At 45.0% G+C, this 72,089-nt stretch overlaps 1 protein-coding gene across 1 annotated transcript; it reads left to right on the forward strand.

The window, feature by feature from the left end:
* Positions 1–11,262: 11,262 nt before the first annotated feature.
* On the forward strand, positions 11,263–51,933 carry LOC310799430 (interferon-induced very large GTPase 1-like; the record flags this gene model as incomplete). The annotated part of the gene is made up of 9 exons (XM_083662012.1): positions 11,263–11,478; positions 20,173–20,593; positions 22,127–22,196; positions 22,416–22,504; positions 23,831–23,938; positions 26,339–26,452; positions 32,374–32,445; positions 37,267–37,530; positions 46,872–51,933. 9 exons carry the CDS (start codon positions 11,263–11,265, stop codon positions 51,584–51,586), a joined length of 6,069 nt encoding a protein of 2,022 aa, XP_083518138.1. The 3' UTR covers positions 51,587–51,933.
* Positions 51,934–72,089: the final 20,156 nt, after the last annotated feature.

Consider the following 72,089-nt stretch of genomic DNA (forward strand, 5'->3'; position numbering starts at 1 on the left):
TTGAGGCTCTTTTGGGGGTAGGTGGAGATCGTACGTTATCCTGGGACACCGAGCCCAGCGGGCTCCCACCCAGGATGCGGTCTTCATCCCGGGCGCAGGACCTAGCAGGCTACGCCCGGGCGCAGGACCTAGCAGGCTACGCCCAGAGACGTAACCCCACTCAGAGTCTCAACCCCTGGGTTCCTGGTTCCTGACACGGCCGTGCCTCGTACTAGATGAGTCTCCAAGCAATCCTGGTTCCGGACACGGCTGTGCCGTGTACTAGAAGAGTCTCCAAGCAATCGCACCACACTCACTTATCAATAAACATATATTCATTCTAACCATGGTGTGATCTGTGTTAGTGAAAAATGAAATGGTGTCTCATGGAAGTAAGAATGTGTGTGTTTTCTTGTACTCCATGGGGCTCTACTCTCCCCCTGGCCTTAGGCGCTCAACTGGCATTAAATGCAAAAAAGAAACACGCTTTGCGCCTGCCTACCCGTGACTCGGGAAGATAGCGTCATGTTTTTAGGCCCCGAAATGCGCTTTACGCTGAAGAGGCGTGGCGCAGTGCCAGAATAGGCCAGCATGGGCGTTTCGGCCTTAAATACCAGCCTAAAGCAATCTTCCCACCTGGCGTTCATTTTGCGGTTAGCGCTTTTCAAAACCAGGCCTTATTCAGTGCGCCGGCTCCCCTACCAAACACCACACACAGACACACATGTGCATCTCTCCCAGCATGCATTGAGGCTTAATACATTTTGACAAGGAAAAGCAACCAAATCAGCCTAAGTAGGCTAAGTAGTAGATAGAAATAATATTTATGTTAACACAACATGCAATTCTAGAACATTTCAATATTGGACAAAATAAAACATAAAAATCAAAACACAACCCTATGTGAAACATACATGTGATCCAGATCGTATATATATCCGTCGCAAATACAACGTGTTATGGTCATGTGACAACCGTAACACGGTTGTACTGTGATGTCCTCTCCAACAAGACTTAGCTTACTTGACACATGTACTTTTTCAACAAAAACACATTTATGCCATGACTTTACATAATGTATATTTATGTCGCATCATTTAGCCTGTGCTGTGATGTGCAGGAGGAGCAGGTAGCCTACAAGTTATAAAACTAAGCCTGTCCTGAATGAGCCGAGTGGGGGGGCTTGTTCACTATTGTGAAAGTTATGTTTACAACATATAAAGATCATGGAATTGGATGGCATCAGGAATGTCACCGATAGTTAACGTTCTATATTGTACAGGGAGACCATCAGCCCTGCTGAACAGATCTGTATTTGCCTGTAGGTTGAATTGTTTTATTCAGGGAAGAATGTGATTGCTTTACTGCAGATCACCAATGGCCACAGTTGTGAATAATTCTAAGCTTAAAAAGGCGTGGTTAAATGGTTAGCGCCGGCTTTAGCGCGGAGGAAAAATTAGGGAATGCACCTGACCACGCCCACTAATAGCACTGCACCAGGCGATAAACGCATATTTAAGGCCAGGGGGAAGATAGAGCCCCACGTCTCTCTTGTTGTTGTCTGATGCTCTTCTCTTTACGGACCTGCAACACATTATTGTAAATGTACAGGTGCTGTCTGACACTGTTCCATTCAACTGTACCACACTTAATGATCTGTAGAATGCAGATCAAAACAAAATAAAAACAAAACATGAATACATTATGAAATTAGCTATAATTTTACCATGGGCGGTTCCCAGTTTGAGAATAACCAGTAAGATCTTCAGTTCCCATAGGAGTTGATGCTGTGAATGGAGAATAAACATTAATTTAATAGACACATAAATGGATGTGAACAGACCCACAACTCTTTGATGCTCCTTTAGCTCAGTAAATTACAGTACCTTGAAAAGGCCAGTAGGCTCTGCTTTACAGTGACAATGTACTGGTGTAAATTTGCCCTCATTAAAGCTATAACAGCATGGTGATGCCCAAAGTACTCATACATACAGCACTTAGCAATGCATGTATACTGTCTGAATAGTTTTAGCAGAAGTATAGATACAGAACAATAAAGCACAGGAGAAAATGCTAATAACTAACTAGCTCTCTGGTTAGCAGAGGAGTTTGCATTGAAATGAATAAAACAGGAGGAGATGTCTGAGAGCTGCAGCATGTTGCACAGTACAAACCACAGCACACACAGGTGTCTGTAAACCTGGACACACGTCACATATAATAATATAACTCTCCAGTACAGAAGAGACATTTCAAGGCTCATTAAGCAGACTAGATAGAGACAGGCTGATAAACTGTGCTGTTTGATCTCAACAGCTACAATTGATATTTGCATCATTTAATAATTGTCTGGTAACTATAGAGACAGAGAGGAAATAACCTCAGTCACTGCTTGTCAGCGTGAGTGGAAACAACCGTTTCACAGTTTGTCTTTAACACGTACAGTAAAGGAGAACTGTTGCTGTGATGGCAGAATGTAGTCAGTGTTGTAACCACATTGATGCCAGAGCTCATGTGTGCACGCACAGCAGCTAGCAGGTGTCATATAGTGCATAGTGCACCCAGAGTGTTTGAGAAGTTGCAGAAACAAGTTCACAATGCAAATGCAACATAACATCACAAAAGATATTGTTAATACATTAGTTAAATTCTTTTTTTTAACACTGCTATCACTGGTGGTGTCAACTCATTCGTGTGAGAAACTGAGGAAAAGCAAGAAAAGCAAGTTTGATTTCACATCATGGACACCATGGGCGTCATTAGGCCTGGGGATTGGGAGGCTTTTAATTATTATTTTTATTTTGAAAAATTCCCCAGATCTATTCATGTGTCATTCATGCTTTAAAGCCCTCAAAAAAATTCATGATATATAGTTGATCAGAAGAATGCAACAATTTGTTTCCTCTCTGTCTGCAAGTAACCTACCACCTTATTTTTGAATGCCCCACTGTAAAAAAATAATTGTGCGTACAAGGTCCGTTTTAACGTGACTATTGCTGCAGCTTGCCATTTCCTAATGTATTCTACTTGATTTGAAAAGATGGCTGCCTACACTCAGTCTCTTACCTGGCTGAATAGACCCTTCTCACGGGGGCCATTTTGTGTCGAGAAGCCAGGGTAAACACAGGTGCAAGCAAAACACTAATGAGGGTTTCCAACTTCCATGATTGGGATTTGGAAACCCTCATTAGTGTTTTGCTTGCACCTGTGTTTACCCTGGCTTCTCGACACAAAATGGCCCCCGTGAGAAGGGTCTATTGAACATAACTTGGTCAATAAGTATGTAACATACAAAATAAAACAACCCGTAATATCTTAATTTTATGTAGAATGCAGAGGACATGTAACTGTTTAGTTAAACTTGCATTCCAGGAATATTGTGCTCTTAAGATGACGTTAGTGGCTCGAGTCTGTTTCGTCCTGAAACCCACACGCTTTGCGATGGTGGTTTTAGCGTAACCTATGTGGGATTCGAGGCGTAAAGTATGTGCGTTTTAGCGTAACTTATGTGGGATTCGAGGCGTAACCTATGTGGGGTTTGGCGTAACCTATGTGCGATTCGAAATAACGCATCTGCGATAGAAAACGTTATGAATATAGCCACGTTATAAACAACAAACTAACGCCGGTGATCCGTATGGAAACAGTGTTAATATTAGCCACAGCAGGCGATTACCCATGAATGCACTGCGCTCTTAAAGGGATATTTATCGACGAGATTTTTGCCAAGCTGGACCTGATTAGTGATTTGCTCCGTTCGCCCAGACGGGTGTCAAGCTGTCAGCAACAAGGCTGGGAGGATCACACCGGAAGAAGCACCCATCAGCAGATCAGGCAAAAATGGCCACCAAAAATAAGGTGGATACATGAAACTGCTCAAAACAAGATCTGTGGATTATCTGTTGTAATCTATACATCTCTACGGCCGATATCTCCTAAACTCGGCAACGCGCACCAAAACGATCTAGAATGGAGCACTACAGGTAAGAGGAAAAATATGTATTTTTGATTGTCCATTTAAGATTTTGATGTCCATTTAAGATGGGGCAACAACCTCATGTATTGGTTCTATGGGTTGACTTCCTGTACTGATGACCAGGTGGTGCATGACGTCAGTGCTGAGAAGCTCTTCTTGAGGGACCTGGCGGCTGCAGGAGCTGTGACCGACCTCACAGGAGCGCTATAGAAGATGGTATAATGAACTCTACATGCACTCCTCCTCCCCTCTCACCGTGAGCCTGTACAAAAAATGTACATTTCAAATGTAGCTGTTTTTTTATTTTGTTTTTGTAGTTTAGTCTTAGTCTTGTGGTGCTTTAGGGCTCTCTCTCTCTCATTTATGTATTATGCAGAGCGCAGCAATTCAACGTAACATTTGAGTCTGGGGAGGGGAGAGACTACGTTTAGGATGGAATTTTCCTTTTGAAAAGGGACACTCACCAGCTACCTAGAAGCTACACTCACTTGAATATTATCTGGATTCATAGGCCTATGTATAGTCTGCTGCCCAAGTCTGTCTTGCACTGTCACTTTGCACAGTAGCCTATATGTAGGTCCATGATGTCACCTCCAGACAGATCCCTGTACTTGACTGGAATTTGTGCCACGGTCGGCAGCTTTGCTGGGATGCATGATCATACTAGACTAGTCCTCTGTAAGCCATCGATAATTTGGTGTGCCTTGGATGTAATTTGTATACAGTGTGGGGGGTAACTCATTACAAAAGTAACATATTACATGTAATATATTACTTTTAGCAGTAACTCAGTAATATAACTTATTACCAATAGGATTCCAGTAATATTATACCAGTTACTTTGTCAAGTAACACAAGTTACACATTGAGTTATTTAAAAAAAAATCAAAGCACATATTTTAAATAAAGATACAATCATTTCCGAATCAAATTGTGTGTTTTTATGCAAATAAAAACACTATAGATGACAATAACAAAGGAAAAGGATAACATTTACAATTTTGGATGCTGTTATTACGGTGAAAGTAATGCAAAAGTAGTGTAATAAATAACAAGTTACTCTACACAGATGGTAATATTGTAAAGTATTGTATTACTTCCAAATTAAAGTAACTAGTAATATGTAGTATATTACATTTTGAAAGTAACTTGTAAAGATGAAGATTAATCATATTATAAATGTTTTATAAGCATGCAAAAAACAGCCAAAAATGCATCGATTGTATCCCTTTTATTGAGTTGGATATGTGCACCTATAAATGCTGTTTTGATATTGTAATAAAACCAAAATGTAAACTTGTACTTGAGTAGCCTACTTGTATTTGAGTTCTTTCCACCTCTGCTTAAAACATTACTTTTAGAGAGCACACACACACACACACACACACACACACACACACACACACACACACACACACACACACACACACACACACACACACACACACACACACACACACACACACTTTAGTATTGTTATGAGCAGGTTTGAGCCAATGGCAGATGTAAAAGGCGTCATGATAGCGATGCTGCTATGAAACATGTATTGCTGGATACCTAACAGGAGTGTTATGCTGAGTAAGCTGAACTGGCCCTCATGGTGCTGGAGGTGACTGGGTCCATCGTGGCCCCTGCAGAATAGCAACATAACACACATATTACAAACTGTTATTCACACACTCAATATAAAGCCCCCGATCAGTTTGACAGCACAGGTTGTTATTGATTACCGGGGGAGGAGCTGGGCCCAGCGGCTGTTGACGAGGTCCTCAGAGGCCCAGAGATGCACCAGAGATGGAGGTGGCGAAGAGAGGGGGTGGCCGCCGAGCCTCCGTGGGACCCCCCCCCACCCCCAGGACAGCCCCGAGAGCCCGAGGGGGGGGGGGGGGGGGTGCTGGCCCTGAGGTCTGACTCTGGGGGGGTGGAGGCGGTGGCTGGCGGAATGGAGTGGGGCTGAGACAGAGGCAGAAGGAAGCCGGGGTACGGTGCAGCGCCCTGCTTCTGGGCCAGAGAACCCAACGCGCTCAGCATGGAGCTGAGCTGACCTGAGATCTGCTGCAGGGACTCCACCAGCTGCTGGACACGCACTCAGCACGGTGCTGAGCTGACCTGAGATCTGCTGCAGGGACTCCACCAGCTGCTGGACACGCACTCAGCACGGTGCTGAGCTGACCTGAGATCTGCTGCAGGGACTCCACCAGCTGCTGGACACGCACTCAGCACGGTGCTGAGCTGACCTGAGATCTGCTGCAGGGACTCCACCAGCTGCTGGACACGCACTCAGCACGGTGCTGAGCTGACCTGAGATCTGCTGCAGGGACTCCACCAGCTGCTGGACACGCACTCAGCACGGTGCTGAGCTGACCTGAGATCTGCTGCAGGGACTCCACCAGCTGCTGGACACGCACTCAGCACGGTGCTGAGCTGACCTGAGATCTGCTGCAGGGACTCCACCAGCTGCTGGACACGCACTCAGCACGGTGCTGAGCTGACCTGAGATCTGCTGCAGGGACTCCACCAGCTGCTGGACACGCACTCAGCACGGTGCTGAGCTGACCTGAGATCTGCTGCAGGGACTCCACCAGCTGCTGGACACGCACTCAGCACGGTGCTGAGCTGACCTGAGATCTGCTGCAGAGACTCCACTAGCTGCTGGACTTTGGCCGGGACGGTAGGATGGCCTCCTGATGGGGGAAGGGGGGGGGGGGGGGGGGGGGGGGGGTGGTGTTGAAGGACAGGAGGTGAAAAGGAAGCACAGAAAAACTTATTCTCTAGTGAAATAGATGAGTTAACAACAAACAAAGCAGTACTACTGGATTTAATCATTAGGTAGATAATGCCAAAACAGTTTGGCTCCAGTGTTAAAGCACAGAGCGTGGAGCAGGTGATTCTACTATGAACAGCTGTGTATTTGTCCATGTGTTTTGGTCAATTCCAGTGAGTCTCACCTGTCCCATCCTGCGGGTCCACGGTGCTGCTGAGGTCCCACTCGCTCGCCTTCCTGTCTGCTGCCAGCCGAGACAGATCCTCAAACAGAGAACAACAAGACACACTAGAACAGCAGCTAACAGCACCTCTATCCTTTATGATTCATGCACTTGATTTGTCTTTGCAAAATACTGCGAATGACAGAAATTAATCACGTTCACAGAATCAAACGCAGCTCACGTTGATCAAACATTCTATATGAATTCAATGGCCCGCCCATTCTGTATCAACTTTAGTGTTGAAGTGATCTTTGTTGTTGATATAACCATTTTACTCTTCATCATCGCCACAGAGACTCAGGAGCAGTTGACCTCCAACACTATCTGCCCTGGGCATTTCCTGTCAACACATGACTTCAGCTGCATTCAGACACTAGACCCAGAGCAGCCAGTATTGGTGGTAGAACATGCCCAACCAAAGTGAGATATCACTTTAACGATACAGTCAATGCTTTAAAAGAACACAGATTCCACCTTCTTGATCTCGCAGGCTCCCGTATCTCATCAATATTACAGCGTATTACAGGCGGGCGGCTTGTTTCAACGCCACACTCCTGAAGTGAAACATAGCTACATGAGTGAAACCCGTGAAACTCAGTGCTTAGACATACACAGGTGAGTACAGCAGATAATTGACTGTTTAAACAGAGAGCATGATGTGATACATAATTGAGCTGTATCCAGATGGGATATGTTTCCTGTTTTCATTTTGCACTGATACTTGTCCAGACTCACCAATAGCGAGCACACTCAATCCAACGAGAAAACAGGTGCAAGGCGAAAATAGACTATTTAGAGAAGAGAACATGCCAGTACACTCATTCTTGGCCTTGTCCTTTCACAAATTTAATTTCTCGTCCGGGCACAGCAGCAACGGACAAAAGGCCTTCTTCAGCGTGAGAAATTAACTTTGTTAAATGACATTGATTTGGTTGGTTTGTTCTCTCTTCTCTAAAATGCACTGATACTGTCGCGTCTTTCTTCAGCAAAGTGCAATTTAACTACATGACTCTAAATTACTTTTGATAATAGTGAGGTCTCCAGACCATAGTTCAAGCAGAAGGCCACTCACGCATAATCCGATCATCCCCTGACGACAGTCAAGTTCTAGCATAACGTGGTCTGTCAAAAGTCCTAGTATGACGTCTGCTATGACGTCAAATATGACGTCAGTTAATCCTCATATATATAGCAAGGGTTCTACGTCACCTCTCTCTCTCTGGCCGATCATAGCAGCAGCAGCTCACGGCAGTCCATCTCCCTTGAAGCCGGCCTCCGAAGCGTTGTTTTGCACCATATCTGGAGACCGAATCAGCACCCCCAAGTCCTCTCTACCCGTGGACAATCGCGGATCTCTCAACGCTCCCCACTCCTGGTTGTCGGATCCCGAGCCAGAACAGTCCAGGGCAGCGACGGCAGCTCAAACAACGATACCCTGTTCCGGGTCGGCACGGAGCGCATTGGGGGTCTTCTAGCCTATGCAGGTGCCCTCCTCTTGCCTCAAGAGCAGCGCCACTGGCCAATGGAGTCAAGCGCCAAAGTATTTGCCATGCATGCCGATTGCTAAATAAAGTTTGTCTAATCCTACCAACTGGCCTCTCCTGATTGAATTCCAATAATCCATCTTTGATATTGTTGGAAGATCTTTCCTGCTTCTGCTCCCAGACCGTGGTCGAGAAGCACAGGGGAGGTTTGCTCTCCTCCCAGGGCCGAAGTAGTAGTTTACTTTTAGCTTCGGGACCAACCACCCACAAATACACAGCAGCGGGAGAAACAGTAGCACACCGGGACACACCTTTAGCCTTGAGATGATGTTGCATTTATTACCGACCACTTATTCCGTACAGTACAGTTGTGATTATTATTCTATGTGCTAACTTTCTAACGTTAGACTTCTCCGTTCGTTCGTTCATTCTAGTCTGGGCACCTTCCACCCCGCTTTTTGTCATGGGGGCGTAAACCCCGGACCCAGAATTAACACCGGATGGCAATGCGCCTAACAACGTCTTTGTTGCCGTTAGCTTGACGCGGTGATGTTACCTAAACTAGAGTCTGATCAAAACAAAGCTAGCGTTACATAAAACAAAACGTTTATGCAATATGGCATCTCCGCCACCACCGCCTGACACACCGGTCAAAACGGTGAAAGAGGATTCTGATACTTGGGTCAAATTGTCAAGTTAACGTGAAAGTTGACGAGCTAGAAACGCTGCCATCCGGTCTAGGGCGGGCTCTAGGCCGGAACCAGTAGGGTGACAAAATCAATTGTGGGCGGGAGCCAGGCTCTTTCTCGCCGAGAAGAGCCTGGTGACGCGAGGTTACGTTCATTCATACACAGCCTCTTCCTTGACTTACTGACGTTGACTGACGCACGCACACGCCCACTCGCTAGGCTCGTTTGAGATGACTGCCGCCTCGCCTGGAAAGCAGACGAGAGCAGGCGAGCACAGTCAGGCGAGGCGTCAACAAGTCGAACACCCCCGACGGCACACTCACTGCTGCTTTTCTTCTTCTACAGTTTGGTTTAACAGCGGTTTGTAAACAAATTAAAACATGCATTAGCGCCACCCACACTCACTGCTCAAATAACACAGCCCTTCAGATTCCTTATTTTTATTTTAATGTAGACATTCCAGGTGGTATTTATGTAAAATATGGAGTGACAGCTTGGAATCGATATAAAATTGAAGTTTCTACACTTCACTGTGGGTTTGTGATGCGCCTGTGTTGAACCAATGGGCGCTCAGCTTGATGCGTTTCTCGTCATCCTCTGTCATCCGCAGTCGGGCGCAGTTGGTGGGGAGCAACTGCGGCGCCTCGCTCCAAATCTGTGCCTGCCTCGCTCTCGCGAGAGTCACGTGACTCACGCAGTCGGGCAGGACGGAGCAAGTCGGACAACTTTCTAACCATCATGCAATGGGGCAAGCAAGGCGCTGGTCGAATCTGCGCAGAATTTGCTCATCTCAAACGAGCCTGCTCTCTCTCGCTCCACCACGCACTCGCTACGTAAAATCACTAGCACCTCCCATTCTCTTAAATGGCTACGCACGTTATCATCCTGATTCCATAACAATATGTTTCAATATGAATATTCAAGAATGATGTGTTACAGTATTGTTATTTCACACTTTCACTTTAGGCCTCAAATATGTCTGCTGCCAGCTGTCTCCTCTCTGAAGATCAGTTACTGTGCTCCATCTGTCTGGATGTGTTCACTGATCCAGTCTCCACACCATGTGGACACAGCTTCTGCATGAGCTGTATCACTCAGCACTGGGATGTTAATGCCCAGTGCAAGTGTCCCATGTGCCAGAAGCGTTTCAAAAGAAGACTTGAGCTGCATGTCAATACTTTCATATCTGAGATGGCTGCTCAGTTCAGGAAGTCAGCTCAGATGAAAGCCAACAGCTGCCCAGACCAACCACGTGCCAAACCAGCAGAACTTCCCTGTGACGTCTGCACAGGGACCAAACGGAAGGCCGAGAAGTCCTGCCTGGTGTGTCTGGTCTCCTACTGTGAGACTCACCTGGAGCCTCATCAGAGAATCAAAAGTAGAGCCCGACCGATATGAGATTTTTGAAACCGATACCGATACCGATTTTAGGGAATACAAAATTACCGATACCGATAATATCGGCCGATATTTTTTTATTTTTATTTTTATTTATTTTTAATCAAATGTTTATCCCCCATTAGTGCTAATTTTTTATTTATTTATCCTGGTTGCTGCTCCACCCTCTGCCGATCTGGGGAGAGCCGAAAACTGGCTCCATGCTTCCACATGGGCAGTTAGCCAGCCGCTTCTTTTCACCTGACAGGGGAAGCTTCACCGGTAGGACATAGCACGTGGGAGGATCACGCTATTCCAACGAGTTCCCCTCCCTCCGAACAGGCGCCCTTAACGACCAGAGGAGGCACCACATCAGCAACCCTCAAATATCAAACACTTGACAAAGATATGATTGAGTTGACATGAATTGAAATAATGTAGGCAGGATATTTTACAGCTTATTAATAAACTCAATGCAATGAAACAGTAAACTTAACTGGGAATTTAATAATTATAAATAACTAGAAATACAAAAACACAATAGAACAAATAGTTAAGAAAAAATATCAAATATACACAACATGCTGTCCATGCTGTCTATAACTTATATATATAATAAAAAAAAATCGGCACCAAATATTACCGATACCGATATATCGGTAATCGCCAATATCGGCCGATAATATCGGCGGGCCGATATCGGTCGGGCTCTAATCAAAAGCCTCAAAAGACATAAGCTGGTGGATCCTGTGGAGGACCTGGAAGACAGGATGTGTAAAGAGCATGATGGACCGCTCCAGCTGTTCTGCAAGACGGACCAGATGTGTGTGTGTCTGGTCTGCACTGAGTTAGACCACAAGTCACATCACTTTGTTCCTCTGAAAGAAGAATATGAAGGAAAGAAGGCTGAGCTTGGGAAGACAGAGCCTGAAATTCGGCAGATGATCCAGGAGAGAAGACTGAAGATCCAGGAGATCAACCACTCAGTAGAGCTCAGCAAGGAAGATGCAGACAGAGAGATAGCAGACAGTGTGTGGGTCTTCACTGCTCTGATGCAGTCTGTGCAGAGAGGCCAGGCTGAGCTTATTGAGACGATCCAAGAGAAGCAGAAAACAACAGAGAAACAGGCTGAAGGCTTAATCAAAGAGCTGGAACAGGAACTCTCTGAGCTGATGAAGAGAACCGCTGAGGTGGAGCAGCTCTCACACACTGAAGACCACCTACACCTCCTCCAAAGCTTCCGATCCCTGAACACTCCTCCACACACCAAGGACTGGACAGAGGTCCGTGTCCATCGCCCACCATATGAGGGGACTGTGAGGAGAGCTGTGGCTCAGCTGGAGGAGACTCTCAGGAAAGAGATGGGGAAGCTGTGTGATGTAGAGCTGAAGAGGGTCCAGCAGTATGCAGAGGATGTGACTCTGGATCCTGAAACGGCACATCCCTATCTCATCCTGTCTGATGATGGGAAACAAGTCAAACATGGTGATGTAGAGAAGAATCTCCCAGACAACCCAGAGACATTTTCTGTTTGTTCCTGTGTCTTAGGAAAGCAGAGCGTCTCTTCAGGAAGGGTTTACTATGAGGTTCAGGTTAAAGGGAATACTGAGTGGGATTTAGGAGTGGTCAGAGGGTCGATCAACAGGAAGGGAGATATCACACTGAGCCCAGAGGATGGTGTCTGGACTATATGGTTGTTGAGGAATGGAAATGAGTACAGAGCTGGTGCTAACCCTACTGTCCTCCTCTCTCTGAAGACGAAGCCTCAGAAGGTGGGGGTGTTTGTGGATTATGAGGGGGGTCTGGTCTCCTTTTATGACGTAGATGCTGCTGCTCATATCTACTCCTTTACTGGCTGCACCTTCACTGAGAAACTCTACCCATACCTTGGTCCCGAAGATAGAAACTCCCCTCTGATCATGTCTCCTGTCAATCATACTGATTAGACTTCATTGTCACTTAAGGTAACAACATTACACATACTTTTTTCAGGTCTGTTTGTTATAGCCATTCTAATGTTTAATTTTGTATATAAAACAGCAAGAAACACACTTTACACTAAGATTTGTCTGAAGCACATCTGAAGATGAATTTGTTCTCTCAGTGGAGCTCTCCATTGAGAGAAGAAATAGGCAAACTCGCTGTTGGTGGAAAAAAGCCCAGTACCTACTAATGTAACTTGCCTCTTTACCTTTCTTCTTCTTGGCAAAATTATTTAGTTTTATAATGAAAAACAAAACAAAAGCAATGTTAAAGAAACGTTCAACTCCAAAGTCTGCTATTATGGTAAATTCTGTATTTTTTCTGTATATCCTGCTTTTCTTTTACATGTGTATATGGTATTACTACTTGTTGCAGCAAACACATGGACCATAAAATTTTAATTCAATCTGATTGCTTTTGCAGGAGTGTGAAAATTAGAAAAAGGTTGTTACTGTGATAGCAGTGTAGCAACTAATTACAGTATACAATTAGTAATGAGTTTTTTTTCCTGCCCCTTTCTGAATTCTGAAGAATTATGCAATCTACTGTATGTTTCTTACATTAAAATAATTTACTGAAATAAATAAAAGGCAATATAAATAGATTGTGTGATTACATTACTTATTTTCCTGCATAGGTTACTTAAATTGTTTAATATTTGACTGATATCAAAGATTGAAAATGTCTTTACTTTAGGCATCTAGCTTGTTTGCAACCACATGATTCCGGTTTGGATGCCACTCCACGCTGCAGGTATCGCCAGAAGATTGCAAAACATAAACAGGATAATGATCCATATACAATGAAAACAAGTGATTTTTCCAGCAACTTGTCTGATTTTGCTACTGCTTTCCTATGTAGCCTGCTGCTGGTTGCCCCCTGTTATGACCCAGTGTGGGTCATTGTTAGGTAAGTGTTGGTTATTGCTCATGATAATCCACACTGGGGAGAAATTAGTTAATTGTATTGAGCGTTGACATGTTTTTTTCCTCCCTACCCCCGGTGGAGCTGTCACTCCCATTTCCCTGTGTTCTGCTGCTACAGTTGCGGCTGGTGATTGGTTGGTCTCGCAGTGCCACTTGTTGGTTCATCCAAATGAATAAAAGAGTTTATCCCCCCCATGTTTTCATGATGATGTTTTTTATGATTGAGTATTACAGATTACTGTATCTTGTGTGTCTGTTTGACTAGTTGTCATTTGTGGAGGGCTGTTCATCTTTTATAACCTTTTTGAATCTCACCCCTCACAAACACCCCATATTACAAAAAAGGGAAAAAGACTGAAACTAACAATAAAACTAATAAAAACGAAACTAAAACTAAGCATTTTCAGAAAATAAAATCTAAACTAAACGATCAAACCCACTTTAAAAACGAATGAAAACTAAACTGAAATTGAAAACAAAAACTAATGAAAGAATCCAAAACTATACACGCCCGTGCTCACACACACACACACAAACACCCCTTGGAGAAGCCGCTCCCCCGTGTCCTCACAGCACTACACCAACGATGTTGTTGACAACATTAACGTTTTGCCTCGTCTTGTTTAACCTTACAGGTCTTATCTTGTATCGCCGAAGGAGCGGCATCGAGATAAAGTGCCCAAACAAGTACATTCGAGGAGGAATGCAGCAGCTGACAGGTCTTGTTATATTGTTATTTTACTGTTTCCCCTTTTTGTACTTATGATTCTTAATAAACCTCACTCACAACATTTGGTTTCCAGACAGTGGAATCCTACAAGTTCATGGGGTCCATACTTCATTTGGCTGTTTTATCAAGTTTCATTTTATGTCATGTAGGTCAACACAGGGTCAAAAATACAATGGAAAGTACCAAGGGGCAAAATTATAATGAAAAGTACTAAAATGTAGATGACAAGTCAAGAACACATTTATGAAAAATTTATGAAAAATGTAATTGTACATACTTTATTGTTCATGACAAGAAAACTGAAAATTAGACATGAACACAAATGTAATTACACAGTAATTACATTGACGTTCATGTCTAATTACAAATCATTCATGTAGTTCCATGTAACTATTTGTAATTAGACATGAACACCAATATATATAATCACATGTATATAGCGTGCCTCGCGCTGCAGGAGTGCTCTATCAAAGTCTCCGCCTCTCTGATGGGGTTTGATTACATATATAGCCCAGAACTGGAGATCACTGTCACTGTGGGACTGATGGATAAAGTGTCCCTTTGTCAGACAAAATGGCCTGCATTTATATATGGCCTGCATTTATATAGTGCTTTTATCCAAAGCGCTTTACAGTCAGTAGGTACATACACCCATTCATACACCGATGGCGGTAGGCTACCACGCAGGGTGCTGGCACACCATCAGGAGCAATTTGGGGTTCAGTATCTTGCCCAAGGACACTTCGACATGCAGACTGGAGGAGGCGGGAATCGAACCACCGACCTCTTTCATTCAAAGCGATTAGTGGACGACCTGCTCTACCTCCTGAGCTACAGCACCCCATAACATCACACACAGGGAAAGAGCAGCACTCGGGGAACTACAACAGGACAATTCCATTGTCATCCGTCCAGCAGATAAAGGTGGTGCTGTAGTTGTACTCGACCACTCTGACTACCTAGCTGAGGCCACGTGACAACTTTCAGATGTAGATACATGTAGCAATTTGGCAAACCCCGGGACACCCACCCACAACACCATTAAACCGATCATCGATGACACTCTCCAATCTGCCCATATCACTAATCGTGACCATAGGTTCCTCATGGTGCAAACACCACAGGACCCCACTTTTGTACCTATTGCTCAAAAATACACAAAAAATAAAAGACCATTTCCTGGGCGCCATATTGTTTCTGGGAACGAGTCCCTGCTTGAACGATTATCCCAATATGTAGCTCACTACATCCAACCAACCATTTGTTCAGAAATGACCAGCCTACATCTGTGATTCCTCCGACTTTCTTCTCAAACTTGGATCAACTCAACACTGATGTGTCTGACTTCATCTTAGGCTATGTCTACATTTCAACCAGAGAGACACATTTCTAGAATGACAATGATTTATTAGATGATTAGATACACGAGCCTGTAGGCACATAAGATATAGATATATTTTGGCGATTAGACTCCATCATGACGTCAGCTTGATTATGACGTCATGATCAGCAGGGGTAGATGGATGCAGCCAGGAGTAGGATTGAATATCCCCCCCGTGGAGACCTGGTGGTGGTGAAGGTAGACTTGGTCTTGCTGGAGAAGGCTTCTGAATCTGAAGACCTCGGAGAGGACTGGAGGAGAATGGGGTGGAGGAGGGACGCAGGAGACCCAGCAGACCACACAGAGAGAAACAGGGGGCTTTTAGCTATGACAGGTAGACGATGATAGGCTGAATGGGAAGATGTGTCTTAATACTCTGATTGGCTTAATCTAAGCATTACCGCCCACAAACAGTGATGCTAGGTAGAAGCGGGAAAGGTGTGATTGATGACTGAGTTTTATGAATGAGTGGGCGTGACAATTAAAGGTTTTCTCCTAACCGGGAAAGAAGTGAATGACGTGTATAATGCATGCCAATGGTCCACCCATTCAAAATAACCAAAAACACATATCTAATAGCGCCAAAATACATGTTGTGCTTCGGGCACTCACCATGAGATTAAATATTAAGACGAAATAGACGAAAGAACCAGAAGTATCCAGGTTTTCCAGACTCATTCCCTACAGTACTCTATAGTCAAAGACAAAGTTCTTGGTGGCAGTGGCGAAAGTAAGTTCTTTAGTAGGCCTATTTTGCCTTTGCCAGCTTCAAGCCAATTATGTTTGTGATCAGAATTGTTGCCACCCCAACTCACTGCCACTCCCCCTGTTCAGTCTACACACCTTTTCTGCATCCTTCAAAACTGTAGGCTACCTTTCAATAGCCGCAGACTGACTGAAAACTGTCAGCTACTCTTCATTAAAATGAGGCCAGATTCCGATCCCATCTCATAGGCTTATAAGGAATGGCAGGTAAGATCTGTATAATTAATGATTTGAGTGTAGAATAATATTGTTATACCTAGTATCTTTTCTGTTACCGTATTGCACTTATGGGAGATAAAAACAATGACAAAGGAATTACTAGTTGCAATTCTAGGCCTAAAAACATATTTTACAGTGCAAAATGCCTTTGATTGCCTGCACTTTCCCAAAACCTACTGGCTGGAAGGGTCAGGAACGCAGTTCTGGCACCTTCAAGTGTGTGTGTGTGTGTGTGTGTGTGTGTGTGTGTGTGTGTGAGGGAGAGAGCGAGAGAAGAGAGTGCTGGCTTTTTGTATACAATTAACACCTTTTCAAGCTAAAACCAGTCAGTGTTGTAGCAGGGCTTGGAGGAAAAAACACACTTGACTCTTAAAAAGGACCAGTGCAATAAATGACTAGAAACCATGTAATATCAGTGCAGTTAATTGGAAGGAAATGCAACTAAAACACTGTGGAAAAAGTGTTCTCCCACCTGCCAAATCCCACTTTAACCCAGGATATGTTGGTTGTTTCCCACTCCTAATCTGTCAAAATAGGGACCACTGACTCATTTAGCATGCAGCTACTGTGTGGCTTTTGTGTTGATTTTGGGACATTGCAGACAATCAAAATAATTGTTTGTTTTTTTAAGGCCTAGAATGTGTTTGCAATTTATAAGTCGCTTTTTTTCTTTTGGGCATTTTGCCTTTATTATAAGACAGTAGGCAGACAGGAAAGGTGGTGAGAGAGAGAGGGGATGACAAAGGACCATGGGTCGGATTCAAACCCAGGTCGGCTGCGTGAAGGACTAAGCCTTTGTGGTACGTGTACCAGGTGAGCCACCAGGATGCCCCCTATAAGTCCCTTTTAATTGTTTTCTCTCCCATAAGTGCAAGAATAAAAAATGGAAAAAAGATGGGCATAGCGATATTGTTAGAAGTGACTTAAATGTATTCCAAAATTATATTGAGAAGTGTTTTTCTAACATGCTGTTGCCTTTGACTGTAAATTCTGAGCTGTAAATCCTGTCTTTCTGAGTTGAGTATCAGGTATACATGCCTGTACTTGTTGCAAAAATGTGTCATGAAATTGGGGTAGAGGGCATGGTGCTTTGATTATAGGACACCATGATACTGCTGCATGCTTGTTATGGTTGAAACAAGGACAACATTTTATGAAATAGTTTGTTCTGTAGCCTACCCGAGATCACACACACACACACACACACACACACACACACACACACACACACACACACACACACACACACACACACACACACACACACACACACACACAAAATAAAAAATAAATAAATAAAAGTGTACAAATTGACCCCCCAATGTTTTGTTACTTAGGTTGTTAGGCCTGCTGATATATGATATTCTGATATGTTGAATTTAGTGTGTTAAATTTGATCTGTGTTGTTTGTTTGTCCTTTGGTGATTTATGTCATGTTTTTGTTCCCCCCAAAAAATCCTGCTCTGATTCTGTCTGACTGAAGCAGATGGAAATGTGTGACCTGCCGAGCTGCTCATGTTCCACTTCTTGGATCTGAGCTGACTGCTGACGGGTTTCAGCTTGTACCTACAAGACAGAGGGTGAGATCAGGAATTAATGGAATTGTGAGCTACAGTACAGCAGTAGCTCACAACCCTTGAATGAACCCTTGAATGTTGGGCTGCAGAAGCCATGGTTTATAGCACCTTTCATCACATAATTAAATTTTGAAGTTTGAGTTTGATAACATTTTTGATTTTTGTATGACAACTGCTGTCTTCTCTGCTGTCTCTGATGGTGACAGCGGTGCTTCTGGATGTCAGATATTAATGGGATATTATTTCCAATGTGCCTTTTTCACAGCAGCAATTTTGTGTCTAAAATGCAGGGTAAACACAGGTGCAACCAAAACATTAATGAGGGCCCCAGTACAGGAACACCTAAATGGATTGGAAGTTGGAAACCCTCATTAATGTTTTAGTTGCACCTGTGGTTACCCTGCCTTTTAGACACAAAATGCCTGCTGTGAAAAAGGTAAATTAATAGTCATGCAAACAGTTTAGGAATATTGTATTGTGTGTTGTGTATTTCGTATACTGAGTAGGAATGAGTATGTTATCACTTTAAATGTGTTATTGGTAGATATCTATAATGAGCGCTGTTCATAAATGTTTTTGGAGATGTCCAATTATGCATGGTTCTGCCATGAAAATATTTGTTGTCATTCCATAGGCATCAAATAACATTGAGTTAGCCCCTCCCCGTCTCTCGCTTGCTTTCCTTGGCCTGCACGCACAGGGGGGGGGCGCTCCTCTCCGGCTCCTGACTGCACAGCCAGATCAGCTGTGGCTGCCGATCAGCTGTTGTTGCGTTCTTCCACCACATGAATGGTGGTTGCCAAAAGGCAATGTTGACCAGACAGCTAAATGTGCAGACATACAACGTCAGATGAGTTCAGTCCACAGTTAAAGAGTCAATTATCCAGCATCAAGCCATTATTCTCAGTTCTGAGTCCAGCATGTGGCTTGGTGTTTCAGTCTTGCGACAATATTCCCACACACGTGCTCCATCTTACATTCACAAAAAGCATTCCCCACAGCCTGCTTCCGTCAGGGGAAATTACGTCAAAGCAGTCCGCCCCCTAGCAATCGCAAATATCCCGAAAGCCACACAACAAATCTCTTAGCAAAGTAATAGCACACCTCTCCTCGATGAGCTGCAGGTTTTGAGGTCCCACATGTCTGAAAACTGTGGGAGAAATAGCATGCACAACTTCAGTTGTGTCAGACGGTAACACACTCAGTGTCACACACTCACACACATGACTGAACACGATCTCCTCCTGGCTTTGTCTGGCGGAGATAATATTTTTGATTGATTTATTTCTTTATTTACGTGTCACACAGTACACCAATGGTGCCCAGCCCGTATTGGCTTATGAGACACGACAAAAACAGATACAAAACTGGTTTACAGAACTTCAGCTTCCATATTTCAGAATGCAAGATAGAAAACAAAAGGACACGGTGTCATATAGAAAAATAGAACATATTCATTACAAACCTATACAAACAGCATATTTTTTCTTCTTTCCCAGGCATTACTAATACATTGAGCTATATCAAAGACTCTCTTATTAAAGAAAAATTCAAGTCTAGGCACATCCTGTAACCAAAAAGCTTCAGGGTGAACAACAAACACTTTTTCATACATTGAGTGTCTCAGGTCATCATACAGATGGCAGATAATACATTCAGATTCCAATACAAAATCTAAAGGACATATTTTGGGAAATCTAAGGCCATGTTCAGACTAGGAGGCCAAATCTGATTTGTGAACTTTAATGACCTATTAATGATTCTATCCAGATTGGTTTTATGAGTCTGGACGCTCCAAGTCTGATCTGTGTCACTTGTCCCAAACCACATATGGAGGTCTGGACACACAGATCCGACTTGAACACTTGAACACAGATTTGTGGCAGTGTGAACACTGCAAAATAAATAATGATGATTAATGACTTTAGCAGCAAATCAGATTTGCCTGTAATGTGAACATGGCCTAAGAGTCAGTACAACACAGCTCAATAATTTTCATTCATATTTCAGGCTTGACCCCACAGACAGACAGACAGACAGACAGACAGACAGACAGACATTCATTAACATTCCATTCTGTGCTGTCTGTCTCCACACAGCCGGTCATGGAGTTCATCAAGCCCATTGTGTCGGTAACGAAGTCCATCCTAAGGCTGATTAAGCAGGTGGAGAAGAATAAGAGTCGCTATCAGCATGTCGGCGAGCGTGTCGAAGAGCTGCAGCATCTGGTGGAGAAGGTGCAGCAGCGTGGTCCGGGCCGGATCTCCGCCGACGTGAACAGAGTGCTGAAGAAGCTCCTCGACACCCTAACGTCGGCTGAGCAGCTCATCACGAACTACATCTCAGCCAACTGGTTACAGCGCACACTGCAGTCTGACAGCCACGCACATGACTTCAGCAGCGTGAACGAAGGTCTCACCGAGGCCTTCCAGGTGCTGTCCAGCTTCCTGCAGGTGGAGCAGGGCGACCTGCTGTTCGAAATGGCGTACAGACAGGAGGAGCACAGGGTGGACCTCCGAGGTGACAGTACAGTAATGGCTAAAAAAAAACAGTAAAACAGTAATGGCTGCTCCCATGGCTCTGCGGCTCGTGAAGGAACGAGCAGTAATGTCACGGTTCATTGAGTTTACACAGACGTAAGTGCAGTTATTGACCAATAACAATTAAACAAGAACAAAGAGTATGCACCAACGGCCGTTCTTCCACGTGGAGATATGTCATGTAAAAAGCCCTCCTCTATAAAATCTTTAAAATTATGCTTTCAGATGACATGACCCTTAGATTTAATATCTTTGGCCTTTCTAACACAAACTATGGGGCAATGGTCAGTCACTAATGTCTTGAGCAAAAACAGGTCCAATTCTAAACATACCTGTTTTTAGACTGGTGGAGATCTCAGAGAGCCAGTCTAAATTCAGGTCACCCAACACTATCAGTTCAGATTAATCATATTTAGACAATACCCTCCCAAAATCCTCTAGGGCCAATTTCGGTGGTAAACACCTGTGACTACAATGTGAGAATCACCCCCCACACAAATATCCAAAATAATACACTCATTTTGGAACCGAGCAGGCTGTGAGAACATGTGTAACTAAGTGATCTCTAACAAATATCACAACTCCGCCTCCTTTAGCTTTTTGGTCTATTCTAAAGAGATAATAACCATGAATCTGAGTTGAGGACTCTGCCAGATAGCCATGTTTCTGAAATGATGGCATCATTAACTAGCACATTAATAAAATCCATCATGGTTAAATACAAGAATTTCAAGCCTTCAGCAGCCTGAAACTCTTGTGCGCTTCTCCATAACGCACGTCCAATAAAACTCATTCAAAACTTTGCACTAGTTTACTGACTCCACTGTTGTTTCCCATAATGTTAGCCACAAGAAATATGGAGAAAATCACTTTTGGGGGGACAATCGCTTCATGGCAATCACTATTTAGCAGCTAACGTTAACCACGTGTTTGCAGTTTTCACTTTTTGGCAGAACATCAGACATCAGTGGATTTACATTGCCTACTACAACAGTGATTATAAAGCAGTATGAATTATCTGAGCCTTCACTTGTTTCACAGCACTATTGTGTGCTTGAACGAAGCACTAACCAACCAACCAACCAACCACCAGAGTTACTGAGGTAGGCTAACAGCTGCCAAGCTAACGTCAGATCACCTTATCATGGTCCGTCCAATCTCTCCTCAAAGAAAGTGCCCCAAACTTTGGTTCCGCTTGAACTTCCACACACAGACAGACACAGACCCAAACCAGACCCCCCCTTTTTCCCCCAGTCCCCCCGAAAATGAAAACGGGGGTGGCTGCCCTGTTTGCTCCAAGTGAAATGTTTTATGGGCACTCACGATTCAGTAGGTCACTGGTTGGCCTGGTTCCAGCCTTAAAACTTGTTATATATGGCTTTTTTCGAAATGTCTATGGAGAAAATGGATGGGGAACTCACTTCCGGTGTGTGTGTGTGTGTGTGTGTGTGTCGGTGTGTGTGTGTGTGTGTGCGCGTGTGTGTGTGTGTGTGTGCTTCCGTTCCGCTTTCAGTTCTGAAGAGAATTGAGGAGAAAGTCGACAAGACACAGGAAGATGTCAAGAAGATGGTGGAGACCAGTGAGTGAAACCGCTTTAGTAGTAGTGATTATAGTGGTAGCGTTAGTAGTAACTTTAACTTAGCTATCAGTAGTAGTAGTAGCAGTAGTGATAGTAGTAGTAGTAGCAACGTAGCCACCTTTAAAAATGTATCTCTCTCCCCCCCCTCTCTCTCTCTCTCAGTCCCTCCATCTCTCTCTCCCCCTCCTTCCCATTCTCTGTTTCCCCGTCTCTCTGATGTCAGTGATGTTGAGAAGACTTCAGAGAACAGAGGAGCTCAACCACAGCCTGCTCCTCGCCGTCACCTTTCCACTGACAGCAGTCAGACTGAAGGTAAAGCTATTAGCCTACAGTATTTCACATCCAACCCAAATCAGCCATTTTGTGTCTAAAAGGCAGGAAGTAAAACAGGTGCAAAGAAGATCCAGTTTGCTGTTCCACCACTGCAGGGACAGCTGGTCCAGTCCCGGGGTAGTCTCGCTGGCCCCTTCCGTGTCTGGCGGCACGGAAACAGGCCGCTGGCATAAGCCCTCCCGTGCTGTAGAGCTGCTCTCCCATTGGAAGCGTCGATTTCAGACGCTGCCGGATTTCCGCTCCCCGCTTAAGAAGCTCTGTCATTGGCTTCGACCATGTCAATCAGAGTGGCTTCCGCTCGCTCCTCTCTGTGTTGCTGTAAATAGTCCCCTGCTACCACAGTGAAAACAACAACGCTAACTAGCTGGCAAGCTTACGGCAGAAACCTAGACGCTAGCTCGTTGCTACACGCTGAAAATGGCAAGTTGGATTGTTGGAAACTATTTTCCAAGGGCACTGCCGCTAAGCGCCGCCCATCGCAATTCCATAATGTTGACCAGCGCCGCCAGACTCCTCTCACAGAAGGGAGGGGAGGCTGGCCAGCGAGACTAGTCCCGGGGTTCTAATCAATGTCTTGCTTGCACATGCTTCCTGCCTTTTAGACACAAACTGGTTGATTTGGGTGGGATGTGAAATAGCCGTATAGAGCTCAACAGTGACCGCCCACTTTTTCGCGCTCTGGTTCCACACATGGCCCAGATAAATGACACATACTGTACACCTCACCTAGCCATTTTAATTGTCTACTTCCATATACGGTACTTCTAGTAACATATTAAAATTTATAAAACGGCTCTCTCAAATCAAGCAATATGATTGGATCACAGCCGTCGTATATTGAGCATACATATCGTGCGTTCATGTGCTCCTCGGATACATCGTATTCACTGTATTTACAAGTTATGAGCACATGAACGGCCCTTCAATGTCGTATTTAGGAGCGGGAATTTCGGAAATCTCGATGATACACGAGTTTCTGAGTAGTGACGTTGCGTGAGGATTCGGAACTATAACAATGGCTGAAAGTATGGAGTCTGTCACCAATTGTCTCTCGCGCGCGCGCACGCACACACACACACACACACACACACACACACACACACACACACACACACTTTATATTTAGTTTGATGTAATATTGCAATATTTTTTGTCTGTTGGTTTGTTTATTTTTTGTCAATTTGTAATTTGTCTTTTTTGGGGTCATTTTTTATGTATTGTTTTGGTCATTTCTGTATGTCATAGTGATCTAAATTGATTTGTTTTTACATTATTGCTGTGTGATTTCCGACATAATGGGAGAAGCAGGAAGTGACCGAGGAATAGCAGGAGGTGGTGGAAGAGAAGCAGGAAGAGAAACAGTGACTGCTCGCCAGAGGCCGGCCATTCCCAAAAAACCTCTCCGTCATCCAGGTGAGACTGGGACACACACAGGTCAACTGACAGTACTGAAAAATAACGGGTGCACAGGCCAAAGATAATGGTTGGTTATAATGTAACCCAGGTTTCACTGACATCTACCTCTTTGTGTCTTTTTGACATAAGTTATGTTGTTGTTGTGTTGTTGTTGTTGTTGTTGTTGTTGTCATCATCGTCATTGCTCTCATTGATATTGATGCTGTAATGCCAGAATAAATAAAGTACTATATCTGTCTGTCTGTCTGTCTGTCTGTCTGTCTATCTATCTACCTATCTACCTACAGTATCTATCTATCTGTCTGTCTGTCTGTCTGTCTGTCTGTCTGTCTGTCTGTCTGTCTGTCTGTCTGTCTATCTATCATAGGTCAGTTTTACATTTAACCAAATGGTCACTTTTAGGCATTCTGAAGTCCAGATAAATGTAGCATGCATTCTATACTCATGTGGAATAGAATCCATTTAATACATTTCCTGTTTTATCAGAATCCTCCAACTTTTTGCTGGCCTATCTCTGTTATGGTATCTTTTCCCTTGAGAGCCGCAGGGATGACGTATTTTTGTAGTCAGAACGCACGCGGAAGTCCCGGACTTCCTGGTTCTTCACTGTTTCTGTCTATGGGATTTTTGAATGGGTTTTTGCCGCGATGCTTCAAATAAGGTCTCTGGTTAACGCAAGCTTAATCAAACGCGAACCAGTGTTCAGCCGGATAATCTTCACACATGAGGACCACTTTCATGAGTTTTGAAGCGTAAATGCGAGCCCTAGGAGTAAAAAGCTTGTGCTAAGCTAATCCAGAACTACACACAGTGTCGCATAGGCTTCCACGTCACGTCAGCACTCACCTGGACTGTTGTTGATGTGTGCGCTGCTGTGCACTGATTACCCCGGCCCGGGCTGAACGGGCTGAACCAGGTGAGGGAAAGAGAATTTCCGTGTTCGTCCTTTGAAGTGATGACGTTATTGACGTATAATATCCCCGTCGACTCAACAGTGTAGTCTCATTTAGCCGTTTGCTAGCTAGCCGCCCTTTTAACGGCACGTAAAAGCTTCAAAACTCATAAAAGTGGTCCTCATGTGTGAAGATGATATTACTAAACACTGGTTCGCATTTGATTAAGCTTGCGTTGCTCAGAGACCTTATTAGAAGCATCGCACCAAAAACCAATTCAAAAATCCCATAGGCGAAAACAGTGAAGAACCAGGAGTGTTAGCATCGATGATTTCCGGACTCGTTCCTGCGGCTCTCTATAGAGACAGTCCGCATGTCTGGGAATGCCCACAAAATGTTAAACGGCTGGCGCGCGAGTGGGGTAAAACCGCCCATATATCTCATGGGCTGACTCACCAAAAGACGGTGCTGCGGCTCTAAACTACAGGTTTGGGGGTTCTAGAGCAGAACACAAGTCTGCTCAGATGTGTGTTTACTGCGGTGGTTAAATCCCCGATCGTGTCTGCCTGGGCTGGGCTATCAGCTAAATTCTAACTTTGCTGAATGGATAGAACGGGGGTTTTTACCCCACCCTGACCACGCCCCCAGCCAGGCTGAGCCAGCTAAACCAGCGTCTATGACGAGACGTGGCCTCAACCTATGAAGTGATGCTGCCTGTTTTCTCTCTGCGGCCGAGGGAGCAGGCTCCTCTGCAATAAATCACAGGTGTCCCAGCTCACTCCCTACTATTTCAAGCAACGAGTGCCTTCTCCCGGTATTCACATTAGGAGATGAACTCATTCCTCCATACATTTCATTTAGTGGCTCAACATTTCAGGAAAATCACACAGTATTTCTCTCAGGGGAAGAGGTTATATTCCATTGCAGACCTTTCCCTGTCTGAAGGCCTTTTCCCTTCAAGTTATCTCATGAAGAGATGACAGGAATAGTTAAACAACCTTTTTAATAGGAGACAATACTCACAACCAGACGAAATTCAGGTTCCAATCCAAAAATATGATCAAAAGTGAGGTCGTTTAAATAAAGGTTGTAGCAGTGGAAGAAAGTGCATGTTACAGGATTATAAAAAGGTAAAATAAAAGATAAATGCAATAGGAAGAACGCACAGTAATTTAGACTGAGCAAAAAGCCCAGAAAGCCTACAAAACTAGCCTAGTTCCCAGCAACATGCACAGCCAAGTGTGAAGTCAATAGGACAAATTGTTCTCAAGATATACGATTGAATTAGAAGAGAGATATTTAGTTTGATGTAATATTGCAATATTTTTTGTCTGTTGGTTTGTTTATTTTTTTGTCGGTTTGTAATTTGTCTTTTTGGTCATTTTTTATATATTGTTTGGGTCATTTTTGTATGTCATATTGATCTCAATATACTGTATATATAAAAAAATCAATATATGTTTTCTGTATTATTGCTGTGTGATTTCCGACATAATGGGAGAAGCAGGAAGTGACCGAGGAAAAGCAGGAGGTGGTAGAGGAGAAGCAGGAAGAGAAACAGTGACTGTTTGCTACCGGCCGGCACCGCCGATTCCCAAGAAACGTCTCCTTCATCCAGGTGAGACTGGGACACACACAGGTCAACTGACAGTACTGACATATAACTTGGGTGCATAGGCCAAAGATAATGGTTGGTTACAATGTAACCCAGGTTTCACTGAGTGGAGAGATTACCTCTCATACAAATTTAATTTATAATGATACCCTTGATTAGCGGGGGGACACCCCAGGATTCCGAAATGTCGGCATTCCGAAATACCGGCATTCCGACAAAATTGTCGGAATGGAGATCTGTCTCGCCATTGCGAAAGAACCCTAACCCTAACCCTAAACCTATTACTGTTCGTTATTTATGAGAGGGGGGGTATGGTGCAGAAGGGTATCAAATATTTTTTTTAGTACTGGGGAGGGACTTGTGTTTTTTATTTTGGCTTTAGGGAGGGTTATACAACTTTCATTTTTTGTATTTTGTATATATTTTTAAATGTGTTTTTTTGTTCCAAAATTCGTGTTTACTCCCCTATTTATATCTATGGTTTATCTGTATGGTGACTGGACTCCGCTCCAGACCGCTCGCCGCTCTATACAGATTTCACCCGCTCGCACTCACCGCTCCGCTCAAAAGAATAAAAGAGATAAAAAGGCCAGGGTGTTTTAATTTGCGTTTAAACGCCTGGGCAATGGGCATTGCTCACTACAAATAATATGAGCTCAGCAGAGTCGGCTGCATGCTCGTTTCTCTTCCAAGATTCAAGATTCAAGATTTTTATTGTCACTCCATGGTACAAGTACCACGTGTGAAATTCTTGTGCAGTGGACTCCGTTTACGACATAGTACAAATAGGCAACAAGCAATAAGTAATAGGCAATAAGAAATAGGCATCAATAAGCAATAAGACAGCAATAAGGCAATAAGAAATAGGCATCAATAAGCAATAAGACAAGTCGGTGGCTTATACGACAGTGGCATATTCATTGCACATAGGTGCACATGTCATGTGCATACGTTAGACGTGTTCAGACATTCCAAATTCGACGTTTTATACATACATGTGCAAATAGCATGTACCTTATTAAACATACACTTAAATTTACAATTAAACGTTAGGCACCTTATTAAACATACACTTAAATTTACAATTAAACGTTAGGCATCCGTAATAGTAGCAGCTGCAGTACGGTACGGTACGACTACTGCACTATTTTGTGCATATTAAGGAGTCTCGTGGCCTGCGGGAAGAAACTGTTCCTCAAGCGATTTGTGCGTGTTTTTGGAACCCTGTATCTCCTCCCTGAGGGTAGCAGGGAGAACAGGCTGTTGTGGGGATGGTTTGTGTCTTTGATGATCTTCAGGGACCTCCTGAGGCACCGCTGGTTGTACAGTTCGTGCAGTTCTGGCAGTTCACCTCCTGTTATGTGCTGGGCCGCGCGCCTCACCCTCCGTAGTTGTGTTTTGATTTTTATTGTTTTATTTTGTCCAATATTGAAATGTTCTAAAATTGCATGTTGTGCTAACATAAACATTATTTATATCTACCACTTAGCCTATTTAGGCTGATTTGGTTGCTATTTCTTGTCAATGTATTACCCTCAATGCATGCTGGGAGATATCACATGTGGCTCAATTAGCCACGCACCAATGCATTCTGTTTCGAACATGTTGTGGACTGAGCGGTACTAAGCGGGTGATCGGCTTTATAACTAGGAGATGAGGCCGTTATTGGGCTGGGTACTAAACGTTATATGCCCCCCGCCCCCGCCCGCCCCCTCTCTCCCCCGATGTCATAGGGCGCTATCAAACGTAGCCAAATCATCGGAAAAGGTCATATTTTCTTCAGTAGGCTACTACCTTTGGTGTGAATATGATAAAGTGTGGTTATTTATGGTGGAGGGAGGGTCATGCATTTATCTCCAGTCACTCAGGGAGGGACATGGAAAAATATTTATAGATCTGGGGAGGGTGAAGGAAAAAAACGAAAACAAAGTCGCCCCTGCCATACCCCCCCTCTCATAAATAACGGACTGTCCCTAACCTCTCCCACCCCCCATGCCTAAACCTAACCTCCTGCAGACCCTAACCCTAAACCTAACCTCTCCCACCCCACACGCCTAAACCTAACCTCCCCCAGAACCTAACCCTAAACCTAACCTCTCCCACCCCTGTAGGCTAAATAACTCAAGATGCTATGTCGGAATGGCGGACCTAATATCTTTCGCAATGGCGAAACCTTTTTTGGAGATAAAAAGGGCCGCCTCTCCGAAAGCACAGAAGTCAATGATCGGAATGCCGACACTTCGGAATGGCGAGAGGACCCCGATTAGCGGCAAGCATGACCGTTAGCTGTGGTTCATTGTACAACTCCCCTCTCTTCCCTCTGCCCCCAGTCTGGACTTGAACCCATATCCTCACTCAGCACCAGTCACTTTATGCAAAATTACTATGTCACTTTGTTCATTTTATTGCACTTTTCTGCCATCACTATTTGCACTACCTGACTTTTATTACAGTGATTACAGTGACCTTATTATGACCCCTACGGTAGTATTTTAGTATTTTATTGTATGTTTTTTTATCTATTTTATCTTCGTATTTTATGTCATGTGTTGTCTCCTATCTGTATTTTGAGTGCACCGTGGATCGTGAGATACGGAATTTCGATGCTCTGTATGTCTTGTACATATGGTAGTGATTGACAATAAAATTGACTTTGACTTTTGACTTTGACTTGGTATAATGAGCATATACCACTGTCGTGAGCTATTGCTTAAATTGCTCACATGGCTCGCCAGTGTGCAAAGGCCCAGGTGACGCTCTGGCTTCTCTCCGCCAGCCCGAGCCAGTTGATATGATAGGGTCCCATGCTGATGGACACGCTATCAATGTTCATGGGGACACAGACAGGACACAGTAACATCCGTATACAAAAAGAAAAGCAAAACGACCGGAGCGCGGAAAATGCGCTCCATCCTCTTCTCGACATCGTCACGTGACCAGAACGTGAACCCCCAATCTTTTGCTTCTGGGAGACTCTTATGCTGCATTCAAGTGGGCTCGTGTTTACAGTGAATACGACATAAATCCACTTGGATGGCCCCCTCATGTGGTATTCACGACTTGGTATGTGGAATCTTTCTGAAAGCTTCGAAGCTCACGACTTGTGACATGTCTCTGACATTTTCACAATTTCCACAATGCCCTGATTGACCACAACGCCCTGACTGACCACAACACCCTTACTGGCTACAACGCACTTAGTGGCTACAACGCCCTTACTGGACATCATTTTATTTCATTGTCCCACTCCCATGGCGTTTTGGTAGCTCTATAGAATTGGACTACCCTGCAAAAATTATGAAAAATGTCAATGGCTTATAGAGAGCCCCAGGAACGAGTCCGGAAATCATCGATGCTAACAGCCCTGGTTCTTCACAGTTTTCGCCGATGGGAGTTTTGAATGGGTTTTTGACGCAATGCTTCTAATAATCTCTCTGGGCAACGCTGGCTTAATCAAACGCGAACCAGTGTTTAGTAACATCATCTTCACACATGAAGACCACTTTTATGAGTTTTGAAGCTTTTATGTGCCGTTAAAAGGGTGGCTAGCTAGCAAACGGCTAAATGAGACTACAATGTCGACGCGGATATTATACGTCATCACGAGTGAACACGGAAATTCTTTCTCTCGCGCCTTCAATCACAATCAATGCGTGGACGCCTATGCGACACTGTGTGTAGTTCTGGATTAGCTTAGCACAAGCTTTTTACCTCTAGGGCTCGCAGTTACGCTTCAAAACTCATGAAAGTGGTCCTCATGTGTGAAGATTATCCCGCTGAACCTTGGTTCGCGTTTGATTAAACTTGCGTTGCCCACCGACATTATTTGAAGCATCGCGCCAAAAACCCATTCAAAAATCCCATAGACAGAAACAGTGAAGAACCTGGAAGTTCGGGACTTCCGCATTCAGCCTACAAAAATACGTCATCCCTGGGGCTCTCTATTGCATATTCAGTAACAGGGCACTTATCCGAAGGCAGATAAGAGCCATGCTATCTTCCCAAAAGCGATAATTTAGCGTTTGCGCTCGTTTAACGCCGTGCGCAATGCAAATTGGGGCAGGCACAAGCGCATTATAATTGTACTGTGCATAGGCGTGCCACATGCCAAAGCAGGCGTTTCAGAGCTAAAATGTGGGGATAGATGGCATTATCCTATCATCAGCAGCATGCAATTACTTTGCGCTAAGAGCTTTGAAAATCACCTCTTAGCTGCGCTCCAGGTGCTAAAACACTCGCTGCGCTTGATCGCACCATAATCTCCGAGCTGTGCAGCGCAGAAATGCATTACGCACGGACGTGCCACCCCAGGACATCAAGTTCTGCTGCTAAAATTGGGTAACTAGCAGATTATTCGGTGACGCAATCAACTATAATTCACTGAGAAACTTTTATCACATCGCAAGGAGGGGTTATGGTAAATTAATTGAGAAAACTTGTACATCGTAGCCTACTTGCAATAGGCTATTCACCTACTGCTATCCGATAACCCGGAGGGTCGTTGGCACCACAGCCGATCTGTCACAAGCTCTCTCCATCTCTCTTTGTCCTCGGCACGAGTGAGTCCACTCTATTACGCATGGAGAGAATTACAGCATATTGCATGCCTCGCGCAAACAGCGATCGCGAGACAGGAATCTGATTGGTTTTGATTGACGTAATGCCCAGCGTTGCCTGGCCACAACTGTGAATAATTCTGGTACTTAAGACCACCCAAATCAGGTATTTTGGGGGCGCAGATGATTTTGGCACGGCTCTAATTGTTAGGGTATGGTTAGATGGTGTAGTGTGTGGACCCAAATGCAGAGGAGAGAGAGGCAGCAGGCAAGGCAAGGCAGACCAGGCAGGCAAGGATTTGAGGAGAAAATAAGTCTTCACTGAATGATTCAAAATAACAAAACTCACTAGCACGAGGCTAGGCTATACTCCAGAACAGAATGTCAAAACATACAGATCACAGGGTTGCTGATACATACCACACCGGGGAACAGATAGACAATGATCCCACAAACACCACACACAGACTCAGACAATATATAGACAGCTAACTAATGACACATGAGGGACAGCTGGGAAGGCAGGAACACAGGGCAAAATGGAAGAACTGATTGGTGGGGAGAACTCAGGTGATGGGGCAGACTAATGAGACACATAGGCAACAGGTGGGAGGAATTAAGGCCGACTAACAAGGGAACATGAACAGGTGGGGAGAAGACAGAGACTACACAAGGAATAAACACAACACAACTAATTTCTGTACAGCAAATAACCGAATGTCCACTGAGCTTAGCTCCTCAGGAAATATCACACACAACATAGCAGACAAACATAACAACCAATTACTGTACAGCATGTCCACTGAGTTTAGCTCCTCAGTAAATAATCACACAGCAGGCAGAGCAGGCCACGCCGTGGCCTGGGCATGACACTAATTTGCGCCTGCGACACGTGCCGTGAACTTTTCCGCATCCCCGCCGAGAATTGCATCCCCACCATATTTCCGGGCTGTTTTAACTTAGAAATCAAGGAGGTCACGTCTACCCAGACAATTATATCACTTTTAAACAGTTACATTTCTGTATAAATCATTACAATATGCTCCCATGAGGTGGGGATGCTACTGGGTGGGGGTGCAAAACTCAGCATAACACCTGGACAAATATGGAAGGCAAACTGGTTATTTCCCTGCCTTAAGGCACGCGCAAGCATAAATAGGGGATATCGCCTGTACGAAGATAGGGCCCATTGACTCAAGGCTAGGTTTGGCTATGGTTAGATGTAGCGGTGCCTGGCGGAGATCTGCACTCTACTGAGTGCACTTTTCTAGATTATGTATTGTTTTGGTCATTTTTGTATGTCATATTGATCTCAATATATTTGTTTTCTTTATTATTGCTGTGTGATTTCCGACATAATGGGAGAAGCAGGAAGAAAAACAGTGAGTGTTTGCTACTGGCCGGCACCGCAGATTCCCAAGAAACCTCTCCTTCATCCAGGTGAGACTGGGACACACACAGGTCAACTGACAGTACTGACATATAACTTGGGTGCACTGAGTGGAGAGATTACCTCTCATACAAATTTAATTCATAATGATACCCTTGATTAGCGGCAGCTGATGTTAATTAGCTCTTTACGACACATAATCACTTCACCTGGGTGAGTTATAATAATAATAATAATAATAAACATGGGTTTTATATAGCACTTTTCTAGGACTCAAAGACGCTTTACAAAAAAGAAACACTAAAGGGGCGGGGACGACGTAAGCAGGGGCGGACTGGGATCATAATTCAGGCTGGGCATTAGATACCAAGCAGGCCAGGCCGATACGGGCCGACGCGTGTGCCGGCGTCCGAAGGGCGGCGGCGAAAGATTTGGGGCGTTTGAAGCTCAATTTGGGCCGTTTGAAGCCCAATTTGGGCCGTTTGAAGCCAGATTTGGGTCGTTTAAAGCCAGATTTGGGCTGTTTGAAGCCCGATTTGGGCCGTTTGAAGCCCAATTTGGGCCGTTTGAAGCCCAATTTGGGCCAAGTCCAATTTTACAATGAGATGCACCCACTTTAAACCTGAACAAAGTAATAAAACCACTAGTAAACCAGTAGGCGGCACCTGGCCTGCTGTTCAGTGAGTGGCCTGGCCTGGCCTGCAAATTTTTTTTTTTTTTTTTTTTTTTTTTGGCAGGCCAGGCCAGGCCAGGCCACCGGGCATTTGCCCAACGTGCCCGATTATGCAGTCCGCCACTGGACGTAAGTGCAACAGACAATGGACAAATACGACACAGGCACACAGGGATAGGCAGGGGGAGCTAGGAGAAGGCAGAGGAGAAGAGATGGGTTTTGAGGCGGGATTGGAAGACAGTGAGGGAGTCTGATTCTCTAATGTCCATGGGAGAGAGTTCCAGAGCTTGGGAGCTGCCCTGGAGAAAGCTCTGTCGCCGAAACTGCGGAGGTTGGATTTGGGGGTGGAGAGAAGGCCGGCAGAGGTGGATCGGAGGGAACGGGAGGGTTGGTAGGGGGAGAGGCGGTTGGTGAGATATGGGGGGGCCAGTTGGTGGAGAGCTTTGTAAGTGATGACAAGGATTTTGTAGGTGATCCGGGAGGAGATGGGAAGCCAGTGGAGTTGTTGAAGGACTGGGGTGATGTGGTACCAGGATTTGGTGTGGGTGAGGAGACGGGCGGCTGCGTTTTGGACCAGTTGGAGTTTATTGATGAGGGTGGTGTTGGTGCCGTAGAGGAGTGAGTTGCAGTAGTCCAGACGGGAGGAGATGAAGGCGTGAATGAGTGTTTCAGCAGAAGGGTGTGAGAGGGAGGACCGGATCTTGGCAATGTTGCGGAGATGGTAGAAAGAGGTTTTGACAATATGGCGGATGTGGGGCTCAAGGGAGAGGGTGGGGTCAAAAATTACACCAAGGTTGCATGCCTGAGGAGATGGGGAAACGGTGGTGCATTCGATGGTGAGTGAGGGGTTGTTGAGTTTGCTGAGGGTGGATTTGGAGCCGATGAGGAGGAGTTCAGTTTTATTGCTGTTTAGTTGAAGGAAGTTGTGTTGCATCCAGACTTTAATTGCAGACAGGCAGGAGTTGATATGGGAGAGGGGTGGGTTCTGAAGGGATTTAGTGCTGAAGTAGATCTGGGTGTCGTCGGCGTAGCAGTGGAAGTTGAGGTTGAAGTGGCGGAGGATCTTACCAAGAGGGAGGATGTAGATGAGGAAGAGGAGTGGGCTGAGAACGGAGCCTTGGGGGACACCGTGTGAGACTGTGGAGGGGGCGGAGGAGTGGTTGTGGAGGGAGATGAAGTGGGAGCGGTTGGAGAGGTAGGAGTGGAGCCACGGTGCGGTGCCTTCGATACAGAGAGCCTCAAGTCTGGACAGCAGGATGGCGTGGCTCACGGTATCGAAGGCTGCACTCAGGTCGAGAAGGATGAGGAAGGTGAGGGATCCAGTGTCAGCAGAGGTGAGGAGGTCGTTGAGACCGGGCGACCCAATCAGCAGCAGCTACGGGCGGGCTCTAGGCAGACCGGGTGTGACGCCTCCGAGAAACGCCTTTGCCTTGTAGTTCTTTCACTATCCAACATGGCGGCGGCTACCGAGGCTAGCTCCAGTGGGCTAGCTACAACAGTTATATTATATGTTGGGGTCAAACATTCTATTCAAAACAATAAGCTAACATAAACGTTAAACACTTAATCTTACAGTGAGTACGAAACTGTAACCGTATTGCTGTAAAATTATCAACTATGAACGTTAGTAAACTTTATTACTAAGACTCATTGTTGTAGGAGCATTGTTGTATTGTTTGGGGAGCCAGCCTTCAGACCTTTGCCAGGCTGGGAGAACTTCGATTTATGTCAGAAGGAACAATGCAGAAGAGTTGTGCATATATGGGACTCCGTAGAACTGAAGTGGTAAGTTCAGAAAATATGTTTTATTACTCCAGCTAACGTTATCGGTTTTAAGGGGTGCAAGCGAACAGCTTGTTCAAGCTAACCGTCTGTTCATAGCAATGTCCAATCAACAGGCTTGCAAGCGCTAGTCTTTCAGGGTCTGCATAATACCATAAAGTCTTTCTGATTACAAACAACCGATAATGTTAGCTGGAATAATGCAATAGACACCTATTTTCAGAACTTAGCAGCCATCAGCTAGCTTTAAGGCTAGTAGAATGGCTAGCCATTAGCCAGGGGCGTCATGCGGGCGGTGCCAGATTTTTGGCGGCGCACAAAGTGCGGCGGCAAAAAGGAATTGGGGGGTTGGAAGCCAGATTTAGAGGAATATCTCATTTTAAATTAACAGACTGAGCAGGTGTAACCATAAGGCTATTTTCCAAACTGCTCTCAGCCTCCTGGAAAGATCCATAATCACCAGACTAAGTATATTGCCACTGCCCAGGCTCAATGGACTTGACAAAAAAGGGAGACCACACGTCAGAGTCCTGCGCGGGTCTGATTTTCAAGACCCGGTTCCGCCCGGCCCCGCGACATGCAGTACCGACCCCGCTCCGCGAACCCGCACATATGATCAATCAGTACCGCAACCCACCCCGCCCCGCAGACATGAGACCCGCGCTCCGATCCGGAACCGCATATATATAATAACCGTTAATCTGCAGTGCAAACATTTTGTAGTGAACCTAACGAAACTGCCACCGTTTCACACGGGAGGCGAACAGCAGTCTTTCTGGCCGAGACTCGTCAGCTTTTAGCAGCTGCTAGCTCACTAACCAGCTGGATAGCTCTGCTATCAGACACAGACAGTTACAGCAAGCAAAGTGACTTACCAGCTATTTCCAATATGTCCGGTATAATCCATAGCCTACTGCCTTTATGATTGCTGTTGGAGGAACGTAAATCCACGTTGGGATGAGACCTCTCCACTTTCACGCTATCCATCCATGACATGTTGTTGCCTGTTGCTATGAAAACAGCCAGTGTGTATGTTTGACTGGAAGCTAACGTTAGCCTACTATATTATCTGTCCGACTCGTATTGTCTCCAATCAATCACCTTGACCCCGCAGCTGAGTTTTGAATGTTTTGTGCAGTCCATATAGCGTCACACATTGCACAGTATGCGCATACTTGAAACAATGCCGGTTATGTAAACAAAGCGAAAACGTGCGTCAGAAACTTTTCTCCTCTTCAAGTCAGACCAGCTGCCAGACACACCCCCTGCCAGACACACCCCCTGCCTCCATCTGAGTGCAACAGAAAAACATACATGGCTCATACGTTGTCGTTGTTCCACCCGCCCCCCGTCCGCATTTAGTTAATTTTTACCTGCCGCCCGACCCACCAATTTACAGAAGTGTATTTTTTACCCGCCCCCCGCGTTTTTTTGCGGGTACCCGGCGGGGCCCCGCGGAACCCCGACCCGGTGCAGGACTCTGCCACACGTTTCAAAGCAATGTAACACAATGTTTATTTTGGCTGGTATGGCCTTTTCAGAAGGTAGACATCTTTTCTCTTCCATTAGTCTCATCTAGTGTCCTCTACGGCAGGAGTTCCCAACCATTTTTGTGCCAAAGACTGGTAGATACATATGGAAAAAAAGTTGCGGACCGGTTGTCAATTTTAATGGTTTTAGTTACGGTATATATATTTACTCACCAGGTGGCGACAAAGGGTAAATAACAGCCTTTTGTGTTGTACTGTATGTAGCCTATACAGTATTTATGTTTTTGTTTTAACTACAAACATAAATAAATGTGAACTTGAAACTATGTTTCAACTACCACACACAGCCTATAATATTATAGCCTATGTTTATATATAAAAAAAAAAAAAACTCTCAAAAATCTGAGGGGGCAATTGCCAATTCCCTCAGTTACAATGGGCATGACGCTTCTGCCATTAGCCATTCACGCAAGAGTCACACAAACACAAAGCCCCTCTCATCACTGCCCAGTAAACACTATGTGCTTCAGTTAGATTGAATCTGTTAAACTAACATTTGTTCCAAAAGGAAATAAATCATAATGTTAATCAAAATGCCACTGAAACATTAGCTAATCAACAGAACTGCAAAGATCAGTTCATCGGATAATTTCCCCCGTATGACGCTTGCATTGGGACCTGTGAGCTTTTCCTTCAAGTTTAATGATCTCTTCATTCAATAAATGATACTGTGAAGTGTGAATATAGCTATCACAAGCATATAGTAGTCCTTTCTGTCTGATATTTTGGAGCTGTTACTCAAGAAATTGGCCGTTAACACCGATACGCCCTTGTCTTGCATGTACTTGTCTTACTATACCAGCCCACCCTAATGAAGCAGGCTAACTTACACTTTGGAGTGAAGGCTTGGTATTTTATTGTCACAGACCCTGTCCCTCCTGAGAAGATAACGGTCTGTCAGGTCAGCACTGACTCAGTGTCTCTGAGGTGGGACACCCATGCTGCTGGTGAAGTGGGAGGTTACATCGTGACCTGTTGCTGTGAAGGAGAAACTGTCCAGGAGCTGACAACAGACACCAACAGCCTGATGTTCAACAGCCTGAGTCCAGGAGTGACATACTCCTTCAACGTTTCAACACGACTGAAGAACGGAACAATAAGCAAGCCTGCTGTGATAACTGCCTACACAAGTAAGTTATTCTTGCATGATTTTAGTGGGGGTCAATATTGATGTTATGTGGAAGAAACCCCAGGGGAGAACACGGAGAACATGCAAACTCCACACAGAAAGCCGCCCCCCTTCCCCCAAAAAACTATTTTTATTGGTATTTTTCCACAGTGTAAACAACTGTTTCACAAATTGTTTTCTTGCACGAATATGTCTTCTGGTAAATTAGGCATATATAGATAATCCACCAAGCAACACTTGACACAAATATAGGTAACCATTTCACAGCAGTCCAGCCCAGCCATGGTTCTAGTTTGAATTATATCAAAATATATGTTGCATGGTGTTGCCCAGAGCCGTGTAGATAGAAGAGTCTCGACATCTCCATTCACTCCAATGGACCAGTTTTTTACTCTCCAGAGTTCCAGGAAGTAAGGTCCTGGATTAAGCAGCACTGTCGAGTTGCAGCAAAATAGACAATTTGTGTTGTACTCTGAAAGGGTTTTTCCTTCCTTGAATCAAATTGTACATTATAAGCTTTATTTTAGCATGCAAAAGTAGCGCGAGACCCATTCCTGGCTGTTCATTGGCTGAGTCTCGCATTTTGGTCCTCCGCTGATGCCACTCTCTCCCTAGAGGACACTAGTGTAGCCTATGTAATGTATGCCGAATTGTTACAGATAACCATATTTCAATCAATATAAAGCATTCGTTGATTTGAAGCAGTCGGTTGGTTCTCCATCTTCACGTTCTTCTTCCTCTCGTCATCTGGTCCATCAACGACATCAACGATCTTTATATCACATCTTTTTAACCAACCTGTCTGCTCTGACCAGACAACTAATGGGCCTGTTCTGTGATATTTGCGGTACATTCGGGTACATGATTTACCTTAGTATAGCCTACACAACAAGGTTATCTTTGTTGGCAATGTTTATTGACAAAAGCACACTGGCAGATACATATACCAAATGGTTTAAAGTAAATCTCTCAAAGTCTCAAATCTGTCAGCATTATACAGTCTATGGTCAGCATTTGGCTTGTGTTATTGCAATATCCTAGGTTGAACAACTGATGATCAGCAATATTCTCACAGTAATATGTTAGCGTTACCATTATAAGCTCAGGAGAGCAGAAAAGTATATAATGAGCCATGCACTTGGGTATTAAAACGTAGCATTAATTTTCACAAATACTTTGATCAGGGGGCAATGTGCCTCTGTTGTGTTTTGCTGCTCCTGCTCCATGCTCCGGCGGTCATCCCTTGAAGAAACAAACAACACTGTGTTATATTAATCACTATAACATTAACGCCACCAAATTTCGCTTACAGTCAATGTTGCTGTGCTTTAACACTTTGAGTGCCACGGCCCTTGGGCAAAAGGTTGCTGTACTGTGCCACATAGGCCGCAATGCATTTTAATATAGCCATATCATTTTTTGTGTTCCTCTTATATGGACAACCAATAGCCTCAATGAAACTTTGAACCCTTCTGTTTCATTTAAAAAAAAAACTGTGTTTATAAACCGTTCCATTTTGGAAATACACCCCTCTGAAAAAGAGTGTTTTCGACCGAAAAGAGCATGCTGAAATTAGTTTCTGAGATAATCACATCTTTATGTTAGAAAGGCGACAGAATGAATTCTGCTTTGAGTTGAACAAACATCGAGCCTGCTGCTGCATGGGTGTGTGTGTACTGTCAATGGTTGTATGCTGTTAGTGCCCTGCGTGCCCCACCCCCCTCCTCCTCCTCCTCCGTGGTGGGAGGAGTCGAGTGTCTCTGCTCTGCTGCGGTTTGCTCTGAACTGAAAAGTCCGCTGCCTGCACCCCCCGCTTTTTTACAGCGTGTCCTCGGCTCCCAGCTGAGAATAATGTAACTTTTCATAAAGACGCTGGTGTCGCCGTGTCGGCAACTAAATCATATGGATGGACTATCGCAGCGGACACGGATGGGGCTCAATTGTGGCAGCAGATGACTGCTGTTCACAGGCACAGCTAACGACGTTATGCTTCAAGCATATCAATGGCGATTTCCGTTTCCTCATGACTTCTTCTCTCTTTTCTCCTGGCCTTTGTCTAATCGGGAGGGCACTGTCGCCACCTAAGGGTTCTGTAAAATAGGTTAGACACATTCAATAGCTCCCATATTGTAAGAGGCGATGTAAGAGGCTTAGATCGACATTCCCCCGTCAAAATATGAATTTGGAGTTATTGACGACATTTGGCGTCGCTGGCAGCCTACGGTAAATTTCTCTTGACGCCATATGGCGTCGCTGGCACTCAATGTGTTAAGAAAGCAATTCTTCATAAAAGCAATTATATAAGTATGACAAGTGGAACGCGCATAACATTTTCCACTCCACCCCTCCCACACCGATTTTCTTATTTTTTAGGGGGGCAGGGGATCTTTAAAATGAAATAGCAGGTCAACAGTATAGAGTGTAAGCCAGGTGTATTCACACCTATCTCGTTTGGAGCAGTTGTTCCGAAACAGAGAGCGTTTTCCCCCTTGGTGCGATTCGTTTGGGGGAGTGTGAACACAGCAATCGCACTCGGATGCGGGACAAAACAAGCGGACCGAGATCGCCAAGAAAGGGTGGTCTCGGTCCGCTTTAAACTAACTCTGGTGCGGTTCGTTTGTGGTGAGAACGTGATCCGACCTCGATCTGCCACAACTGCAGGAAACAGTGCGCATTTTTGGATAAACCAGCTGCCATAGTCAGCTGTACTGTGCGTAATGGCCTGAAGAACGAGCATTTTTATCGTTTAAAAAAAACATCTTCATTCAGATCCTGTTTTGGCGACTTGTGACTTGCATGGATAAACTTTGGGGGATTTTTGGATCATCACATCAGCAGTTTGAACTTAATCAACTTACCTCTGGTCTCCATTCAATAAATGGATACTCTGAAGTCTCCGTGATAGTAATAGCTGATCGAAGTTGCGAGGGTCTTTGATCTTCTATCTCCAAATTCCTGATAACCTAAATAAATACATAGGCTTACATAGGCTACATAGCCTACATAAATAGGCAGAATGTTCACATTCTGCTTGTCTGCCAAGAGCCTTCTCCTGTGTGATATAAGCTATCTTTGACTACACTTTCTTCAAGAAACAGTGGGTGAGTATATTTTTAGGCTAGATTTTCTCTGTCTGTAAAGCAGTGGGGAGTTGTGTAGGCTAGTAGATTTTCTCTGTCAGGAAATCATAGAGTGAAACTTAAGAGTAGTTTAAAGCTATTAATTGCTCTCAGCTGACATCAGGTGAGCAGCCCTTGTGAACGAGGGAGTGATTGTTGTGGGCGGAGCTCAGAGCCCCTGTTGAAAGAGTATTTCTTTGCATAGTCAGTCTAAAGCGGCAGCGGTAAGCGGCACGAAGCCTCTGGGCACGAAGACTAGGGAGTCTATCGTGGGAGTCCATCGAGGGTAGGCCAGAGAATAGGGTTCTGTGTTACTTCTTTTTTACTAACTACCTACCCTTCTACCCATGTGTCTTTCCCCCATCCCCGTTGTTACATCAGCCCATAGACGCCGTAGATATGGCAGCTTCAGATGTAGTAACCCATGTAATTTTTCCTACCCAAACCGCACAAGTATTCCCTTTACTATTACTGCAGGACTCTGGAACTGTCAGTCAGCTGTTAAGAAAACTGAGACCATCTCAGCTCATGCTCTATCTCAATCCCTCCACTTTTTAGCTCTCACTGAGACCTGGATCATACCTGAGAATACTGCTACTCCAGCCGCACTCTCCGTGGCTTATTCGTTCTCCCAAACCCCCAGAGCCTCTGGGCGTGGGGGAGGCACTGGTCTCCTCATTTCACCAAAATGGACCTACACGGTCACTAATCTCTCTCATCTCTCTATATCCTCTTTTGAGTCCCATGCAGTTACTGTTTCCCTACCTGTCAAGCTCAACATTGTGGTGATCTACCGCCCGCCTGGTCCACTTGGTAACTTCCTTGATGAGATGGATACCCTCCTCTCCGTCTTTCCTGAAGATGGCACTCCACTCATCCTTCTGGGGGACTTCAACATACAGGCGGTAACCCTGCAATCCCCCCTCTTCCTTAACTTCTTCTCATCCTTCGATCTCTCCCTCTCTCTATCTCCACCCACTCATAAGGCAGGGAACCTGCTTGACCTGGTCTTCACCCGATCCTGCTGCACTTCCAACCTCACTGTCACTCCTCTTCCTGTATCTGATCATCACTTTATAACCTTTTCTCTTCCCATCTCCATCCCCAACTCCCTCCCAGCTCCCACTCACACTATCACCACCCGACGCAACCTAAAATCTCTCTCACCGACAGCCCTATCCTCGGCTGTCCTGTCCCTGCTCCCTTCAGCTGAGCAGTTCTCTCTCCTATCCACTCAAGAGGCTTCCACTACTCTTTTATCCTCTCTCTCCTCTGCTCTTGACTCTCTCTGCCCTCTCACCTCGGAACCTCCTCGATCCTCTCCCCCTGCTCCTTGGTTGTCTGAATCTCTGCGAACTCATCGAACAGAGCTTCGGGCAGCTGACGGTACGTGCACATCATGAAGTGCTCGGCGGCTTGCCTGCTGAAAAAGCCGCTTTGACGCTGCATCTTGATAGGCTGTCTTGCTCTATTTCCGTGTCTGATTGGTCCATTTACCTCGCGCCCCCTGCCGCTGGAACCGCCCACAGCGTTTCACTGTCGCAGACTAGAGGCGGCTTGTCTCCGAGCGGCTTCACGCTCGCGGGGCGGGACTAGGGCGGGACCTTTCGTTGAAGCTACCCAATGACAGCTCTTCCTACACATTTCCTCCCCGCACCCTCCTGTGTACAACGTTTCTACAGGCTACAGCTCCAAGCTGGAAGCTGGTTTGCACGCCCACAAAACGCTGCGACACAGCGGAAAAGCGAATTTGCCATTGTAGATGTGCACGTACCGTCAGAGGAAATGGAGAAAAACACAGAACCCAAGGGATCTCTCTGCTCACCACCTTATCCACTCTAACTTTACATGTGCTGTCTCAACAGCAAAAACCTCCTTCATTTCTGAAATCCAGTCCTCTGTCTCAAACCCCAGCAAACTATTTTCCACCTTCTCCTCTCTCCTCAACCCTCCCTCACCTCCCCCACCATCCTCCCTCTCTGCTGATGATTTTGTAACCTTCTTTGCTAAGAAGGTAGATGACATCAGCTCTTCCTTCCCCCCTCCAGTCAATAGCTGCAACATTCCTGACTCCAACTCTTTGACCCCTGCTACAGGACTTACCTCCTTCTCTCCCCTCCCCCCCGAAGAGGTCCTTAAGCTTGTCAGGTCTAACCGTGCCACCTCCTGCCCCCTTGATCCTATCCCTTCCTCTCTTCTCCAATCCATCTCCACAGATATATCTCCCTTCCTCACTACCCTTATCAACTCCTCTCTATCCTCTGGTCTTGTACCAGCTCCTCTAAAGACTGCTAGAGTCAAGCCACTCCTTAAGAAACCCTCCCTTGACCCTACTGCCATCCAGAACTACCGACCTGTCTCTCTTCTCTCATTCATTTCCAAAACCCTTGAACGGGCTGCTTCCGAACAACTTTCTCTCTATCTCTCCCAGAATGACCTACTAGATCCTCTACAATCGGGCTTCAAGGCTTCTCACTCTACTGAGACGGCTCTCCTTTCAGTCACTGAGGCCCTACACACTGCAAGGCCTCATCCCTCTCCTCTGTCCTTATCCTCCTTGACTTGTCTGCAGCTTTTGATACAGTAAATCACCAGATTCTTCTCTCTACTCTCTCTGATCTAGGCATCTCAGGATCTGCACTCTCCTGGTTTGCCTCCTATCTCTCTAACCGCTCATACCAGGTTCTATGGCGAGGATCTCTATCCAGATCATGTACTCTTAGCACAGGTGTGCCCCAGGGCTCAGTCCTGGGCCCCTTGCTATTCCTTCTCTATATCAGATCTCTTGGCCATGTGATCTCATCTCATGGTTTCTCTTACCACTGCTATGCTGACGACACTCAGCTCTACCTCTCTTTCCCCCCCTCAGACACCCAAATCGAGGCACGTATCGCTGCATGCCTCAAAGACATTGGTGCTTGGATGTCAGCCCACCATCTCAAGCTGAATCTTGGTAAGACAGAGCTACTCTTCCTCCCCGGGAAAGACTGTCCCCTCACCGATCTTTCCATATCCATTGACAACACTACGGTGTTTCCCTCTCAAACAGCTAAGAACCTTGGAGTGATCCTTGACAATCAGCTGTCCAACTCAGCCTACATCGCAGCAACTGCCCGCTCCTGTAGGTTCTCCCTGTACAACATCCGCAAAATCCGTCGGTTTCTCACAAGGGAAGCAACACAACTCCTGGTCCAGGCACTGGTCATCTCTCGCCTGGACTACTGCAATGTTCTTCTGGCTGGGCTACCTGCTGCAGCCATCCGACCGCTTCAGCTCATTCAGAACGCTGCAGCCCGTCTGGTATTCAATCAACCCAAATTCTCTCATGTCACTCCCCTCTTCCGGGACCTTCACTGGCTTCCCATCACGGCACGCATTCAATTCAAAACACTGGTACTGGCCTACAGAGCAGTACACCAGACAGCCCCCCAGTACTTACAATCTATGGTCAGGCTCCGAATCTCTCACCGTTCCCTCCGCTCCTCCACCAGTGCAGGACGCCTCGCCCCTCCTCCACTACGGGGGCTCAAAAGTCGCTCATCCCGTTCGCGACTCTTCTCGTCCCTGGCACCTCAATGGTGGAACGAGCTTCCACCTTCCGTCAGGACGGCCGAATCACTGCCAATCTTTCGGAAAAGACTAAAGACACACCTTTTCAGGCTCCATCTGGGCCCTTCTTGAACTAACTTCTTTCTCTCTATTAAAAAAAAAAAAAAACTACTAACCTAAACTAAACTTGTACCACTGTTCCTTCAAAAGTTGTAGTTGTTATAGACTGTGTTTCATAGTTGATTGCTCTATTGGTGACAAAAATGTGATATTGTAAGTCGCTTTGGATAAAAGCGTCTGCCAAATGACGTAATGTAATGTAATGTAAATAAATAAATAACTTTCTGCCCCTCTCTCTCTCTCTCTCCGATCCCTCCCTCTTTCTTTCTCTCTCTACTCTCCTCGCACGGGGCACGCCCGACGTAGCCTACAATGTAGGTCTAACAAAATGCATTCTTATAATCATATAGGAAAATCTCTGGGAATTATTTTTTCCATCCCGAGAGGCTATTAGCCTACCGGAGTGTCTCCTTGCCAATCCAGGAGGCTTGGCAATACTATTTGCACCGTTTGATTTGTGGCTGTGTGAACACAAACGAACCAAGGCACAAATGCAACAATTGTATCAATTAAGTACCTGAATTGGAACAAAGCAAACGACCTACAGGTGTGAATACACCCAAGATTTTTTATTTTTTTTTACCACTCGAGAATTGATCAAAATGGTAAAAAAAAAAAGCTCTAAAATACCACATTAAGACAACACTCATCTACAAAGAGCCGCTCATGGGAGAAAAACAAAACACATATAACAACCCATATGATCAACATTCCAGTGTTACAACATAGTGCTACCAGCCACGTAAGGTGTAAGGCAGGGCTATTCAATTAAATTGTTCAGAGGGCCACATTGTCAGAAACCTAAAGGGCCGGGGACGGACCGTTCCCTGAGCCCATTATATGTACACTTGACACAAAGCGTCACCACAATTTTCAAAACTTGTATTTCACTACATTGCAAAAGTAACTTAATTTTCATTTAAAAGTGCTTAATTTCTGTGCAACAAAAGCTGTGTTAAAGCCCCAAAAGTAAACACATTTGAAACAATTCTGACCTCTCTTAGCTACTGTACACCACGGCATTGTAAACATTTATAGTGCATCAGGAAAGGAAAACAACTGTAAACATTCTTTCTTGTTTAGAATCTAGCTAGCTGCAGCACACATCTACTGAAAAACCATTTATAATGCATCTTTCTTGATTAGCTACATCACAGCGCCATCTCCTGAAAAACATTATTATTGCACGTTTCTTGTGGCTACATCACAGCATCTCCAGTGGATCTGACTTGTTTAGCTCACTTTAGCTAGATCACATCTGGAAAACAACCATTTTCGGGTCGGGTGTAATAAGTAAATGAGGTTTAATTGTAAATATATATATATATATATATATATATATATATATATATATATATATATATATATATACGATTCAAAATACAATGCTACAGCATGCGCTGGGACGCGTCATCAGTGATGTTAACTGGGGTCGTAAGGTGTTTCGGGTCTATCCAACATCATACACCCTCGCCCAGTAGACCCAGCCGAGGCCGATTAAGACCCCGACCCGCGTCCCGGAAGCAGCCGCTCACGGATCAGCCTTCCTACTCTGTCTGCAGCGTTGCCCGCGGAAGGGTTGATCATGCCCAATCCGCTGCAATAGAGCTAGTGCTACACCGCAGGATTGAAAGACCCTTCGGTGCATGGAGGGCTAAGGCTCTGTGGGTTAATCCCGGCCGCGCTCCTCCTTCGTCTCACCAGACCCTCCCAAAAGGCAATCCTACTATGCCGCACCATAGACAAAGAGGATGCCTGGTGTCTGCTATTAACCTATCAGAGTTGTACCACAGACGGACTCCTTTCCCATATAATGTCAGATAAATCAACACCAAGTTTCCCCTGCCACACTTCTCTAATCCTCTCAGTAGAGGCCATGGTGCAGTTGTCAAACAGACATACAAATCTAGAGATAAGATGCTTGGAGTGAGGAGGGCTCAACAAAACATAGAAAAAAGCATGTTAATTTAGGAGCACTTCAAAGGTGTGAATTTTGGAGCTACATAACGTTAGGCTTGTTAAATGAAATCGAGGCCGATCCCAAATATAAATGAAAATGTAGCCTTGAGTCCTTCAAAGTGAAACAATCAAACAATCAACAATCAAATGGGCTGACTGTGAGGTAACGTAACGTAACGTTACCAGTTCAGTCGGTTAGTGAGAATGCCTACCAGATTAGCATCATTAGCCTGGATGCAAACTGCCCATGCTAGGCAGTGTCAGGACGGATGGATGCTAAATAATCTTCAGCCTCAGCCACCGATGCGGTCGTTTCCTACCTCCCTCCTTTGAGACAATGGAGAGCCTGGCTGGAACCAGCATTAGGAGGCCTTTTCACTTTACTTCATCATATGGTGCTGATGAACAATGAGTTGGTTGTGTAAATCAGGTAGAATGCAAAATGCCCTCAGTATCTCATTGCCAGAGATCACTGGTTCGGCTACGTTTCAATTGTTGGCATGTAATTCAATTAATTGCAGATGAATACTACTCAACTTAAAACAACGAATGAAAATGTGGTTAAAATTATTCTGTGTTATATTCATATTCTCAGAGACAGACTTGGAGACCTTATTGGAAGATCTGGGACTGGAGCAACACTACACAGAGAAGCTTTCGCTGAACACAGTACTTCAGATTGATGAGAAGACCATTGCTGATAAATCTGCTAAGTGTCATTCAGATCTTCCATGGTGTTTTCTGAAGAAGTTAATGCTGGTTAATGTGACAGCTAGGAATGTGAAATGTACATCAGTATGTGAGTCAAACTCTGATGCTTCTGCTGGGAATACAGGTTTTAGTTTTGATGATCTTGATGATGACAGTACAAAATCAGGTGACATGTTAAACCCCTTAGACATTATTACTGCTCTCTTTCTGTGCTCTGATGGCTTTGTACAGCAGGAGCTGGCATTGAAAATGTCCATGTGTCAGTTTTCAGTGCCTCTCCTGCTTCCTAACAGTGACACAAACCAGTGCACCCTCATGCTCTGGGCCATGAGAGACATTGTTAAGAAGTACAGACCTCAGTCACTTTCAGAATCCAAGGGCTTTATTGAAGAGAGAATTGTTCTCTCTGAACTTCCCATGGTGTCTTTTGTGAGACTAGGTGAGTGCTCCTTGTCCAAGTCAGAGATTCTCAACAAGCTTCTGAGCAATTCCCAACAGTATCATGACACTTTTGTTCACCGCAACATGGAGTGTGGTGATAGTCCAAGGAGAATATCAAATGGATTGGCTGAAATTAGTTGGTATCTTCCATATGGGAACAAAAGCATTGACATTTTTGGTGAGCCAGTAGCTGTAGCTAACCTCAGGGGGGACATTGCTTTGTTTGAAGCACAATACAATTTTTTGTGCCAGACATCTACAGCAGTCTTTGTGTTCTGTGACAAGTTGGACTCCGAGTACAGCAGGCTATTGACGAACCAAGACAAGAAGGCACAGGTGTTCTTGGTTTGTAACCAACAGAGCAAGAGTTTCAGTCGTGATGCTCTGAAAATAGTATCAACTGAGACAAACAGCAACATCATTGTGAAGACCAAGCAGATGAATGATGCAGACTTTGTCAAAAACTTGCAAAAAACAGTCAGGGATGCAGTTGAGAACTCAAAGACCAAGATGCGAGTGGAGCAGATGGCTGAAATCGCCCATGAACTGGGAATCTTGGTTGATGAAGATTCCCCAGAGTGTCAGAGTGCCAAACAAAAAGCAGATGCCATCACTGCAGAAATACAAGACATCCCACAGTTCAAAGAAGCCCAGCTTCCCTTGCAAGGCCAAATATGGAAAGCTCTGATTGATTTAGAGAAGGAAGAATGCAGGCCCCCCAAAAAACACGTGGATAGCATAGAAAAGTACAAAAGTGATCGCCTAGAAAAGAAAATAGAACTTCGGAAACAGCAGAATGGTTATTCCATGTCAAATGCAATGACACGCTTCATAACAGGAATATCCAGCCCAGGGATAGAGAGGTCTTATTTCCTGAAATGGATGCGAATTAACCTTGATAGTCTGTCTCATAAAAAACTCTCTGGCCTCAGGGAGCAGTACAAAGAGGAATGCCAGAAGTCTGAAAACCAAGAGGAAATTAAAAACCTTGGCAGACAACTTTCCAACAGCTCGTTGGGGACTGAACACTTCTTGCGTGAAATAGGTCAACTCTATGAGGCTGCAGTCTCCCTTTCAGAAACGGACCCATCACACCAAATACAACATCTGCCCAAACTGTGTGCAGAATTGCTTCTTGATGGATTTCCCTTGGAGATTATAGATGGAGTTGCATCCAACATACCTCTGAGATGGGTGAGTGATGTTCTCTCTGAGTTGAATGCCTTGGTGCGTCCAAAGAACAAGATACTGGTGGTCACAGTTCTTGGAGTTCAGAGCACAGGGAAGTCCACTCTCCTTAACAGCATGTTTGGAGTGCAGTTTGCAGTCAGCAGTGGTAGATGCACTAGAGGTGCCTTTATGTTGCTCATCAGAATCAACGAAGACTTCAAAAAGGTAGTGAACTGTGACTTCATGGTGATCATTGACACTGAAGGCCTGAAGTCACAAGAGCTTGCACAACTGGAGGGTAGCCAAGAGCACGACAATGAGCTTGCTACCCTTGTTGTGGGGCTGAGTGACATCACAATCATCAACATGGCAATGGAAAATTCAACAGAAATGAAGGACATCCTACAAATTGTAGTCCATGCATTTCTCAGGATGAAAGAGGTGGGCAAAAAGCCCAAATGTCATTTTGTTCACCAGAATGTGTCAGATGTGTCGGCCCATGACAAGAACTTAATGGACAGGAAACTACTTTTGCAACAGTTGGATGAGATGACCCAGGCAGCAGCCAAAATGGAAAAGAAAGAGGAGAACAAGAATTTCACTGATGTGATGGAATACAATCCAGACACCGGGAACTCCTACATCCCTGGACTGTGGAATGGGACTCCACCAATGGCACCAGTTAATGCAGGGTACAGTGAGGCTGTTTATGATCTCAAGAAGAACATAATCCACATTTTGGGAAAGTGTGACTCATCTGCTAACAATGTCTTGGAGTTTATGGAGTGGACAAAAAGCCTGTGGAATGCAGTAAAACATGAGAACTTCATCTTCAGCTTCATAAATAGCTTGGTGGCTGATGCCTACATGAGGCTGTGCACAGAGTTCAACAAATGGGAATGGGAGTACAATAAACATATGGACACATGGCTTACCCAGGCTGAAACAAAAATTTCAAACTTTGGTACAGTTGCTGTGAAATCTGACCTACCCGACAGGGAAGATTTTCTCCGTGGTTTGAAAGATGAAGCAGAGAAAGAGTTGATAGAACGGCAGACAACTCTGGATCAGAATCTGACAGCGTACTACAATAAACTAGACTGCCATGTCCATCTAGTAGAGCAATACAGAGAAGAATTCTTTAACAATATAAAAACACTTAAAAGGAAAACGCAGAACTCTATAGATAGACGACTTGAAACTGCAAATGAAATGAGACAGGGGATGATGAAACTTGATAGAATCAAAAACAGACATACAGAGGAATTAGAACATAACGTGTTAATATTGACTCAGGAATGCCGTCAGAGAAAAGCCCAGATGACAGACGGAGAGCTAGACAGAGAATTTGATGAGGTGTGGCATAAAACAGCGAGTGAATTGTCCTTTGTTGGGTTAAAGACAGATGACATCTTTGATAAGGTGGATTGCCAACTGAGGGAAAATTTAAGATACAAGGGGAGTTTCGTCAGTGAATTAGTCGATGAAAGAAACCTGCATGATTGTGGAAAAGAGCCCTTCAAAGTGGAGGGATTCCATAAGCGTTACCCCACAGTGAGTACATTCTTCAACATTGAAGAGGACACAATTTCTGAGAGCTTGGCAATGGCTGACAGCATCATAGCCAAATGCGAACAGTTTGTTACTGAGAAAGTGGAAATGAAAACCAATTATCATAACAATGACATCGTGGAGATCCTACGCATGATTGACGATGGGCTGATAACTCAAAAGATTAAGACCGATAAGTCTTTCAGTCTAAGTCAGTTTGAAGTTTCTCTAAAACAGCACATATGTGGAATTGCAGCCAGAAAGTTTCAGAAAATGCATGAAGACTTCATACAAGAGAATGACCCTTGCAGATGTCTAAATCAGTACAAAGAAAAGTATCGTGCTGATTTTAAAGACCTGTTCCATGCACGAGACCAGTGCCAGAAGAAAGCAGAAGAATTCACAAAACTCTGCTTACTGCCTGCAGTGGAAGCCTATGTCAACAGTTCCTTGGGTCCAGATATCATTGGGGAAATGCTGAGAGGCAAACCTTTACAATTCTGCACACCGACAGTGTTCCAGTACTCGATTTTAAAGGATTTGCTTGCAAAGGAAGAATTTGAGAACTATTCAACCTACATTTACTCAAATGAACTTTATGCAAAGAAATGGATACATGGCCAAATTGTGGAACACTTTTCAAAGGGGTCTGCAAAGATTGAGTTGGAGGATCGACATCTGAAAGCAAGTATCAAGAGTATAAATAAGGCTATCACAAAGGCCCAAATCACCAAGAAAGGCAACTTGGTGAAATTTGTTGAAGATATCTGCAGGGAGCTTGATGATGAACTGGTCATTTCACAGGATGCTCTGGGAGCTTTCATGACCCTCAACCATGCCAACCAGGAGCAGTTTGCTCAATGTCTCAAAACATGTGTGGAAGAGATGGAACACGCCCTTAGGGAGACGTTTAAGAAAACAGACATCCAAACTAAACTCAGACAACTTTGTTTCAGGCCCCTGAACAATATTTTGAGCGCAGTGATTGGCTGTGGCAAAACGTGTCCCTTCTGCAAAGCACCTTGTGAGGCAGGAGGTACACCCCATACTGACCACTGGGCTTCAGTACATCGGCCACTGGGTCTTGGTAGAGTAATTGATAGTAACAAACTCACCATTGAAATATGTTCTTCTCTTGTGGTCACAAGTAGCAAATTCTCCTGCAATGCTACACACGATAAATTCCACCATTTCAACAAATACAAAGACATATTTTCTCACTGGAGAATTCGTCCAGATAAAAGCCTTGAGGCATCAGACTACTGGAAATATGTGATGGCAAAGTTCAACAAGGAGTTTGCCAAAGAGTATAAGGCAGAGCCTGCTGATATTCCTCAAACTTGGAACAAAACTTACATTACAAAAAAGCAAGCAGAAAAAAGTCTCAAAGAACCGTATGGTATCACTTTGTTGTGGAGCAGGTTGACTGTTGTCTGAGCGGGTTGTCTGTGGCGGCCTACCCGAGCGTGTGGATATTTTGTTTGTGCTGCCACTTTCGACACAGGGGTGTACAGTGTCCAATATTTGTCCCAAAATCTCACTATTATGGCACGTTTCACACCATACTCTGAAGCAACGCTCAACCTACGCTGAACCAACAAGTTTCATTTCGGCGTCCTTGTTAACAGGCGAAGCCGTTCACACCAGCCGCGCGCATGCCTTGCTCAAGGCATGCTCACGCCGCGCTCAAACGATCATTCAGGATTCAGTCCTATTTTCCAAGCGTGACGCGTGAAGCTGCCAGGCATTAATTCAATGGAAATTGTGGGCAGGTTCAAGGCGCACTGAGCAATGCGCTGAGGAAAAGAGAGGGTTTCTGGTGTGACCGGTTAAGCGTGAGCTCAACTTCAGCATGAGCTCAACTTCAGTTCTGCTTATGTTAAGCGCCAGGTGTGAACAAAGGCTTAGTGACCTTTGGGTGGGTTTGACAGCCTGCCATCTTTTTTTTTACTCCTCCTGAGGTTAGCTGACAGTGTGATGTCATAGAGGTGGTCTACCCGAGCGCGTGCATATATCGTTTCGTTTGTGCTGCCACTTTCAACGCAGGGGTGTACAGTGTCCAATATTTGTCCGAAAATGTCACTATTGGTGACCTTTGGGTGGGTTTGACGGCCTGCCATTTTTTTTTACTCCTCCCGAGGTTAGCTGACAGTGTGTCATAGAGGAGGTCTTCCTGAGCGTGTCTATATGTTTTTTTTGCAAGCTGCCACTTTGAACACACACCTGTCCAGTGTCCAATTTGTAAAGGCAGCATTATCCATTTAGATACTGAGGAGAATGTTCTCAATGTTTAAAAATGCTTAAAACAGTTATTGTTATACAGAAACATAATTTGTATTGTATAGCTTTGTTTAAATGTTTAGTTTATTGTTTTAATGTGCAAACTAACAGACTTTGTGTCTTTTAAAAACATACATTAGGTCAGGCTGTTATGTGGTTTTAGGTCAGGCTGTTACATGGTTTTAGGTCTGGCTGTTACATGGTTTTAGGTCTGGCTGTTATGCCCAAAACACACACAGACCTTACACACACAACACAACACCAGGCCCGAGTCCCACCAAACTAGATTTGAAGGCCGCATAGCAGATAATCTAGTACTATACAGTTGGCGCATGTGTGTATTTTCATGTGTGTATTTTGGGGTGGGGGGAAAAGTGACACTCTTCATTAGAGGACACTTTCTGTCAGTCTGTAAAACAAAACAAAAACTCACACTTGTCCTTTTAGAGGACAAAAAGTGTCATATTGACTCCCATTCAACGTGCTATTTTTTTTTAATACAGTAGAGTAGAGCATGCATTGCCAAAAAGCATGCTCTCATCCTGGCCCAGAGAACTGTAAAAAAAAAAGTCTGCATTTTCCATCATTTTATCATTGGTTTTAATGATAAATTGGATGATAGGTTAGGTTAAAGGAGGACTTACCCCCTAGATATGTATTAGAACAGTGATTTGAAAATACCTATGGAAAAAACCAAGAAATGACATATGCTCTTGTCTATACTGGACTCTTTGGCTGTGTTCAAGTCAAGATTCTTTTTCGGAAATCGACGCCATTACAGTTTGCCTACTGCCTCAAAAATAATTTATTTGAGAGGGGCAATATCTTTATAAATATCAACAACTAGCCAACGCTGTTGGTCTGTATGGAAACAAAAAATCTGAAAATGGTTGAAAGTTATATCAATTTGGTAATTCAGTGGCGAACTAGAAATTTAATTATTTTTCTGCATGTATCTCTATGGCAGGGTGTCAAATTACGTTACGAGAGCAAAGTGACATGGCCTCGTTACAGCAGCACACCGCACAATAGGAGAAACCCCCCGCTCTGGGGTAACACAATGCGAGATTTCTCCACGTCATTCCCTCGTACAACTAGCGATAAACCGCGCAATGAAATCCGTTTTTAATTTGCGTTTTGGGGCTTTTCGTGATTCTTGTTGAAAGTTACAGCACCTATGATTTTTCCTCTCAGGGCGTAGGCAGAGCAGGACAGAGCTCTTCTCCTCCTCGGAGCACACACACACAGACAGAGCCAGTTGCTCTGCTCTGCTGACTTTCATTTCCTGAGAAGTTGGCGTTGCTTGTACACAGTGATGATATTATATTAGCCGATATGTTTAGAGAAGCTTTGTCACGTTGTCACGTCGTAGTATAGCGTTATACCTTACATTCCCGCTAAACTGCGACGAGATTTGTTTGCTGAAATGTCAGACTGTTGAAAGCCCCCGCCTCTCACTGCTGCTGTGTGCTGCTGCTGCTGCGGGTGCATGAGCGAGCAGACTCTCCCGTTTGACTGGCCGAGAGAATGTGCTTCCAAGTCGGACTGATAGCCGCGGAAATGTCAGACTGTGCACAGAGAGCCCAGCTGCTGCTGCGCGCGCATGAGGTTTTACAGTACGACTCTCTCCCGCCTGCCTGGGCTGGAGACAGTGCTTACAACTCGGACTGATAATATAAACATCATCATTCGAGCTTATCCAGGTAATATATTAATAAAGTAGTGACACATTCAGCGGGAAACTAACTATAATTAAGACATGTGCCAACTTTGACGACGTTTGGTTCAGTATTTTAAGAGCAAACTTCAATAGGAATAGGCTTGGAGTTCTGAGGAGCCGAAAGGGTACAGGGGGGGTAGGGGAGTAATTATCTTGAAATCCCATAGTCTTTGGGTCACCGTGACGTCACGACGTGTCAAATATCCCATTCATTTGAGAAAAAAAAAAAGCAGTGTTCGACCCTAAGAGGGCGCTTATGCCAGGTATGCTGCTGAAAAATGATACAAATGGTAAAATGGCAACAGTTTGGTGTCAAATGTGGAAATTTTGACCAGAATTCTTCACACATCACCCCCAAAGTCATATATATTGGTTAAAAGCTGAAAAAAAGTGTTTTGGAGGTAAGTCCTCCTTTAAGTTTATTTGATATGGACATCACAGAGCATTGGAGTTGTAACATACATGAAAACAAAACTAAATTTTATGGTGTTTGGTAGTGTTATGGTTGATTGTGAAATTAAGTTGAATCTAATGGATCTGACATTGAAAGAGTATATGAAACTAAATTCTTGGGTGTAATTATAGATCATAAACTCTGTTGGAAGCCACATATAGAATATATTAAAAGTAAACTAGCTAAATCTGTTGGTATTCTGTACAAAACAAGGGATCTGCTGAATAAGAAATGTTTGCATATATTGTATTTTTCGCTTATAGTGCCATATATGTCATACTGTGTTGAGGTCTGGGGTAATGTATATAAAACAAACAACAAAAAAGAGCTATTCGAATAATAAATAAAGTTGGTTACCTCGAATCGACCAATCCACTATTCATAAGGTCCTGCACCTTAAAATTTGTAGATATTGTAAAAACTTTAGAAATTGTTTTCTGTGTTAGGAGCAAAAGCCTTCCAGTTTGTATTCAACATTCTTTTTAATTAAGAGAAGGAAATTACAATTTAAGAGGGTTATGCATTTTTAAAACATGCAAAGCGAGAATTAATGTCAAATCTCGATGTGTTTCAGTTAAACTATGGAATAGCCTTTGTGATTTGAATGTACATCATTGTTGAGGTTTAAAAAAGCCTTAAAAAGTAAAATAATTCAGGATTATAATTTACAGTAAATTCTGTCTTTCTTTATATTCTTTATTTTGCTGCAGATATTCTGGGTTTTTCTAATGGATTATACAGGATAGGCAAAAAATAAGCCTTGGCTTCAGCCTATTGTATTGATTGTATAAATCATATTTGTGTGAAATGGTTTGATATGTAACAGTACTGTATATGTATGATGATGTTCTCTTGCTGTATATTCACACAACTTGTTACATTTTGTTTGTGGTTCATCATAACCGATAACTGGCCGAAAAGTGGCAGCTGGCCGATAACAAAGCCAGCGGCCAAGATAATATCTCGGCAGAGCATCTTAAACATGCGAGCCCCAGGGTGGCTGTCCTGCTCTCCATCTGTTTTACAGGCCTCATGACACATGGGCTGCTGCCGGACTCCTTGTTGTCAGTCACTTTGGTGCCAGTCATCAAGGACAAGGCAGGTAAGGTGGGGAGTGTGGACAACTACCGACCTATTGCACTGGCCAGTGTACTTTCTAAAGTTTTAGAGAGAATTTTATTAGATCATTTAAGTTCCTTTTTAGTCACGTCTGACAATCAATTTGGATTCAAAGCCAAGCATGGCACTGACCTCTGTATCTATGCATTGAAAGAGGTTATTGATATGTATAAAGGTAAGCATTCCTCTGTTTTAGTGGGGTGTATTGATGCCTCTAAGGCATTCGACCGAGTCAACCACCAGAAACTATTTTTAAAACTGAGGGAGAGGGGCGTGCCTGATAGCATCATTAGAATCCTGGCATTCTGGTATGCTAACCAGACCATGCAGGTAAGGTGGGGTAATACGGTCTCTGCTCCTTTTGGTGTCGGCAATGGCGTCCGTCAGGGGGGGCTTCTTTCCCCCGCCTGGTTCAATTTATATATGAATGAACTCTCTGTACACCTCAGCAGCTGCCGAACGGGATATGTGATTGGTAACACCACTGTAAATCACTTTATGCAGGGATAGCGGAACGCATCTGAACTTGGGGGGGCCGGGGGGCGTGTCGGGGGGGCGTGTCCCCCCGTCGGGGGGGGCGTGTCCCCCCCGAATCTCGGCAGCGCCGAAGAAAATTTTATGTTTTTTGGACTTTTATCCATATTTAGAAGAATATTTAATTTTAAATTAACATTAGGATTATACTGTTGTGATGTCATTATTCAGTATCTTCTCCTTTTCTATTATTAGTATTAGTATTAATATTAAATACTGAGTATCTCATGAAAAACTATTAATATTGCATCTTTTGTGTTTAGCTCCGTCTCACAGCAGGCAAGCTCCAGAACCAAATTACAGAGGGGGCCTGCCCCTAGCTTGGGGGGGCCAAGGGGGGTCCGGGGGGATTCTCCCCCGGAAGAAGATTTTGTACATTTTAAAGTAAAATTCGTCAAACTGGTGCATTTGAGAGCAAAAGGAAGAGGCTAAATCTATGAGGAACTACACACATCTCTAATGTGTTGTGACTTTACAAATAGGCCTAAACAATTAATATTAAATGTATTTACACATTGTGCACAAATTGCATTCATTGTGACAAATTTACAATAGCTAATTAATATCCAGCCAGAATCATTGCAAATGGAGGTTCAAAGTAACAGTTAGCAATAGCATTCAGTTAATCAATGCCTAATGACAGCCAGATTCCGTTTTAAACTTTAAAACAGAAAAACGGAAAAACGTTTTTAGCACACACAAAAAAAAAAAAAAAAATTGAATGGGGGGGCCAGTTTAGGGAATGGGGGGGCCCGGCCCGGTCAGGCCCCCCTCCAACGCCGGGCCTGTCTCACAGCATTGTAACATTGTAGTGCAGCAAGAAAGGAAAACTACTGTAAACATTTGAACCACATTTCTTGTTTAGAACCTATAGCTAGCAACATCGCCATCTCCTGAAAAACATTAATATTGCACCTTTCTTGTGGCTACATCACAGCATCTACTGAAAAACATTTATAGTGGATCTGACTTGTTTAGTTCACTTTAGATTCACATCACATCTGAAAAACAACCAGTCGAGTGTAATAAGTAAATGAGGTTTAATTGTAAAAAAAAAAAAAAAAAAAAAATCTAAAAAAAAAAAAAAAAAAAAAAATTTTTTTTTTTTTTTTGGGAACTGAAAAGTACCCGGGCCGCGGCCCGGGTGGCCCGGGCGGTTCCGCGATCCCTGACTTTATGTATGCCGATGATTTGGTTATCCTGTCCCCAAGCAGTACTGGTTTCCAACAGTTGCTGAATATCTGTTCTGACTATGGAGGTCGTTTTGATGTGAAATATAATGCTAAAAGAGTGTCACTATGATCTGCAGAACAAGAGATGACAAGGATCTCTCCTTTCCTTCTTTTTATTTGTCTGGGCAGGTGCTGGCAGTTTGCTGTCGAACTAAATATTTGGGTCATATTATAACTGATCAAATGAGTGATGATGATGAAATGTACAGACAGAGGCGTGCACTGTATGCTCAAGCTAACATGCTGAGGAAGAAGTTTTATTTTTGCTCAGATGATGTAAAGGTTAACCTGTTTAGAGCCTACTGTACCCCTCTGTATACTGCCCCCCTGTGGGTCAAGTATAAGCAGGCTAGCATTAAAAAACTCCAGGTTGCTTATAATGACTGCCTGAGGATCCTTCTTAGGAAGCCAAGGTGTAGTAGCGCCAGTGAAATGTTTTGTGGAGCAGGAGTGAGCACTTTTCATGCCCTGTTGAGAAACCTGATGTATAGGTTTATCTGTCGTATGAATAAGTCTCAGAATATGCTCATTATGTTGCTGTCTCAACCCAATCTCAGTGACACTAGATACCTGTCTTCCATCTGGAAACACTGGTACAGTGCCTTATTGTAGTATTGCTGATTTGCTAGTGTTCTTATTGTGTTGTTTACCTTGTTTTACATGTATTGTGTGTTTTTTTATTGGACCTGTGTCTGACAATAAAGTGATGATGATGATGATGATAACCTATGACCGAAAATAAACCATTCATTCATTCATTCATTTATTCATTCACATGTATGCACAGATAAAGTTACATTTTCAACTTCCAGAATTTTGTTTTGCATCAAGGCATGAATTATCTTATGTTAGGCATTCATCATGGAGTCAAGGCTTAAAATTTGTAGTTTTTACTGTGTTTTAGTATTTCCAAGTATTTCCCCATGTTTGGCATAGGGACACATTTCACACAGTTTACATTAAGTGACTAACGTGTCCCGGAAAAGGGGACATTGTGGAAAATATGAAAAGTCTGTAACAACTACAAAGTTGAAGCCTTAACTCCATGATGAATGCTTAACATCAGGTAAATAATGTTTTTGTTTTTTGATAAATGGCTGCAAAAAAGTCCACCCATGGAAATTTGACTTGAGCTCAACCTACATAATCAGCTGTGCTGTTCATCCCACAAATACAGGATCCATACCATGAGACATAATTGTAAAGGGAAATGAAGAGGCTTTCCAATGAGATAAGGTACAATGCTGAGGAGTCACAGCAGAGATATGATCATCCAAACACGAGTTTCCAAACTTTCTTTGAGGAGTTTAGAAATGTTTTTTGTTTCAGTGGAATATGATACATTCTGTACAGTTTTTAAAAGTATTGAGACGGTAGCCTACAGTCAGACTTTGACTTTTCAATTTCAATAATCATTACATTAAAACCTCTTCCCCCCTAGCGGGCCCGCCGGCGGGCTGAGCCCTTGTCATCTCTCACAAAATGACTCTACAGCAGCTTAGGAAGCAGGCAGGGAGACATACAGCACACCAAAATGTCGGGAATAAACGTGGCTACAAAACTCTGACAAGCATTTGTATTCAAACGAAAAATAATTCCAACCCCAAGCAACAGTATCACCATGTAGCAAAAACAAGAAAACAGTGCATGCCTGCGTTTATGTGGTGATTTGTTTTTGCGAGTGAATCTTTTCTCTCCAAACGAGCTTTCTTCTTCTTCTTCTTTTTTATTTCCGGCAGTGTAGACGCTACTAGGCGTATTACTGCCCTCCACAGTTCAAATGAAATTTGATGTCTTCTTCATATTTACAGTGTTCATCATGTATCCACCCATAGTACTCCCATTCACTCTATATATATCCATTCTACTGCTCAGTTGTCGGGAACTCATCCCTCAGCGCCTTCTCAATCTCCTCTCCAGAAATGTCCACAACATTCAAGAACCTTCTAGCTGCATCCATCATCATCTTAATCTTTTCCTTTTTTCCCTTGATCTGCTCTGTACAATTAATCACCATGGCCATAAATGTCAAAAATCCTTTTTTGTCCACACAAATGATTTGTTCAACTCCCTTCTGTTTCTTCTCTGGTTCCTTTTCAATTTCTTCCATTTTATCACTCTCATTCTCCACTCTTTTAACAGCTTCAGCATATGACATACCCTTCTCTTTTACCCTAATCTGATTCACTTTCACCTCATTTAGGGGAGAGTGGGGTGAGTTGTGCCAGTGGGGAAGTTGTGCCACCCCTTGTATCTAGAAAACCATAGAAGAAATTGGTCATGTGACCACACATTTTTGAAGAGGCATCCATTTTACTCACTCTGCAAAGAAGGGAGGCAGATGGCACAAGAGCTAAGCACATTTAAGTTAAAAAAACTGTTTTTTGCCTCCCAAAGTAAATTTTTTATGATCAAGGTTTATTGATTGTTGTGTGTGAACAATTATAGACAAGCTTGAAAACATTTCACGCATGTGTTAGTGTTTTAGTAAGCTACAATATGAGGCTATACTGTTAGCATGATGTTAGCTCCAAACCAGCTATATGATACAAGTTTGTTAAAATGGTGGGGATGGGGTGATTTGTGCCAAAAGGCCTGGGTTAAGTTGTGCCAGTGCAGTTGCAGTTGATTTAGTGAAATTTTATTTCATTTTGTTCTTAAATGTTTAAATAGAACTTGTTGAAGAATATTGCAGTATTGGCAAGTGTAGCCTGGCTCTGTGATAGTTGATTTTGTTCATTTTGAACATCATTTTTATTTCTGAAAATGTTAAATATGTAGGTCAACTGCTGCTACCGTTTAGCCTTGTTTAACCCTGTTATAGTACACTGGACTTTAGTGTTATCTTTATTTTGTCTTGCTTTGATATAGCATTACAGTATATGAGATGAAAATGTTCTGTTTTACTTCAGTAATCAATGGCACAATTTACCCCAACGTATTCTCTCCAAAGGCACAACTTACCCCGCACCGGGGGCAAGTTGTGCCAAGAGACCACTGTTTTAAGAATAGCCATATTTTTTTAACAGTTTATTTAAGATCCAAAGGGAGTGTTCCCAGTGGTGCACAACATCCTGAAATATATTTACATATTGTAGTTGGAGGCATTACTGTCATGCCCTCACTTTAAAGACACCTCAAGTAAAAAGTGGCACAACTCACCCCACTCTCCCCTACTCTCCTTGGGCATTGCTTTGAACCCGCATGATGATCACCATCACAGTGTAGGCACTTTGCCTTGTCTTCCTCTAAACACGTGTCTCTCTCACACTCCTTTCCCCCACATCTCCCACATCTCCTGACCCCTCTACACACAGCAGCAACATGACCATATTCTTGACAGCAATAACATCTCATCGGTGCTCTTTCAAACGGCCTTACCCTATAACAACAATAATCCACATACATTCTCTCAGGCAACTCTCCATCAAAGGTCAAACACACAGACAAACTCTCCTCCCTTTCCCCCTCATGATATCGTGTCAATCTCTTTGCCTCCAGCACACCCTCCACACTTTCAAACATCTCAGCCTCTACCGACAGAGGCACACCACTCACCACACCCTTCTTCCTTACCTCAGATCCAAGTACAAAACATGTTACAATAGCTGCACTAGCACGTTCACCTCCAGTAGCCCTATTTCTACACGACTTTATTTCCTTTACAGCTTTGTCTCTCTGCTCTTTTGAAACACACTCAATTATAACTAATCCACTTCTTGCTACTCTAACTGACCTTACCTGCCCAAGTACCCTCTCCACAAACTCCCCTACTTTATGTTGATCACTAAATATACCATCCTCTTTCGATGAAACCACCCTCATCCCCACTACAAACTCCTGCTTCTTCCTCACTGCTCGACCACACTCACTATCCGAACCTAACCCTTTCCTCACTTTCTTCACTAACTGCAAACGAGCTTTCGAAAGCTGGGAGTCTCCTCTTTCCAAAGAGGTATAGCTCGTCTCTGAGAGATGAAAACTCACTCAGTAGGCTGTCAAAGAACAGCGAAAAAGTGTTTAACGTTTTACAGATAAAACTACAAGTTATGTCTTACCTTTGCCGTTTTCCAATCAAAAGTTGTGTTTGACTTCATAAAAACGCTACTAATTGCTACTCCTAATGCCTCTTCATCATCTTAAAGCGTTGTTTTTGACAGTCATCGTGTTTACAAAGCCATATGGAGGATTTTACATGGAGTGGTCATCTTCACAGAATAGACGAGCTTTGGGTTCAGTCGACAGCATTTCCTGAAAAAACTGCCTGACGTAAATTATTTCAGTTCACGTCGATTCTATTGGCTCTGACGCTTCCATAGAGGTGTCAATCATCGAAATAGGCCAATGGGGTCCCGAGATATCCCTCTGCGTATCGCCCCAGGCTTTGCAGGCAAATTGAAGAAGCCCTTTTGATGCATTTCACAGAGTAAAAATACAGATATAAGGCTTGAGGGTTATCCAAACCATAACGCATATTAACTGAGTACCTATAGTGATATGTAAATAGGAGAAAAAAAAAGGTATTTCAGTCTTCTACCATAGAAAACTCAAATGGCACCATGATGCCCAAAATGTGCCCAGATCAGGTCCACCTGGGCCTACATGTAGTAAATCATCTGTAAAATTGCTCTGGTTCACTTTGTAAGGATTTGCTTTGATACAAGCACTCATAAGATATTAGTCTACTGCTCCATAGAATAATTTGGCTACCAACCCATGATTTTCAGGTGCTTTTCAAAATAGTGTTTTTTTTTTTAGGCAGAGCTTGAATTTTAAATTTTTTGCCATGTTCCAACTGATTTAACTCTGATACAGTATTTTTGTAATTGATTCTGACACTTCTACAGCAATCTCACAGGTGTTGGCTAGCTTTTGAAAAAAAAAAATCAGAAAATACCCTGTAGTTGTGGAGATATACTCCATTCAGTTCGGGCATGTCATTTTCGGCAGGTGAGTTGAAAAATAGGCTTAGGGATTAACAGGTTAACCTGAGACTACAAATACACTTTTTTAGACAATCTTTTCTGCTGACCTCCTCGGCTATAGACAATCTTTTCTGCTTTTTTCAAAATCACATTCATAAATCGAAGTTTTCCTTTCAAACTTTTTGTGAGAAATCTATTAAAACAATACATTACAACAACCCTATTCAAAAAAATATGAAAGCTATTAATCAATCATAAAGATAATTTAGGCTTAGTCTGTAGCTATAAGCGAACTTACATTTTGTGAAGTGTGAAGCACTGCCAAGCTGGGCCTGGCAGTGTGTGTGTGTGTGTGTGTGTGTGTGTGTGTGTGTGTGTGTGTGTGTGTGTGTGTGTGTGTGTGTGTGTGTGTGTGTGTGTGTGTGTGTGTGTGTGTGTGTGTGTGTGTGCGTGTGCGTGCACTACACTGTACTGTACAGCACAACCATCACTGAATTGTTTTCGTTCAACGAGGGGAGACGCCTCACATTTGCTCACATGTGCAATGATTGATGGGTGGAGTTGTATTTGGCTTATAATTGACATTCACAAAGCTTTATTGAGTTTAGTCTTGCACTTCTAACGACTCTTAAACATTGATACTAATGTACAAAATAGGCTATTGATATATACATCACCACACGGCCATCTTGGTAGGAAAATAACAGGTGATTGTAATCGATTATCAAGTGATTACAATCAAATGACACGACAACAAATCCGACTTCGGGTGGACTCTGCGGTGTGCGAACCATAGCGCAAATCCATACAGGAAGTTGCGTCACGGCGGCGTCACGTCATCTGTGCGTGAGAACCAATCAACTCATGCACGCGCATCACCAGAGATTTGAATTGAGTGAAGGAGACACTGACGACACAGCTGCCCAGGAGACGACTAGACCTGCCCAGGACGTGCCGTTTTTTTTCTTGTACGCTAGTAGTTTAGATAAGAAGATTGTTCTGGGATTTAATTTATGATAGTGTTATGGAGCTGCAAGAGGTAAGGCAAATATTGTTCATGTTGTCATTTTCAGATGCAACTAGTTTAGCTAACTGCTTTTTCTTGTTGGGTTCAGCTAGCGAGCAGCGAGCAGTCACCTGCCGTTACCGTTAGCTAGTTGCTCGGTAAAGATGGACTTTTTGAGTAGCCGCTTTCGGGACTGTTTTTCGGGCAATGGTTTTATGTGTCCAATTTGCCGAGAATGTGCAGCGTGATTTAGCGCTGGCAGGGAGTTAAAAAGGGATAACCGTCGTCTAAAATCTCTTTCTTGGATTTACGGACGGGGGCGCTGCTGTGGGGAAATGGCGGCCGGTGGACATCAGAGCCGGGGCGCTTTTAGGGAGAAGCCCCTGACTGCAGACTGCAGATCGGGGAGTGGCTCAACATGCACTCAAAGTAAAACTCAGCTCTTTCTTCTTCTATCAGATCTTCGGCAGTGTGCACGCTTCTAGGCGTATTACTGCCCTCCGCAGGATAAAGTTCATAGTGACTCTTTTTACAGTGTTTATCATGTACCCACAAAACTACTCTAATATATCTGTAAAAATCCTGTTGAACAAGATCGTATTTTTATGACATTCTCTGGAAATTCCTGCTTATCAAACTGAACCAACAAACAGTGCTGTGATTCCTTTCTCTGCCCATTGAATAAATCTATTATCACTTGCAGCTGGCTTAAAGTCTGGGTCAAAGCTCAGCCACCTCAATATTATTTCTTTCTGAATTTTAAGTTGTTTCACTAGACGAAACCAGGTATCTATAGAAAACCTAACCCATCGACTCTGAATATCACTGTGTTTAGCAGCTAGTGGGGATCCTAGCAGACTTTGTATAGGTTTATCCATCAGTGACTACAACACATTATTATTGTAATGTTCTGTGTAGGTGTTGGGATATTTTTTACCTAATATTCGATATTCTTGTCTCATCTTGTGAATAAAATAATGGGAACACGTTTACATTTTCATGAGCCCTCAAAACTTCACACACAACTTCTTACTGAAGTTCAGCTCCCACTGAACTTGAAACCTGTGTAACTAGGGCCAGCTGAATTGGAACAGTGAAGTGAAATCAATGCATTTGATAGACAGACATTCCTATATTTTTACTTGTTAAATGTTTTCTTTTTACTAAGTCCATTATTTTATCCATGCTGCCTATATTTAAAAAAATATATACCATAGCATTTCCACAAGTGAGTGACACATGTTAAATTTGTGTACACTCAATTATATCAGCTACATTAAGGAGATCAGAGACTGAAGTGATGTCTGTGCCATTGACACTTGAACACGCTTTATTCCTGTCGGTGTCAAAAACAGTAAGTGTTCTGTACACTCTATTCCTTTATTCCAAAAGCAGCAGACACCCGCATTCGCCTTGTGTCTATAATTTCTACACAAAATTCTTCGTAATCTTCCTGCAGACTGAAATGGAACATGAACGGTTCCCTTAGTTCAGTCTCCTCTTCATCCAGCCATCAGACATCTGTCGCAGTTCCACCACTGCCCTCAAGCGATCTTCCTTGTCCATGGTGATGACTTGGGGAAGGGAAAGTTTTCCCTTGAATGTTTTTGTGCCAGACCACCTTGCTGCCTCAATGGTGTCCCTAAGCAGAGCATCCTCCTAATGGAGTTATTGAGATAACTGAGGTTCAGGAACATGAGACCACACCATTGTCACTCATCACCACGTAAATGTAATCACCTGTACCTCCCCCAATCCATTCACCTGGGCTCAATCAACCCAATCTACTGTAGCCTATATATAACGCCACAATCCCACCAAACCCTGTTTGCATCAGATGTAACAACTGATCGCTAAGCAAAAAACAAAAAACATTCGAAACGAACAACGACGAACAACAAATTAGATTCACAGTCACAGAAAGCAGAATTAGTTTAGCAAAAGAGCTCACCATGGCAGCAGAGGGCGAAGGGGAGTTCTACCTCCTAGCGTCCGACGAGGACCTCTTTGGCAGCCCCATCACGGTGACGGAGTCTCCGATGTCCAACGCATCCCTGGCGCCGGGGCAGATTCCACCGCGAGCCGCCACCCCCTCCGCTCCCACCAGCTCCGCGATGTCTCCCACTCCAACATCACGGGAGTCCCGGGGCCGAAACCGGGTGGTCAGGCGAGCAGCGCCGTACAGACGAGCGCGGGCACGGTCACCCTCGTCCTCTCCACCAACACGCCGGGGTCCGAGGATGAGAGGCGGCCGCCAGGAGAGGCGTCGTGCCGGCCCACCACCCGACCGCGGCGTGCCAGATGGCCCTTCTTCCCAAGCTGGCCACCGCGCAGGAGGCACGACCGCCAGCCTACCATCACGGCTCGGCCGCCGATCAGCGTCCTCCCCCGCTGGCCCGTCACACCAGCCCCGACACCACTCCGCTGGCCCGTCCCAGCCTCAACAACACCACTCCGCTGGCCCGTCACACCAGCCTCGACAACATCATTCCGCTGGCCCGTCCCCCCAGCCCCAACAACATCATTCCGCTGGCCCGTCACACCAGCCTCAACACCGCTCCGCCGGCGCCTCGTCACAGGCCGATTCTCCCCGCCAACAAAACATTTCCAGCTGGACTGTTGTACGCCTCCAACAGGCACTCCGCGACAGAGGGATCCCATACATCCGATCCGACAACAAAGCAACACTCTACCGGCGTTTGACTTCCGGTTTGGTGCCACCGGCAAACGCTCCGACACCCAACCAAGCCCAACGTTCCCATCTACCCAGTGACGTCACCGCCCACCACACTGCTGCTGCTTCCGTGAGCCAGGTCGTATCAGCACCCATTCCCACTGCAAATCCCTCTGCCAATACAGCCAACATCATATTAAACTTTCTGTCTTCCCTGAATTCTCAACAGGGTGAAGACCCACTAGCAACCCGGGCACATGCATCCCTTCGTCCCCCCCTCCTCTCTCATCCTCTTCCTTCTGCCCATGACACCGGAGCCCTGCTAGCTCCGCCTGCCATCGTGGCTTCGTACCCTCGACCCCCCCCCCCCCCCCAGCATTCGCCCCCCCCACCCGGCCACCACGGCCCCCAACATCATCATCAGCTCATTTCCTCCTGTTCTTACCCCTTTCGACACCCTCCCCCCCCCTCCCCCAACCTCCCCCCCCTCCCCCAACCCTCCCCCATCACCCCAATGCATATCAGGTTTTGTCAGCTCTGCTCTCCACCTTCCCACAGCTAGAGCAATCACTAGTCACCCAAGCACACACGTCCCTTCGTTCAAGTTCAAGTTCAAGTTCAAGTTCAGCTTTATTGTCATTAAAGCAATACACAAGGTACGGCAGAAACGAAATGACGATTGCATCTAGCCCACAAATAGTGCAATTTCAAGAGAAGTACTGACAAACCGACAATAAAGGTAGTAAATTAAAAATAAAGTGCTTTAGGGAAATTATTGCACATGCTAAGTGCTTTTTAAAAACAGCATAAATAAATAAAAATAGCTTACTCTAATTTAAAAAAAAAAACTAAATTAAAAACAAACATTAAAAAGTACCAGCGATGGTAAAGAAGGTCATAATAAAGTCTCTGTTTACCAACTATGGTAGTGTGTGAGGGATCAAAGAGTCCAAGTCCGAGTGTGTGTGTGTGTGTGTGTGTTTGAGTGAAAGGGGGGGGGGGGGGGGGTGTCACAGGGAGTTAAGGAGCCTGATGGCGTATGGGAAAAAGCTCTTGCAGAACCGGGCTGATCTGCTCTGGATGCTGCGGTATCTCTTGCCGGAGGGCAGGAGGGTGAACAGACTGTTGAGGGGGTGAGTGGGGTCCTTGGTGATGCCCAGGGCCTTGGACATGCAGCGTTTGTGCGCTGTCTCTTGGATGGTTGGGAGAGAGGTCCCAATGATTCTCTCCGCTGATCTCACCACCCTCTGCAGAGATTTCAGGTCCATGGCATTGCTGTTTCCATACCAGAGGGAAACGCAGTTGGTTAAGATGCTCTCGATGGTCCCTCTGTAGAAGGCGGTGAGGAGGGGGGGGAGAAGTGGGCTCGCTTCATTCGACGCAGAAAGTGCAGGCGTTGGTTAGCACGCTTTGCCAGTGATGAGGAGTTGTGTGACCAGGACAGGTCCTCCGTGATGTGCACTCCCAGGAATTTAATGTTTTTGACTGTCTCTACTGTGGAGCCGTTGATGATGAGTGGAAGGTGGTTGAGCTGGTTTTTTCTGAAGTCGATGATGATCTCCTTTGTTTTTTCGACATTCAGCAGCAGGCTGTTGGTGTTACACCAGTCCACCAGGTGTTTCACCTCCTCCCTGTAGTCCTGCTCCCTGTCATCTTTGATGAGACCCACCACTGTCGTGTCATCCACGTACTTTATGATGTGATTTGAGCTGGATTTGGCACGGCAGTCGTGGGTTAGCAGGGTGAACAGAATGTCACTCAGGACACAGCCCTGGGGGGAGCCGGTGCTCAGTGAGATGGTGTTGGAGGAGTTGTCTCCGACTCGCACAGACTGGGGTCTGTTTGAGAGGAAGTCCAAAATCCAGTTACAGAGGGGAGTGTTCAGGCCGAGTGTGCTGAGTTTGTTAACCAGGTGCTGGGGAATGATTGTGTTGAACGCTGAGCTGAAATCCACGAACAACAGGCGTGCATAGGTGTTTTTTGCCTCCAGGTGTTCAAGGCTTAGATGGGCTACACAAGCCACAGCGTCCTCAGCAGAGCGGTTGGGGCGGTAGGCAAACTGAAATGGGTCCAGAGTGGGGGGGAGTTTTGAGGTGATGTGCTTTCTGACAAGCCTCTCGAAGCACTTCATCATGATCGGGGTGAGTGCCACGGGGCGATAGTCATTGAGACACGAGATTGTGGGCTTTTTTGGAACAGGAATGATGGAGGCGGTTTTGAAGCACACTGGGACAACAGCCTGGCTCAGAGAGGTGTTAAAAATGTCTGTGAGGACATGTGCTAGATGGTCAGCACATTCTCTGAGCACACAACCAGGTATGTTGTCCGGGCCTGCGGCTTTTCGGGAGTTGATTCTCCTCAGGGTCCTCCGGACGTCAGCAGTGTCTAGGACGAGTGCCTGTTCGTTGTGAAGGGGGGTGGCTTTTCTTGCAGGGGTGTTGTTGAGTGAGTCAAAGCGGCCGAAAAAAGCATTGAGTTCATTGAGGAAGGTGATGTCGTTGTTGTTGCATGGGAGGGGGGTGGGCTTATAGTCTGTGATGGTTTGGATCCCTTGCCACATGCGCCTGGTGTCACGAGAGTCGTGGAAGTGACTCTGGACCTTCTGCCCATAGGTGCGCTTTGCCACATGGATGGATTTATTCAGGTTGGCTCTTGCTGATCTGAGGGCCAGCGGGTCACCTGATTTGAAGGCTGCGTCTCGAGCCCTCAGCATGGCGCGCACGTCGGAGGTCAGCCAGGGTTTTTGGTTGGCGCGGATGGTAATGTTTTTAAAAATACATACATCATCTGTGCACTTGCTTATGTATCCGGACACAGACTCTGCATTTTCCTCCAGGTTGGTGTATTGACCGACGGTGGCGGCCTCCCTGAACATTTGCCAGTCGGTGCATTCAAAGCAGTCTTGAAGTGCAGACATAGCTCCCTCTGGCCAGACCCTGATTTGCTTCACAGAGCGTTTCTTACGGGTGAGCAGGGGTCTGTATGCAGGAATTAGCATCACAGAGAGGTGGTCTGAGGAGCCTAGATGGGGGCGGGGGGTTGGTTTCGTCCCCCCCTCCCCTCCCATCCTCTTCCTTCTGCCCATGACACCGGAGCCCTGCTAGCTCCGCCTGCCATCGCGGCTTCGTACCCTCGACCCCCCCCCCCCCCCCCCCCAGCATTCGCCCCCCCCCACCCGGCCACCACGGCCCCCAACATCATCATCAGCTCATTTCCTCCTGTTCTTACCCCTTTCGACACCCTCCTCCCCCCTCCCCCAACCCTCCCCCCCCCCTCCCCCCAACCCTCCCCCATCACCCCAATGTATTCAATAACATGTCTGTCCCTCCTTCCCTCCTCGCACCCGTCCATCAGTCCGCTGGGCTCACCCCAGCCACACCCTACACCCTAGCCACCGCCATTCCGGCCGTTCAGCCCCAGCACGCAACGCCTTCCCCGGTCTCCTCCGCACTCAGGCAGCAAATCCTCTCAGGTGCATACACCGACCTCGCCACACTCCTCCAACCCTCCACCGCTGACGCCACCCACCCTCGGGAACTGTACACAGCTTACGGCCTATCACAGCTCAGGCCTCCCAAGCCTTCCCGCTCCAGGGAGTTAAACACCATCGAATTCGCATATTCTTTCTCCCTGTTCCGAGACACCATCTGCGCGGCGTACCCCGAGCGCAGGGCCGAACTAGACGCCTACCTCTCCACCATCTTGGATTTGGCCTTGCGTTTCGGGGGAACCGCGTTCTACACATACCACACCCTCTTCGCTTCCCAGGCAGCAGGCCGGCTGCAACAGTTCAACCAGGGAACGTACTGGGGCACACTTGATGCAGAGCTGTACTGCAGGGTCTTTGCGGCACGCAGTGCCATTAACTGCACTCTGTGCGGGGCACCCTCCCACCCAGCCACCATCTGTGTCGTCGCCACCACACTACCTCGTCCCACGGCCCCTCCCGCTCCCACCCCCTCAGTCTTCTCACAGCTCGACAACGCCCCTCCTCCCTCCATCACTCCCAAACCATTCATGCAGAGCCAAGGTCCGACTTCACGGGGTGGATCAGACAAACAGGGGCGGCCCATCTAGTACCAAGGAGGCCGCATGATATGCAATAACTTCAATAGCCAAGGTTGCTACATAGGGTCAGGGTTAGGTTACATCAAGACCTACCTGCCCCCACAGTCCAACTACACATGCAGCATGACTAGACCACCACCTCAGCACCCCGGTCAACATCACAGCACTCACACACGCCTAAGGAACCATCCCGACCCACAGTTCGTTCACTTCCTCACCCACGGTTTCACTGTTGGTTTTCACCCGGGCATCATGGCCTCTCCCACCACATCATTCACCTGCCATAACCTCCAGTCAGCCTCACCGAGCCAGACACGGTAGACAGGCTCTTGGCCAAGGAGGTGGCTGACAAATTCATGATCGGCCCATTCCCAGCCCATCCCTTCATCACATACCGCATCAGCCCCATAGGAATCGCAACACGGAAATACTCCGGAAAAAAAAGCGCCTCATCATCGACCTCTCCTCCCCCCACAACTCATCCACTCCTAGCATTAACAGCCTCGTTGGCCGCCGGAGATGTCCCTCCTCACACCATCCTCCGCACTCCTGGAACAGTACCCCATCATTATCGCAGCTATTTTATGGGGGCACGAATGGTCAACAAAGGTCATACTCATTCAAACAGACAACCCCAGCGCAGTCGACATCATCAACAAAGGACGCTCACGATCACTGGACATAATGAAATTCATCCGCAGACTCACCCTGGTTCCTGCCCAACACCAGTTCATCATCCGAGCCGCTCACATTCCCGGTCACTGCAATTCCATTGCTGACTCCCTCTCCCGTTTCTCGTTCCAGAAATTCAGATCCTTGGCACCCGACTCAGACCCGCACCCGAAGCCGATCCCTCCATTTTCGACCACCATCTTCCCCTGAATCCTCCGCTCCTCCACCTGGTTGCCGCCATGCAACAATTCATCCTGAACAGCCTAGCCCCCAAAACATTGTCCTCATACTACTCTGGCTGGTGCTCCTTCAAAGCATTCCATAACGTCCATCACCTCCCCTTCCTGTCCGTCAATACCATCTCCGTCACCAGCTTCATCACTTACGCTCACACAGTTCTCAGAATCAGAACCTCCACCATCCAAGTTTAACTCAGCGGCATAAACTTTTTCATCAAACTACTCACCGGAGCACCTGCAGCCTCCATCTCTCACCCCCACGTCACCATGCTCATCAACGGCCTCCGAAAGGCCGAGCCTCGACTTCCTCCCAAACGCCTTCCCCTGACAAGCGACCTCCTCACCAGATGTATCCTCACTCTCCGTGCAGGGTACTCGACTCCCGCCATCGACTCCACCCTTGAAGCCACGTTTCTCCTGGCCTTCTTCGGCTTCCTCCGCTGCTCAGAGTTTACCACCAACTCCTCCAAGTACAACCCCCTACAGCACGCCAGTCTGTCCGACATCTCCATCCACTCACCCGACACCCTGAGGTACAACCTAAAAAGGAGCAAGACCGACCAAGTCGGCCTCTCTCACCCAGTGTTTCTGTTCCGCCTGAATTCATTCCTCAGTCCCTATGAACCCATCATCAACTACATCAACGGAAGATTAGCAAAACACTCCTCTCCCCACGATCCTCTGTTCACGACCGAATCGGGCCGAGTCGCCACACGGTTCTGGTTCCACCATCACCTCCGCCACGTCCTGCTCAAATCAGGAATCTCTCCAGATCTGTTTTCCGGCCATTAATTCCGCATCGGCGCAGCAACAACAGCATCCAGACAAGGCCTCCCGGACCACACCGTCAGAATCCTGGGCCGCTGGTCTTCCCAAGCCTATCACACGTACATCCACAACAACCTCGAAGACGTCCGAAGAGCCCATGCGCACATGGCCATCTGAAGTACTTTTGGGGGGGCTGATGGAGCCGGGACTCCATCCCTGTGAAGCCGCGCTCCACACGTAAGAGGCGCT

The sequence above is a fragment of the Poromitra crassiceps genome (assembly GCF_964638095.1).
Source record: "Poromitra crassiceps genome assembly, chromosome: 27".
Taxonomy (NCBI): Eukaryota; Metazoa; Chordata; class Actinopteri; order Beryciformes; family Melamphaidae; genus Poromitra; species Poromitra crassiceps.